This window comes from Schistocerca gregaria, chromosome 3, assembly GCF_023897955.1.
Source record: "Schistocerca gregaria isolate iqSchGreg1 chromosome 3, iqSchGreg1.2, whole genome shotgun sequence".
In the NCBI taxonomy this organism is placed as follows: domain Eukaryota; kingdom Metazoa; phylum Arthropoda; class Insecta; order Orthoptera; family Acrididae; genus Schistocerca; species Schistocerca gregaria.
In genome coordinates this window covers 348,086,780-348,158,868 of record NC_064922.1, presented here as the reverse complement: position 1 = coordinate 348,158,868, position 72,089 = coordinate 348,086,780, and the positions used below count along the sequence as shown (strand labels likewise).

Below are 72,089 nucleotides of genomic sequence, written 5' to 3'. Positions count from 1 at the left end.
TGCGTCTCTGCGGTCCGGTCCCAGGTCGACGGCCACGTGCACCTTCCGCCGACCACTGGTGACAACATCGATGTACTGTGGAGACCTCACGCCCCACGTGTTGAGCAATTCGGCGGTACGTCCACCCGGCCTCCCGCATGCCCACTATACGCCCTCGCTCAAAGTCCGTCAACTACACATACGGTTCACGTCCACGCTGTCGCGGCATGCTACCAGTGTTAAGGACTGCGATGGAGCTCCGTATGCCACGGCAAACTGGCTGACACTGACGGCGGCGGTGCAAAAATGCTGTGCAGGTAGCCCCATTCGACGGCCAACACCGCGGTTCCTGGTGTGTCCGCTGTGCCGTGCGTGTGATCATTGCTTGTACAGCCCTCTCGCAGTGTCCGGAGCAAGTATGGTGGGTCTGACACACCGGTGTCAATGTGTTCTTTTTTCCATTTCCAGGAGTGTATATCTGAATTATTGTTGTAGTCGTTGATATAATATCGAATATGTTGAGAAAAATTTAACCACTCAAGAGTTCAAAGTAGATTCAAAGTAATTACAAAATAGACGTTAATTTATTATGGATCATTCCTATTTATGACGAATCCTAGTCCCAGTATACCATTTTCGGTTGGTGTCGATATTATCCTCTATGTCTGACTAAGATTTTGCTTTTTATTTCACTTCAGTGAATTAACTATATCTTGATTGAGCCTTTGCATTGGCCTTCAGAGATTTTCTAGCTTCCCTATCGCATTCAACTAACGACATTTCACGCACAGGCTCGTAGAATTTTATCCTTCCCTAGGTATGGAATCTTTTCTTCTTGGTTACGTCCCATTTGGCATTCCTCTCCCGGAGATCCCAATTGGGGAGAGGAGGGGCTAATCTGAAATCTTTTCACAGTAGACACCATCATTATGCTTTTTCAGTTACTGGCCACATGTCCCTTGGATACAGATTAAGTTCTTTAATGCAGTGGTTCCCATTACTTTCTGCTTCCTTATCCCGTCGATCACTGCTGGTTCTTCCAGCGCCTGACAAGGCCGTTGGCAGAAGGAGAATAATACCTTATTCCGAAATCCTCCGCTCGCCATTAATGATATTCTTTATGCAAATGTTAACGGCGGATATCGAGCCAGTGACAATTAACGTTTTAATTATAAAAATAATACAAAATATTAATTAGTGTATAGGCTTGTACTTTCAGTTCAGTAACCCTTTCAGAAGGCCAATTTTTTTTCTGATGACGTGGAAAGATCACAGAAAGTGATTCGTTTATTTTTGTATCCTTTTTGTCACTGGAAAGGGTAGTGTTGATTTTCAGTTTGTATTAATATATTTTTCTTTCCAAATTATATGACAGAAATTCATCGTTACTTGCCGCGTGTAATAATTGAACACCTATAATTGCAATGTTTTATTGAATTACGTGTTATATCATTGTTTAATTATATGTTACTTATTAATTATTGATTTAGTTTCAAGTCACACTGGTGAATAACATAACGGACAGAGGTGCATTCAGTTACCGTGAAGAGGTGTCCAATGTCGCAGGCTGTGTCTAAGCAAATTTGTTAGTGTTGGCTTTACTGTCACTAACTTGGCAGCTTCTTTGAGCGGTCGGCTGTACGGTCGCCAAAGCACACAGTGAACAAATGTGTTTTTGCAGTAAAGACTCATTTCCATTAAAGCTTTTCATACCGGCAAGACTGACGTTCCGAGTACTTAGATAACAATGCTGAATAACTTTGCAGCATTTGGTGTCGACCAGTTAGGACTAACATTTGAGTAAGATGACGCGCCTAAACTAAGCGAGAATGCTACTGGTTAGTAAAAATGGCAGCTGCTAGGAAAACAACTTGTATTTTTTACTGGAAACATTTGCTCAATGATTTCAACTTGGTAACTTCAACCAGCTGTAACCACATCTTAATTCCCCTGCTAAAATTGTCAGCATCTGTGAAAGATATTTCTTCAGTCCATCGAAATGATATTCCGCATATCTAAATACTTCTATGAACCCAACAATTTCAACAACGAAGTTACAGGCTTACAATCGGCGGTCAAAAATTACTCTTAATACCGCAGAAATATGTCACCCCAGTGATATTCGTTGTTCCGCAGCAGTGTGAAAACACTGTTTCAGCTTCCGGGTACGGATAAGCGGAGGCTCTTTGTTAATTGCATTTTGTGTCGTAATAAATCGTCAGTAATAGAACACAGGAAAGAAATCGATAAATGCATAGCTTTCCACAACACGAGATTAAAGTTGAAGCAACTGAACTGGTTAAGTGATATACATCGCAGATTAGTTACCGACTGTACCGCATCTCAGTTCCGCACACGGCCCTAATTTGAAGGGCTGGAACCTGAAGCTGACGTCTGCGAGCTTGGAGTAATCACTGGTACTGAGTGTAATTATGCAAGAAAACCTTATTGTTATAGTCCAGATGTACCTAAACCGCGGGCTGTTTACAGCCCCGTAGGAGATGTAACAGGCACGTTCGAAATTAATAGTTTCTTGTTGACAAACGAAACGTTATTACAGAAATTTGTACCCTTCCTTTCTCCCGCCATAATCCATTGTAATAGGAACGTGATAGAGCGCAACGTTCGAGAGAGGAGTAGAAAAATTGATTCTGTAATAAGAAAGTACCGGTATTGGTTTAACTTACACACACAGTAAATCATTACAGCTTTCATACTCCGAACATTGACACATCGAAATGTTTCTATTTTCCTTTACAATCGGGCAAAACATGACCTAACTCCTAGTAACTAACGAACAAATCAAAAAACTAAAAACTTGCGATATAAATGAATAGAACAAGTTACAAAAAGAGTCTTATTTACAGTACTTCGCTACAGACTGCGTATGTGTATTGTTTTGATATCACTTTTCACGAGGAGAAGCCGCTATTGAATGTGTCGTAGTGGACATCAAAAGAATATTTTAGAGCTTACTCCAGAGAAAGAATATATTCGTGCCAAAAGGAGAAGGCCGGGAAAAGTTTGCCGAAGGTATCGGTCACTTACGGTGTTTTCCAACTGTATTGGCGCATTTAAATTTAAGCATATCAGAAATGAAAAACTGGCAGTTATTTATTCAACACACATTCAAAAATCAAATAACTTACTGCGTTAATGTACTATGAGAATGATTACGTTTTCCTACATTATTTTGAAGGATATGACACTTTTCCTTTATTACGTTAGTAAAATTATTTATGCAAAAGAACACTGAGGATTCATTAGATTACAGTCAGTTTGGTTTTAGGAAAAGTAGAGAGGAAGTCTAACACTGACCTTCATCCTGGAAGCAGGGATTAAGAGCAAAATAAAATATCCTCAACGGGTTTGCTTGCATCAACGTGCCATGCTATTATGACAAAAAGTTTTATTATAAAAGTATGGGTGGTTGCAAGTTTATCTTCATACATATTTACGAAAACACCCGCACGTGTGGTGGTCAAGTGGGGAGGGGTCCCATTTCCCACTGTTTTGGAGACATGCAGTGGTGTTACTCCAGGCATCATGGAGGGAGAGACGTCGGGTATGAGTTCTGATTACGGTATTTAGGGACTGGGAAGATTCTGTACGTCATGAACATCCTGTGACATCATGTATTATCTTTAAGGCTACAGAATCGTGGTGCCACTTTCCAACAGGACAATGCTCGTCCACACAGGACACGTATCCTATTAACTGTCTGCGTGATGAGTATTCCCAGATTTGACCACGATAGGATATGTATGGCACCAGCTCTGACATAATTCCCATTACAGTGGCAGTATACGAGACATCAAGGACCAGTTAAAACAATTGCGGGATAGCTTACCTCAGGAAAAAGTACATCAGCTGTATGTCCTCCTTTCCAGCTGAATGAGTGCATGTGTCCATGCCAGAGAGGGAGCAACGTCATACTGATAAGTCGGCTCATCCTGTTAGGTTCTTTGTATATTTGAGACAAGTTTGTAAACGCTGAAATTAAATTACATACCTTTCCAAACAATTTCATTGAGTTTCTAATTCCCTTTCTGATTGCGTCACTTTTTCTGTCACACTGTGTAATATTATGCAGTTTTGGTATAATTTTACTGAACTCGCGGATCTTGTTACTGAAGCGCCAACGAAACTGGTATAGGCATGCGTATTTAAGTGCTGAGAGATGTAAACAGACAAAATACTGCGCTGCGGTCGGCAGTGCCTGTACAAAAAGGGTCTGGTGCCGTCGTTAGATCGATTATCAAGATTTAAGTGAGTTTGAACGTGGTGTTATAGTCTGCGACACAGTATCTCCGACGTAGCGATGAAGTAGAGATTTTTCCGTACTACCATTTCATGAGAATACCGTGAAGATCAGGAATCCGATAAAACAACAAATCTCGGACATCGCTGCAACTGCAAAAGAGTCCTGCAAGAATGGGACCATCGGCGATTGAAGAGAATCGTTCATTGTGACAGAAGTGTAACACTTCCGTACACTGCTGCAGATTTCAGGGCTGGTCCATCGACAAGTGTCAGAGTGCGAACCATTCAACGAAACATCATTGATCTGCGCTTTCGGAGCCAAAGGCCTACACGTGCGCCCTTGGTGACGGCACGACACAAAGCTTTACGCCTCTCCTTGACCTGTAAACACCGACATTGGACTGCTCATGACGAAACATGTTGCCTGGTCGGGCGAGTCTCATTTCAAGTTGTATCGAGCGGATGGACTTTTACGGGTATGGGCCGGCTGGTATGGCCGAGCGGTTCTAGGCGCTTCAGTCTGTAACCGCGCGACCGCTACGGTCGCAGGTTCGAATCCTGCCTCGGGCATGGATGTGTGTGATGTCCTTAGGTTAGTTAGGTTTAAGTAGTTCCAAGTTCCTTGGGACTGATGATCTCAGATGTTAAGTCCCATAGTGCTCAGAGCCATTTGAACCATTTCTTTGAATTATCCGAATGGGGCGAAAATCAGTAGATGTGATGTCCATCTAGAGAAAAACAGATGATAACAATTCCAGAACAGTTGGATGGTATATCCAAGAGAAGGAGCTTCACATATTGAGCAAGTCAATAACGCATTGATCTACCAATGGCCTATATGCTGTAACCTTCTTTATAAATACACCATGTGATCAAAAGCTTCCGGACGTTCAAAAAAACATACGTTTTTCATATTAGGTGCATTGTGCTGCCACCTGCTGCCACGTACCCCACATCAGCAACCTGAGTAGTCGTTAGACATCGTGAGAGGGAGGAATGGGGCACTCACCGGAACTCAAGGACTTCGAACATGGTCAGGTGATTTGGTGTCACTTGTGTCATATGTCTGTAACCGAGATTTCCACACTCCTAAACATCGCTAGGTCCACTGTTTCCAATGTGATAGTAAAGTGGAAACGTGAAGGGACACGTACAGCACAAAAGCGTACAAGCCGACCTCGTCTGTTGTCTGACCGCCGTCAGTTCAAGAGGGTCGTAATGTGTAATAGGCGGACGTCTATCCAGACCATCACACAGGAATTCCAAACTGCATCAGGATCCACGGCAAGTACTATGACAGTTAGACGGGAGGTGAGAAAACTTTGATTTCATGGTCGAGCGGCTGCTCATAAGAGACACATCACCCCGATAAATGCCAAACGACGCCTCACTTGATATAAGGAGAATAAACATTGGACGATTGAGCAGTGGGAAGATATTGTGTGCAGTGACGAATCACGGTACACAATGCGGCGATCCGATGGCAGGGTGTGGGTGTGGTGAATGCACCGTGAACATCTCCCTGAGTGTGTAGTGCCAACAGTAAAATTCAGAGGCGGTGGTGTTATGGTGTGTTCGTGTTTTTCGTGCAAGGGGCTTGCAACCCTCGTTGTTCTCCGTGGCACTATCACAGCACAGGCCTACATTGATGTTGTAAGCACCTTCTTGCTTCCCACTGCTGAAGAGGATGGCGATTGCATCTTTCAACACGATTGTGCACCTGTTCGTGATACGGGAACTATGGCGGTGTGGTTACACGACAATAACATACCTGTAATGGAGGGGCCTGCACAGAGTCCTGACTTGAATTCTATAGAACACCTCTGAGATGTTTTGAAACGCCGACCTCGTGCCAGGCTTCACCGACCGACGTCGATACCTCTCCTCAATGCAGCACTCCGTGAAGAATGGGCTGCCGTTCCCCTAAGAAATGTTCCAGCACCTGATTGAATGTATGACTGCGGGAGTGGAAGCTACCATCTAGGCTAAGGCTGGGCCGACATCATACTGAATTCCAGCATTACCTATGGAAGGCGCCACGAACTTGTAAGTCTTTTTCAGCTAGGTGTCCGGATATTTTTGATCACATAGTGTATATAAGTGTAATGTTCTTTAAAAAAAAATTGTCTTACCCAAACTTACTGTGTGATGAGTTGTTGAGCAAATGTGCTTAATGAGTTTTACTGTAAACAAAAAATAATAATTAAAAAACTTAATCTGGAAAACCAGTTTCTGATACCTATAATGAAATCAATCCCTCCCGAAATTTACTCAGATTTACTGTCTCGTGAGCACCGAATTCTATGTACCTGTGAAAAAACTGATAAAATTCCCCATTCAAATAAACAATGAAAAACATTTTTTTATCTCTTATGTGGCAACGAATGTTATCTTGGTATTCTATTCTCTCCATAGTAGGCATACAGAGTATTCAGTCTTGGCTCAGCGCAGTGCAATGCCGGCCGTTAAATAGCTTCATACAAATAACGTCGGTAGATTAGTTGATAAACGAATAACCTCGCAGATGTTCAGTGATAATTTTGGATATTTGCTCAGCGCTGTTAATGCTGCCCGCATTGAAACTGTTAACAGACGTTAATACTTTTCTGATTCTGGCACATTAACATTTGATGTGACTCTGATTGAAAAATAATTTCTTTAAAAAAATACTCATTGGATTTACACATACACTACATGGAAGAGCATGATGTACTGATAAATGGACATGATAAGACCGAATTCCTTAGATCAAGAATTGTATTCAAAATAAAGTTTTTCCCTAACAAAATATGCTATGAACCATTTAACGTCAACTTCTAAATCAGTGAACTTCTCAACTGTTCTACAATTCTCACTTACTGACGTAATTAACAATACTTGGATTGTTACATGACGAAAGGTCTTACATCGTTTGACAAAATAGATTCCAAAATTAACTTGTCTGTTTCAGGATTACAAAATACACAAAATATTACAAATAGGGTATACATAATCACCTATACATTAAACATGATAGCAAATACTTGGTTCCTACATTGAAGGGTCGGTACTTTTAGAATTAGCTAAATCCACATTGCGTGGCTGCATACTTAATACTAAATATACAAAGTTTCATTACCTTACAAAACTGTATTATGCTGCGTCCATAGGCAAACAGCTAAATTCTCATAGCTAGCCACTAGCTCAAAGTCGTACATTCTACCTTTAACAGAGTGCAACGGCAACTGCTACTGCGCTCCGTGCGCTCCTACTTACTATCGATTCTGCCACTCAGGAAACATCTTTTGTTCAGCGGTGTCAAAGATACAATCTCTTCTACATGTGATAACCATTTCATGTCATTTTTCATGAAATATGTTAGGAAATCGGGCTCCACGTACAAGTGGATCCCTCACAACGCAAGCAGTTTTTTTGCATGTCATTTATCAGTAGACTTGTTGGATGTCCAATTGAGGGATATCGAGCCGAATTCCGTTGAACTGGCGCGTTAGATTTTTCCAAATCCAGAGCTGCGTGGAGGGGCCTATCAATAATATTTCAAAGTTGTCATCTGGATAGAGATCCGGCGATCTTCCTTGCCGAAGTAGGGTTTGGCTAGTTGAAAGACATGTTTTAGAAATTCTCGACATGTGCGAGCGGGCATTACCTTGCTGAAATGGAAGTCCAGAATGGCTTGCCATGAAGGCCAACAAAACAGGGCACAGAATATCGTCCACGTACCGCTGTGCTGTTAGGGTGCCGTGCATTACAACAAATAGGGATCCTGCTTTGAAATGAAATGGCACCTCAGACCGTCACTGCTGGTTGTTGGGCAGTATGGCGAGTGACCCTCAGGTTGGTATCCCACAGCTATCAGGGGCATCTCCAGATACTTCTCGTTGGTCATCGGGGTCGAATTCGAAGTGGGACCAGTTCAGTGAAGACAATTCTACTCCAGTCAGTGAGGTTCCCGACACCACTGCAAACGGGATTGTTGGTGTACAGAGGTCAGTGGAAGGGGCGTTGAGAGCTCAGTCCCCTATCTGTGAGCCACCTATTAACGGCGCTTATGGTCACTGAAGTACCAGCTGTCCCAGTTGAGCGTCGGATCGATGATAATGATGGATCCGGGGCTGTCAGTGTCTCTCCCACGATTGCTCGGTCCCACATTCTGTCGTCTTTCTAGATCGACCATTTCTGTCTTGACGCTGAGTTCGGCCATGGTTCATCCGTCGAATAACGGCATCGCTGCTATTGAAACGTCGAGTGATTTGCGTACTACTTCACCGAGCTTCTTTCAACCCACCTACAACTTCTCTCTCAAATACCGACATCTGGATGTACAGCTCACGTGTCTGTCTGCGAGGCACTGTACTCTCAAACTGAGTGCACAGAGTAAATTTCGGAAAGATTATGTGCTCTGGATTACTCCCAAACTGAGTGCACAGAGTAAAATTGGCAAAGATCATATGCTCTGGAATTGACATGTCCCCTGTATACTGTCATTGCCAGGTGTGTGGAGAAATAGCGCTGTAGCGTCACACAGTCTTCCGTCGGCCGCCAAAGTTCACAATTTTACATTTTACATCGATACCTGTATGACCATCAATTTCTGAGCGATTTTCCTAAATCTTGTGTGTTTTTCAAAACGAAGTACGAGGTCGAGATTCCTCTATTCCGATAATGGTTTTAAAAGACAAAGTTTTAATTATTTTTAATTAAATAAATGCCTGCCGCGGTGGCCGAGCGGTTCTAGGCTCTCCAGTCCGGAACCGCGCTGCTGCTACGGTCGCATGTTCGAATCCTGCCTCTGACATATATGTGTGTCATGTCCGTAGGTTAGTTAGGTTTAGGTAGTTCTAAGCCTCAGATGTTAAGTCCCATAGTTCTTACAGTCATTTGAACCACTTTAATTAAATAAACATTGATAAACGTACAGCGATAGCTCTTCTAATACCGTGGATAGACGAAATTATATTTCCATTTTAAAGTTCCCTGATGGAACGCAATTGTTTGATGTACACCACGTTAACAATGTATGAAGATGGTATATGTACTTTCGGACATGACCGAAACGGCAGATACTATCGGTGATTATGCAGCTCTCTTAGAATGAAATGATAATTAAATCAAGACTCTAACCTGTCGACAGGCGTTGATATACATCAACAGGGACAGTTGGAAATGTGTTTCCCGATCAGGACTCGAAACCGTGATCTCCTGCTTACGTGACAGAAGCTCTATCCATCTGAGCCACCAAGGACACAGAGGATAGTGCGACTGCAGGGATTTATCCCTTGCTCGTTCCCCGTGAGACCCACATTCCCAACCTGATCTGCACACACTACATTCGTAGTGCCCCTGCCCATTACACTCATTACTCGTGGCAGACAATCTTACCGAGCCCAATAAGAGTTCGGGCAAGTAGAAGAACGTCAATAGCCAGTTAACCTTAACTATATGCCCGAACTCTTATGGGACTCGGTAAGAGTAATGAGTATAATAGGCATGGGAACTACGAATGTAGTGTGTGGACATTAAGTTGTGAATGTGGGTCTCATGGGCTAAATCCCTGCAATCCCTGCAATCGCCCTGTCCTCTGTGCCCTCGGTGGCTCAGATGGAAGCCGGCACGGTAGCTCAGCGTGTTCGGTCAGAGAGCTGCTTGGCCTCTGTAATAAAAAAACTGAGTCGAAAGATCAACGAACGAACTTTAACGGATGTCATGCGACGTCCGCAACGAACAAACACCACGATAAAAAAAGGAAGGATAAAGCGTTAGCCATATATGCAGGAGGTTCTGGGTTCGAGTCTCGGTCGGGGCACACATTTTCAACTGTCCCTCTTGATGTATGTCAACGGCTGTCGACAGCTTAGTGTCTTGATTTAATTATCATTTCACGATAGCAATGGCATTTTTGTTCTGTATTCTTGTCATCACCGGCCACCAGACACCCCGGACTTACACCCAGTCGGGAATATGTAGGATCACTCAGACTGGGCTCCTCGTGCAATGGATCCTCAACCGAGCAACCCGGTGCAGCTGTCCACGGCACTGGAGTCGGATGTTTCTACATTCCTTTCACTATTTTCCAGAACCTCATCGACTCTCTCCCTGCACGTCTCGCATGGTTTCGCACTGCAAGAGGTCGTTATGCAGGCTTTTGACGGGAGGTTACATAAATGTGACTGGATAGTGAATAATCGAACCATGGACTTGAAACCCTGTTAATCAAGGACCCCAAGATACACTACTGGTCATTAAAATTGCTACACCACGATGATGACGTGCTACAGACGCGAAATTTAACCGACAGGAAGAACATGCTGCTGATATGCAAATGATTAGCTTTACAGGGCATTCACACAAGGTTGGCGCCGGTGGCGACACCTACAACGTGCTGACATGAGGAAAGGTTCCAACCGATTTCTCATACACAAACAGCAATTGACCGGTGTTGTCTGGTGAAACGTTGTTGTGATGCCTCGTGCAAGGAGCAGAAATGCGTATCGTCACGTTTCCAACTCTGATAAAGGTGGGATTGTAGCCTATGGAGATTGCGGTTTATCGTATCGCGACATTGCTGCTCGCGTTGGTCGAGATCCAATGACTGTTAGCAGAATATGGAATCGGTGGGTTCAGGAGGCTAATACGGAACGCCGTGCTGGAGCCCAACGGCCTCGTATCACTAGCAGTCGAGACGCCAGGCATCTTATCCGCATGGCTGTAACGGATCGCACAGCCACGTCTCGATCCCTGAGTCAACAGATGGGGACGTTTGCAAGACAACAATCATCTGCACGAACCTTTCGACGACGTTTGCAGCAGCATGGACTATCAGCTCGTAGACCATGGTTGCCCTTGACGCTGCATCACAGACAGGAGCGCCTGCGATGGTGTACTCAACGACGAAACTGGGTGCACGAATGGCAAAACGTCATTATTTCGGATGAATCTAGGTTCTATTTACAGCATCACGGTGGTCGCATCCATGTTTGGCGACATCGCGGTGAACGCACATCGGAAGAATGTATACATCATCGCCATACTGGCGTATCACCAGGCGTGATGGTACAGGATGCCATTGGTTACACGTCTGGGTCACCTCTTGTTCGCACTGTCGGCAAGTTGAACAGTGGACATTACATTTCACATGTGTTACGACCCATGGCTCTACCCTTCATTTGATCCCTGCGGAACCCTACATTTCAGCAGGATAATGCGCGACCGCATGTTGCAGGCCCTGTATGAGCCTTTCTGGATACAGAAAATGTTCCACTGCTGCCCTGGCCAGCGCATTCACCAGATCTCTCACCAATTGAAAACGTCTGGTCAATGGTGGCCGAGCAACTGCCTCTTCGCAATACTCCAGGCACCACTCTTGATGAACTGTGGTGTCGTGTTGAAGCTGCATGGGCAACTGTACATGTACACGCCATCCAAGCTCTGTTTCACTCAATGCCCAGGCGTATCAAGGCCGTTATTACGGTCAGAGGTGATTGTTCTGGATACTGATTTCTCAGGACCTATGCACCTAAATGGCGTGCAAATGTAATCAGTTGTCGGTTCTAGTATAATATATTTGTCCAATGAATACCCGTTTATCATCTGCATTTCTTCTTGGTGTTGAAATTTTAATGGCCAGTAGTGTAATTACCGGTATATCCTTAGAAGTTGTGCATGTGGAGCCTACTTTATTATTGGGTTCACGTATTAATGCAGTTTCAAATAATCTGTAGGTAGATCTCTCAGTACAGGACGGGCCATACTGTTGCAGATTGCTGCAGGGTACTACATCATACGTAGCCATCTGAAAATGAGCACAAAGGTTTAAACCGCCACGGTAACTAAAAAAAAATATCCCATGCTGAAAGTATATAAGGTCTGTTGCGGTCTCACTCAGCAATCTTTACTGGATAACAGCCACGGAGATTAACAAGTTGATATTAACAGGTACAGTGTATGATACAGCAAAAGGGCTAGGTTAATTGTAACTGGCATGTGGGTTTCTCACTAAACGCAAGTGACAGAGACGTGTGCAATTCTGAAATTATCTCGCACTGCTGTTGTCTGTTATTTCGTATTACGACACATACCTTCTGCCTTCGTAATTTAGCATCATATCCGTAAAAATCAGTGAATAATCTGAGTTACTGGAGGGTTATCCTCTTCGTCTGAAATGGAATCTTTCTTCGAACAACAAAAACTACATTCGAAGGGGCACAAAGACAACTTCGTATAATGTGAAATTGAAGATGATCAATATCTGTAACAAGCTTATCACAGGCACTAACACACAGCATGTACCTACATTTTCGGCACGGAACCGTTAATGAGTCTGGGCGCTTCAGTCCGGAACCGCGAGTCTGCTACGGTCGCAAGTTCGAATCCTGCCTCGGGCATGGATGTGTGTGATGTCCTTAGGTTAGTTGGGTTTAAGTAGCGCAAAGTCTGGGGGACTGATGACCTCAGATGTTAAGTCCCATAGTGCTTAGAGCCATTTGAACCATTTTTCAAAGTCTATTTGTTGGGGGGTGGGGGGGGGGGGGGCGCCTACACTATAGGAAGGTGAGGTTCATATTTTGGTGGAAGAGGCTATACAATTTCGACATTGCATTGACATTCACCGTATGATAGTAGAACAGAAGCAAAGTAACAAACAGTGCAGTGAGAAGTTCTTTCTTTGAGACACATTCTGCAGTCGCCTATCGCCAAAAACACGTAAATGTACAAAGAATATTCTGAAAAGTCACTAATTAAGATAATGTAAATCACATACATAACATGGCAGAAAACTGTTCTGTCTTTGATTACCCGTTTATCATGGATGTCTTTCAGTACGGCGTCGTCAATAGGCCATTAAACTCCAGATTTACTCCTCCTCTGAGTACGACAAGTGTTGTGTACGGTCACTTGTCTCCTGCACATTCAGCGCCTTCTAAACCAAATTATCAACCACCTGTGGGCTAGCACTGCGTTCCTGATACGGATGAGACACCTGTTTGATTCTGTTTTTTGACGTAACAGACTTCCAGTTTTCTCTCATATCGACGTCATAAGGTACGTAAATTACTTTTAAACGGGATTTAGAATTGTAAATATTTTTTTCGTGTCCAGCTAAAACTTTCTCTATGTTTTTGCAGCTCTTTTACCTAGTTTTAGGGCTTCTTGTGCATTTATTACTCATCCCAATGTGCTGCTACAGAACGTGTCTAAATATTCATGTGTTGCTGTTTGTCGAAAATGAAAGTGTAAGCAGTCGGTTTCACTTTATGTATTCCAAATAAATTTATCCCTCTTTGTGTAAAGAATAAGAGATAACTATGAAAGAGATTCTAATTTGTCCACAAGTGGTTGTCTTGTTCTCTAGGAGGTACAGCAGCAGAACTGTTTTTTGGTGATGGAGAAACATCTGCTACGATTTTGATTCGAGAGTTCGTAATGGGCACTGTTCACGAATACTGTCGATTGATACAGTGTTTAGAGTTTTATTAACTATCATTTGTGCGGTTCAAATGTTACTATCGGCATTAATGACAAATTGAGGTTCTGCTATTACGACCATGAAATTCTAGTTAAATAGTTGTTTCAGTAGATGTTCCGTGGATTATTTGTACAGTTCCAGTTGGGACAATGTACAGAGCATTACGCTAGGTACATATAATGTAATGAATAAATTGCATATGGGCTTCAAATAAATAAAAAAATTTAAAAATGTTTTGCTATTTTCCACTACTCTTGTACCATGAAATGAAATTTACTGGTACCAGCGCTTAAATATACAGTGTGTTTCGGCGATAAGTACAGATAATTGTTTATGTGGTACCATAATATATACACTCCTAGAAATTGAAATAAGAACACCGTGAATTCATTTTCCCAGGAAGGGGAAACTTTATTGACACATTCCTGGGGTCAGATACATCACATGATCACACTGACAGAACCACAGGCACATAGACACAGGCAACAGAGCATGCACAATGTCGGCACTAGTACAGTGTATATCCACCTTTCGAAGCAATGCTGGCTGCTATTCTCCCATGGAGACGATCGTAGAGATGCTGGATGTAGTCCTGTGGAACGGCTTGCCATGCCATTTCCACCTGGCGCCTCAGTTGGAACAGCGTTCGTGCTGGACGTGCAGACCGCCTGAGACGACGCTTCATCCAGTCCCAAACATGCTCAATGGGGGACAGATCCGGAGATCTTGCTGGCCAGGGTAGTTGACTTACACCTTCTAGAGCACGTTGGGTGGCACGGGATACATGCGGACGTGCATTGTCCTGTTGGAACAGCAAGTTCCCTTGCCGGTCTAGGAATGGTAGAGCGATGGGTTCGATGACGGTTTGGATGTACCGTGCACTATTCAGTGTCCCCTCGACGATCACCAGAGGTGTACGGCCAGTGTAGGAGATCGCTCCCCACACCATGATGCCGGGTGTTGGCCCTGTGTGCCTCGGTCGTATGCAGTCCTGATTGTGGCGCTCACCTGCACGGCGCCAGACACGCATACGACCATCATTGGCACCAAGGCAGAAGCGACTCTCATCGCTGAAGACGACACGTCTCCATTCACGCCTGTCGCGACACCACTGGAGGCGGGCTGCACGATGTTGGGGCGTGAGCGGAAGACGGCCTAACGGTGTGCGGGACCGTAGCCCAGCTTCATGGAGACGGTTGCGAATGGTCCTCGCCGATACCCCAGAAGCAACAGTGTCCCTAATTTGCTGGGAAGTGGCGGTGCGGTCCCCTACGGCACTGCGTAGGATCCTACGGTCTTGGCGTGCATCCGTGCGCCGCTGCGGTCCGGTCCCAGGTCGACGGGCACGTGCACCTTCCGCCGACCACTGGCGACAACATCGATGTACTGTGGAGACCTTACGCCCCACGTGTTGAGCAATTCGGCGGTACGTACACCCGTCCTCCCGCATGCCCACTATACGCCCTCGCTCAAAGTCCGTCAACTGCACATACGGTTCACGTCCACGCTGTCGAGGCATGCTACCAGTGTTAGAGACTGCGATGGAGCTCCGTATGCCACGGCAAACTGGCTGACACTGACGGCGGCGGTGCACAAATGCTGCGCAGCTAGCGCCATTCGACGGCCAACACCGTGGTTCCTGGTGTGTCCGCTGTGCCGTGCGTGTGATCATTGCTTGTACAGCCCTCTCGCAGTGTCCGGAGCAAGTATGGTGCGTCTGACACACCGGTGTCAATGTGCTCATTTTCCATTTCCAGGATTGTACAAACATCAGTTTGGTGATTGTTTTTTCTCTGCATCCAACAGTCTCCTCACAAATGTATCACGAACTTTGCTGCCAGAAGTTTTCTGTGAGGTCCTAAATGCACCACAACGTGGATTAATCCTGTCAGTATAGAGAAAACGTTTTGTGTCCAAGCATCCACACCGCAAAACCTGACGTGTTATCCACGAGAAAATAAGCATTACTGGTTTGATCTTGCCGCATGTCCTTGGGCGCTCTACCCAGACTAGAAATATACGACTTTTAATAGCTGTAACTGTCAGTGTGCAGAATACGTGAATACTGATGTAATGTTGTTCAGTACACCGACCTCAGTCACCAATAGAAATATTAGGACTTACACCCCTAGCACCCTGTATTTTCGAGTAGAGAATAGGATGTTATCTACAGAATTGATTATTGTATGTTGGGTTTGTAATTTGTTTTGATATCCGTCCAAGATTTTATTTCACTGTGTAAACAATCAAAGATTTTAGTGGACGGATACTGTTCTCTTTTGTAAATCACCGAGAGCTTTACTAATGAAAAATGAAATCTACTGACTTCTCTAGTTTTATAGCAGTGGTCATTGTTATTCTTTTGTTTTCAGAATGTTTTATATAAGACGAATTATACAATCAGTGCTCAGGCATTAAGTCATTCAAAGGAAATATGAAATATTTGTTAATAGACTGAATAAGTTTTTGTAAAAACGTGCAAGCGTAATAAGAGCAAAAGTTTTGAAATTTGGCTGTTTCTTCCACGGTAAATTTACATTTGTACGAAGTCTCAAATATATATAGTAGAGTACATTATTCAGTAAGTCCACTTCGTGTGCAACATTTTTGGTGATATTACGTTTGTTGAGAAAACTCAATATATTCTTTTTTTGTTTTCTGCTAGTATATTATTAATTCTATTGAAAACATTGTCACGAATTTCTTCAATTGCTGTATGTCTAACTGGAGTATTAAAAACACTTGTCATCTTAAAAAGCGTCACCTTTGCTTAATCTGTATTAAGTGGAATGTTTTGCACATCAATAAGGAATAGACGTGGATCCAAACCTGACGCTGTGAGACTCCACGCGTGATTTCGCGCCCTTTTATACATCTTTAACCCTGTTCAAAATTGTTTGATCATCAACATAACATTATACATAATTTTTGTTAAATATAATTAGAGTAGGAGTGGCTCCAAAACTAACCCAGTGGTCTCGAATAGTTATTTCACCCCAGTGATTACATTTTCCCCTAAACCTAGAATCGTTCGAGTTATTCGGCACCACAACAAAATGGTTCTGAGCACTAGGGGAGTTAACTGCTGTGGTCATCAGTCCCCTAGAAAGTAGAACTACTTAAACCTAACTAACCTAAGGACGTCACACACATCCATGTCCGAGGCAGGATTCGAACCGGCGACCGTAGCGGTCACGCGGTTCCATACTGTAGCTCCTAGAACCGCACGGCCACGGCACCACAACATTCTACATGTTAAATCGATGTAAACTAGTTTTGTTGTAACACCATTAACTCCATAACATTTAAGGTCTTCTCATAACGGGTCATGTTCTGCAGAATGCATTAGCGAATACAGATATTTCGTTACAAGGGATTATTCCCTAAGGAGCTGTCACTGACTTGGGCTTGTCTAGGCAGACAATAAGAATCAACTGTGGCGAGTCTGCCTAAACACGCAGGCAAACTCGCTCACACAGTCGGCCACCTGCCGTTGGCGGGTCAGATCGCGCCAGGCAGCGGCGTGTGATTAACAGTTTACCGCGTAATTCGCCATATACAATTAGGGTAGCGGCCACGCTGCGACCCGGTGAGGGTGCGCGCCGCGTATCGACGGAGGGTGGCGCGCACGGCGCACGCTCGGCTGCGCTCGGCAGCGCTCGGGCGCCGTCGGATGTCGGCGCGCGCGCCCTCTCCTGGTGGCGCCGTTGCTAGGGACGCCGGCTCAGTCAGCGTCCGGCGCTGCTCGACGCCAGGCGTCCCGCGCTGTCCGCGACGTCGCAGCACCGCAGTAGGCGCCGCTGCGCCCGACCCTAGCGTCGTGTTTTCAGTTCGGATCCGCATCTCTTCGGCCTCGCGCGTTCCGGCGCACATCACAGGTAAACGAATGACCCTGGACTGGACGTTTGATGCCGAGGCAAAGGAGCGCAGCGTTAAGAATCGGTTACAGCCAATCGTCGCTTAGCCAAAATTATGTTTCCAGTAGCGAGCGAAGGGTTTATGTTTGAAGAGTAGTGCACTGCTACTATTCGCGACTTGGAGCCACGTTATTGTTTCTAAAGCGGCACGATTCGACTAGCTCTGTGTTGTGACTATTAAGGTTACAGATTTCGGACTTAAAGTATTTCCGGACTCATCATTCTGAGATCGCTATACACTGTAAGGTTCTGCTGGCTGTAGCTACAGTGAGTCATAGTCAATGTGGCCAAGTGTTTCCTACCTTTGTTTCCCAATCACGCTGTAGTTTGCAGGTGACGTCAAAAACATCCAAGATGCGAGAAATGTTTGATTACTGGGAGATATCAACGGATTTTATGTATTAGTTGTTATATCAGAAAGTCGTATGACAAATTTATTTACTAAATCTTACGGGAAAGAATTTGCATGGAGATACTTCGCAGTTCTGCGCCGGTTTCGATACTGAAAATGGTACACCACCTCCCTGAATAGAATCTCTTTTTGCCTCAAGTTTTATACAAGCGACGTTAGTTGTGATTTCGACAAACATTATGAATGTAAAAACTAAAGAATTGCCTGCGTGAATATTATTAATTTATAAATGAAGAACACAAAAACGTAGATTTTCTGTATTGTAGAACACCCTCACTTTTGTGCTTTCCAAGAATGCAGTGGGAGAGTCAGAGTTTAATCAATTGTAGCTTCCCCTTTTCTTTCGATGCCAGTGAATGTTGTGATATCTTTTTTATATATGAAATGTTGCCGTACTTTGAAACTACAGACTATTTGCTCTTTTACGAGTGAAAAGGAGCTAATAATATTTTAATGTGTGTCATGATTACCGTAGTCGTAACTTCGCTATGGTATTCACCACCAGTCCTGATTCGTAGGCTCTCAGAACATTAAGTAGTAATTAATTCGAACTCAAAGGCTCACGTGAGCATTTAGCGTCACAAATCAATTGTCATAATTTTCCTCTTTCCCCCTCCCTTAAGTACAGATAGAAGTTACTATTTAAAAAATCGCCAGATGTCGTAATCACGTATTGTAACGCATGTCGTTGTTGTCCCAGTGAGAAGTATAAGAGAGATTTCTTTCTTCGCTATATTACCTTCCAAGGGGCATAGTAGACTGTAAACATGTGCTGTACACATTGTATAGCAAATGTGTTGAAATAAAATGTGATCTATAAGGAACGAAGAAAGGAACTCCACGATATAACATCTAGTAGACCACTAGCCCAAGTGTGCATTGTGGAGAAACGGAGAAGGAAATCGCCCATCCCGTTTCAAAGGAACCAGCCCTACATTAACCCTGAGTGATTTAGGGGAGTCACGGGAAATCTAAGCTTGAACCGCCCTCTGCCCGAATAAAAGATAATTGTCTTAGCATTGGGCCACTTCACTCGGCAATTCGATCTGTATTGCAAGGCCACACACACACACACACACACACACACACACACACACACACACAGAGAGAGAGAGAGAGAGAGAGAGAGAGAGAGAGAGAGAGATAATAAATGGAGAAAACTTAGAATACGTTACTTGGTCACCTTTGTTTGATCTCTCACTGCCCGACATTTGTAATGATGGAGATAAAATACGTGTTCAATCACTTCGACGCGAAAACCATGGTAATGACAATGGAAGAGTATCGTTTTAAATCATATTAAATGCACAGATCACAATTTTACAGAAAGGGAAAAAAACGTTTTGTATCCTAACCAAAAGAAAGGTCAGAATTCTCGACAGCAGGACCAAGTATTTCGATCATGTTCCAGAATTATTCATTACTGAAATCATTTCCCAATGCATAAAGGCCTTTAATTTTTTAATTATACTTTATACGTTTTGAACGAAATCGAATTTTGGTCTCATCAAGTTCCAATTTTCTATTTTCGTATAACTGACTCTGTGACGTTTTTTCACTTCATTCGGTATGCTCTAATCTTTATTTTTTGATTTCTCCGGATAGGATATTGCGTTGCTTTCGGACTTAAATCTGCCTTCTTCGTCATTACAAGGCAGCTCAAAATTACTTAAACGCGGATGTCGGTTGAAATACCTAAAACGAAATAGGTCTCCTCACGTCACAACTACAGATAGCAAAACCCAATCAATGTATAAATAGATGCATCTATGCAATATTCTCGACACGAATAACACATCACTGGACCGACTTAAAAAATTTCACTGAAAATAATCATTCGTAAAATACATCAGGTGTTATTACTTACCGAGCTACCTTTTCGCCCTATCTTTAGTTTTCGCAACTTTAATTCTCATTCTACTCGCTTTAGATCGCTCTCCCACAGGTAGAAAGTCCTCCATGGTGATCGAAAGTGCACAGTCATGCAGACGACACCACACTGCGAACTGGGAGATGAAAATAGTGAAAACATCCAACAAAAGAGCTGTCTATCAACCTCGGACTGGGAAACTAGTTTTGAACATTCGGCCGTAGTGCACTTAATACTCATAAGATTCGATCTGATTCGTGTTCTTCAGCTCTAAATTACTATGGGAAGGAATACGAAATGACTAAACAGCGTTAAAGATCATACCACATATGGGGTTAAAACGCATCAAACTTTATTGTGAAACGATTCTCTTCAATTTTTTTTTACCGTTCTCCTTACTATGTATGAGGCTGTTGCATTACCCAGCCGTTTCAGAGAACGGAAATGCCACGACACAACACTTTCATCAGCAGAAGAAGCACCATCGACAAGAAGCAAGTGCGAAGCGAAGCAGGCCAGTACGAAATCACTCAACACCGGGGCACAGTTCTTCTCTCATCACGACTCAGGCACGCAGAAGAAGCCGCAACGTGTGGCCGACAGCTGATTAAAGACCGCGTGACGCTGGAATATTTGTAATATCTTTAGGTATGGCCCCTTAGCAGATCTTTATTATTATTGAGGATACAAAATACAAATAACAGCAGGTCTTTGTGTCGTATGCTAATTGGCGATAACAATTATCTTCACAACCGCTCCCTGAAATCCTTAAGATGGATAATATTGGGGCGCATAGCAGATATTTGGTGGCGAGATCGTGTGTCTACAATATTTTCCACAGAAGCTTTTCTCATAATGCAAAAATAAGACGTAGAACCAATCACGTAAACAAATTAATTTGCCCATAAGGATGGGAAACACAATGTCACCGTTCTTCTCCACTGGTGATTTGACACCACATTCCGTCTAATCTTCACCTGTAGATAGATTTTAATACTCAGAGCAGTGAATGATCAGCAATTCAGTAAGTAGAAGTAAAACCCTGTGACTGAACATTTTTGTCTTTCTGGCCGAAACTGATGCTAAAGTTCAGTCGGTGTGTCTGCGGAGCAGGTGCAGATTTCTCGCGTTATTAAGCGCTCTGTCACTTTCCGTGACCTAATGCCTATGCGGCACTCACTCGCAGCAAGTAATACATTTTGAATTCTCATAACTCACACTTATAATTTCTCTATGTATAAGACTTATTATTCAGTGGAACAAAATTCTCCAACGACAAAACTAGTATTGCAGTGATGACGTATAGCGTGGTTTAGAAGACACTCAAAACAGGTTTTAGATGTGATTTTTTTTTTTTTACGAGATCAGATCATTCATGTGGAAGGTTTTTTGAAATTATTTTCCACGAAGTATTCAATATATCAAGCTATTTAGTGATTTAACCACTATGCTATGTTCGTTAAAACATAGTAATTAAGTGTTCCGAATACAATGGAATCCACCTTGCAAATTTTACAGTAAGAAATATGATTGTGGCCCATATGTGTTACGAAATTAATGATGGCACATTAGATGATATACTACAGTTGATTAACGGTTCAGAGAGACGTTTTGCATATTTAAAGTGACTATTCTGTCTGATAATTCAATACAATTTCCTTTATTTTTGATCGTCAGTTAAATAAATATGTCATATAGACGTTTCGTAGGGTCATCAGAAAATTAACCGTTTATTACGTTGACACATTTTATAATGCCCTCATACAGAGGTGCCGGTTCTTACCAGACTACCAAACCCGAGATGAATTATTCGCCGCAGAGACTGCGCCTATAAATTAATGGGGATCTTTAATACTCGGAAAAAGAGGAATTGAAAAGTGATTTACTTTCGTTTGTAGGGGGGAAAACTATAATGAGTGAGTATTTTATGAAAGCAGAAGTCGAAATCCTTGAAGTCGCCTGTTTCACCACTCGCGCATGGAATACCACAATATTTCATTTTCATGAGTAATCTGCCAAAATTAATGCTAGTAATTCCAACGCAACCGGGGCTGAGCTACGTTAATAAGAATTTCAGCTCTAGAAAAACGTCTCATTTCAATTGCCGAAAGTTGATGATTCACAACCGATTTCGTTCTTCGGATCATATTCAGGCTTCTCAATGTTATTTGCAGCAGCTTACATGGCAATGTTAATTCGTAGCGTCTAACAACATAAAAGTGTTCGGTCAGCTGTCAGTCTTCGTCTGCGCATTATATAGTAAGTTTCTACTTTCTCAGGTGGAGGCACTCTACACACTGCTGTTATGTGGCCACTCATTAAATATTAACTTGCCCGGAGAGTGTAGGTGACGTCACTGACAACAATGTTTAGAAAAACAAACTGATGGAGAAAAGTTTTGTACACCCTTAATAACTTACATAGTTAATGATTTTTGTCATTTGGTCGTAAACCTCAATCTCAATGTCCTAGAGCAGCGCAGTGTCTCAAAAATAGTCAACGCGGCAGTGTGGCCTGTGTCTTCTGTTTAGTCCGCCTACTTGCCTCGAAGGGTTACTTTGAGTGTAGATAGTGCTCACATTGTCATTCAGAGCAAGATGGCTTCTCATTAACGAAGGTAGTTGCAGAGTTATGACGCACCACAGCGACGTTCTTCGAACATCCACCACGCTTGCTCAACAATATAATAAGATACCCGGAGAAGACTGCAAACGACTGCAGAGTGCATTTCTTGGGCAGCTGGTAGGGCTGTCTATCCTCACACCGATGAGTGTGACCTCAAGGCATCCTATAATAACAATAACACAAACCCCTAGCACGTGTTGCGGGAAGAAGGTTTCGAAGAGAACACGTAGAATCCAACCGTTGTGTATCCTCACCACAATCGCAGGATACACTATCTGATCAAAAGCATTCGCAAAACCCTATTTAAATCGGAAATGACCACCAGATGTCATGAGAGACTGAACCGACAGCATTAAAGGAGGCGGAGAGTATAGTGTTGGCCGTTAGAGAAGACTAGCAGAACGGTTCGTTCAGGAAAGTTCAATGGTCCCGGATGTGTGCTAGTCATTGGAATTCACTGACTGACAGATCCATCATGGACATTGCACCCCTTCTAAAGCAGTCCAAGTCGATTGCTGGTGATATTATTATGAAGTGGAAATGAGAAGGAACAAATGCAGCTAAGCCAAGAAATCATGTATCCACGGATGGGAAGCATCGAGCATTGCTGACGGTGGTTGTAAAAGACTGTATGAAGTCGGTGGAAGCAATCGCTCGTTGGATTCCAAGTGTAGCCAGCAGTCCGGCTAGCACAGTGCCTGTGCGTAGGGAGTTAAAAAGAATTTGGGTGCAACGGCCGAGCAGCCCGTCAGTAAGCCACACACATCTGAAGTCAAAGCTAAGCGACTTTTGATGCCGCTGGACAATGGATGACTATAAATGAGATGATTTCGAGTGATGATGCACGCTATATCCTGTGGCGACCCGAAAGACGAGTTTGGGATTTGGCGAATGCCAGCATAACATTACCTCTCATCATGCGTGACATCAACAGTGAAGTATGGAAGTGGTGGTATTGACAGTATGGGTATAATTTTTATAGTTGCGGTATGGTTACCTTAATGCACTTACGGAAACGCTAAATGCGCAAGTGTTTGAACATTTCACAGCAGGTTGTGCTGCGTACACTAGAGGAACAATTGGAACATTTTGACTGTTTGTTTCAGCATGACAATGCGCCCTGTCATAAATCTGCGTATCTGCCTAAATGATTTTCTGGAAGGACTGGCCTGTCCAGTCTCTGGGATCTAACTCAATGAAACACTTTTAGGGTAAATTAGAACGTCCCCTTGGTGCCAGACCCGTGCGTCCTTCGTCACTACCTACTTTGGTTTCTGCTGTTGAGGAAAAATGGACTGACATATCTCCACAGATATTCAAACAGCTCACTGAAAGTGTCCCGAACAGAGTTGAAGACGTCATAAAGGCGAAGGGAGGATACAGCCCATATTAATGCCCACTAATAGGTGACGGGATACTTTTGATCAGATTATGCATAGAACTGGGCTGATGATTTCATACTTGCGTAAAATATCTTGTCGTTTTCGCAGGAAACCGAGGTTGAAATTTTATGTCTCTGATTAGCGTTGCAGACGTCTCAGACAGGCAGTCGCACTAATATAGGGTTGGGTTGTTTGGGGGAAGACACCAAACAGCGAGGCCATCGGTCTCATCGGATTAGGGAAGGACGGGGAAGGACGTCGGCCGTGTCCTTTCAAAGGAACCATCCCGACATTTGCCTGGAGCGATTTAGGGAAATCACGGAAAACCTAAATCAGGATGGCCGGACGCGGGATTGAACCGTCGTCCTCCCGAATGCGAGTCCAGTGTGCTAACCACTGCGCCACCTCGCTCGGTGCACTGATTTAGCAGGATATGAAAGAGTCATATTTTGTGCTGGTACTCCTGCTTCTTCAAGTCTAACGCCACTCATCGTTGTCGAAGGCACTTTGAGGGCTCTGCGTTATCGGTACAGATCCTCCTGTTTACTTTGCAGTCCTACAGTAACAAAATTTCCGTGCTGACTTCATCTTTCAAGCCGACAATGCACAACCACACTGAGCCTACCTCGTGAACATTTTCTACTAGAGGCGTGAATCAATCGAATACAATGGTGTGCGGTGGCTGCTGATATAAATCCGTTCGAACATCCTTGAAACCAGTTGAAATTCTAATTGCCTGCTCGAAGGACCTCTCCTGACACGTCGGATGACGTAAGGGAATCTGCTGTCAAAGGCTTGAGTAGCAGCATTTTGTAGACTGCATATCAAAGCGGATCCAAACGTGTTACAATTTACAGGAGGGAGCAGCACGCTACTGAATGTTACCTAGCAACAGACATGGTTTCTCGTATGTGAGGACTAACTTTATTTCGGTTACTAGGTTTGGTTCACAGGATAATTATTTTTGCAGTTAAATAAATCTCTATCTTTGATTCTCCGCTGTCTTTGAATCTAAGAACCCCCGTGTTCGCAGATATGCTGGTTACCAAATCTTTATTTGAACAGTTTTGGTGGAACGTCAATCCAATTTCGACGAAAATAGTCATGATATTTCCTGTGACGAGGGTTTCATGAAACATTGCATATTCGTTCGTATAGTCTGAACAAAAATATCGTTTTGCTCCTGCTTCCTACGCATCTCGTAATAAATGGCATGTTATATGTCCTACCGTTTATCCTAATGTATATAAAATATTTGGGAGGCAATCCAAGCAGGCATTTTAAACCGATTGTAGATGATGCTGTCCTTTGCCGGAGGTTAAAGTCATCAGAAGATCAACAAACTGACAAATTAATTCAGCACGATATCTGTATGGTACGTAAAGGGGCAACTGGTTCTAAACAATAAAAGGCGTGAGGTCATCCACATAAGTACTAAAAGCTATGGGTTAAATTTCGGTTCAACCATAAATCACACAAATTTAAATGCTGTCAGTTCAACTAAATACCTATGGAATACAACTACGAGAAATTTAAGATTATACCACCACACAGAAAATGTTTTGGGATGCTAAACCAAACCCTGCGTTATATTGACAAAACACTTATAAAATGTAACACATCTGCTAAAGAGACAGGCTATATTACCCGTGCCCGTTTTATGGAGTACGGATGTTTGGTGAGGGATCGCTACCAGAGGACGGAGACATCGAAAAAGTTCAAAGAAAGGCAGCTCGTTTTGTATTGTCGCAAAAAAGGGGAGAGAGTGTCACGAATATGATACGCTAGTTTTGGTGGCAACAGTTAAAACAAAGGCATTTTTCTCTGCGTCGAGACCTTTTCACGAAATTTGAATCACCAGTGTTCTCCTCTGAGCGTGAAAATGTTTTGTTGACTCCCACCTACATACGGAGAAAAGGAGATCGTAATAACATAAGAGAAATCGGAGTTCGCACCGAAAGTTTTAACTGTTTGCTTTTCGAACATGCTGTTCGAGAAGGGAACGGTAGAAAATTATTATCAAAGTGATTCGATGAAACTGAGCCAAGAACTTAAAGGTGAATTGCGGTATAGTTACGATGTTTCCAGTACTCAAATTCAACGACGTGTAAATTACTTAAAGCATTATACCCAACTCAAAATGGGATCCGCTCTGTTTACAAATGACGGGAAAGATCGTTGTTGTTAGCTTCCTGTCAAAAATTAATTTTTATTCAGCAAGGTCAGTAGCCTTAGAATGCGTTATTACATAATTCACAGGCAAGTGATGAGAAAATTGAAAAACTAAAAAGGAAGACGATAATAGTCCAGAAACATAAAATATTTGCATTGTAAACACAATGAATATTTCCTTACTGAGTGCGCTTCCGAGCTGCTGCGAAAAATTCATCTACTGACTAAAAGGGGCGTAGCTCAGGGAAGGCTCTCAACTGGTAATTTAAACTCTGTGTTTTATAATTAAATTTTTTATTTCTGCTGGACATTTAATGAAAATGTCATTAAATTTTTTATTTCTGCTGGACATTTAATGAAAATGAAAGCTGTACAATAGTATATACCTTTGTGCAGCCGTGTACATACTCTGAAAGCCACTGTGAAGTGCATGGCGCTTGGTACTTGCCACTCTACGATCCGTTCCAATCGAGTATGGAGCGTGGGAAGAATGACTAGTTCAATAACGATGTGAGCGCTGTAGTTACTCTACGGGTCAAGCAGCTGGGAGGATGAAGTAAATTCCACGATTCTTCATTTAATACTGGTTCTTTAAACTATGTAAGTAGACTTCCGAGAGTTAACGTGCCTCAATGTTCAAGGCCCTACCAATTTAGTCCTTACAACATTTCCGTGAAACTTCCCGGCCCTTACTTACTGCCCTCTGTGTGAACGTTGTGTCCCCCTGTAGTCCCAGTTTCTCGGATTCCACACATTTAAGTACTATTTGTGTACCGTGACTAAAGAGTTATTATCAACGGCCTAATTTTTTCTCAGTCTAATGTTTGCTAAGTGAATATGGCAGTCTATATTATTAACCAAGAATTGCTTGAGGGAGTATGTGGACAAGGCTGACTCAGTTAAAACTGCCAGAAGGTGATGAACTGACCGCTCTTCATTAGACGAAGAATGTACTTTGTAAAACCACAAAATCCGTGAGTGAAATATGTAGGTACGGGATGTAATAGATTAAAAATATTCAAAGAAACAAGCTTTCGTGAAATAGAATCACAGACACTGATGAATATATCTATCACCTGTATTTATAGTACAGAGAGTAGCATTTAGTTTGTGTTTTATAATTTCAAATTAATAGACACTGCAGAATTCCTTTGTTTTCGTCGCTAATAAGAGCGGTTATGCCTAGACCACTACACACACTCACACTTGATACAAATGTTTGTCGCTGACAAACAGACAACAGCCACTTTGTAATTTTTCGCAGCAGACAGTACAGCTCTACATCATCCTCAAAATCTGTAATACTTGCTGTAGAGAATTGTGTTTCATAGTGCTTAAACACAGAGAGCTGACAGACGTTGTACATAATCCTCCACCAACTACAGATTTTTTAGTCATTGACAATTTTTTTTTTTTTTTTTTTTTTTTTTTTGCTGCATTTTGGCGTGTAAGACGTAGGTGTGAGTGGAAGTGAGTGAGTTAAATCACGCAGTCGCTTCGGCGAATTCGTTCATATTTTCCAGGCGGACTGAGATTTTATTCATCTCCAAACACCTTTTTCACGTAACAGCAAACTGTATTAAGACAACCAACGTTCCACGAAGTTTGTAACATGTTTTAAGCGATATCAGGGGTTTACGGGGAACTGCATTTGCTCGATCGTTTTTTTAGTGAGTAGTGTGGCGATATAGAATTCGAAAAGTGGAAGTAGGACAAAGTTTGTGTAATCCAATCTTCCAAAATTCTTTTACGATAGCCGCCATCTCTAATAACTGCCGCCGTTACTGGAGTTGCTTTTCACCGACAAACAGGCCCTAGCCCCGGTCTCTCACTTGTACACAAGCGCACTGGCTATCCACTTGGCGCTAGCCTGTCGGCTCGTAAAGCGTGTTATTTTGTGGGAGCCCCACTCCCATACACCAACTCCGAGTTATTCGCCTTTATCTTCCAGGGCGGCCGCCGCGGTCTGTGTGCGGTCGGCCATAAATCTGTTGGCGGAACTTAGTCCCGTCACTTCTCTCATGCATCAAACTCAAAAACTGCGGAGGAACTGAGTTCCCAGTGAGGTCTTAGACCAGGAAAGTGCCGGAGAGCCCGCGATCTGTCTCGACGCCATTAGCAGAGGACGACTTTCACTTGAAATTTGCATAAGTCGAATATAATACCCCTTATGAGAAGAAATTTAGAAGGAATTCAGAGAACTACAGGCGCGCGGAAAGGACGGAAGCAAAAAATTCATATTAAAAACGACGAAGAGCTGCAAACTGAAATAAACATGTACTCGCACCAGCATCGATCAAAGCCTGCATTGTATCGTTTTTACACTGGAGTCCAGAAATAAATTTATAAACCATCCTGCGTCACTAAAACTACCATTAATATTAAAATCGAATAATAACGCCAACTTTAAAACGTAGTAATATAACCGAGCGAGGTGGCGCAGTGGTTAGACACTGGACTCGCATCCGGGAGGACGACGGTTCAATCCCGCGTCCGGCCATCCTGATTTAGGTTTTCTGTGATTTCCCGAAATCGCTCCAGGCAAATGCCGGGATGGTTCCTCTGAAAGGGCACGGCCGACTTCCTTCCCCATCCTTCCCTAATCCGATGACACCGATGACCTCGCTGTTTGGTCTCCTTCCCCAAACAACCCAACTCAACCCATAGTAATATACTTAGATAATCATAGCACCGTCTCTTCCGTAGCCGAGAGGTCAGCGTGCCTGACTGATATGCGGAGGAGCGGGTTCGATCACGGGAGTGCCAGCGATTTTCCATTGCTGGGATGAAAGACCGAGGTGCGTGCAGCCGTGTCATCCTAGTTGAGTCACGTGACCTAGCTGGTTTGCCACCCAACAACGGCCGGGAGTGCGGTGTACTGACTGCAGCCCTCCGCATCGTATCAACACGACGCAGTTGAGTGATGGATGACACGGCGGTGGGGCGGGCGCGACCGGCACGTCTGTAGCCAAAACGGTAGTGATTACCTTAATTTTCGAACATTGACATCGTACTCTTCTGTGGACTGCACGCTGCTCACTATAGAGACAGTATACTGACACTATCTGATTGTGTTAATGCATTTTTCCACTAACGTTACATTAGCTGGAGTTTGGTACATTATGTACACGCTGATGAAAAGTGGCCTTTGCCTTATTATATACTGCAGTGATTTACATAACATCATACACTGATCACGAACATACAAGGGAATAATCCTATGAAATTATTAAATGAAATTGTAATAAAAATTGAAATGAAGATGAAATTTGTTCCATTAGAGGATTCTGGTGTAATATTTAAGCTTGTGCTGAACAATAATTGTGTATTTGTTATAGAGGCTTATTTGTTGCATCGTCCGCCTCTGTAGCGCAGCGATAGCGTTACCGGCCCGGGTTCGATTCCCGAAATGGGACTGGGTGTTGTGTGTCCTTCATCATCATTTTTATCATCATTGACACGCAAGTCGCCGAAGTAGCGTCAACTAAAATGACTCGCAATACGGCAGCCGAACCTCGAAGAGGATATTTCGGCCAATAAATGCCGTACGATCATTTCATTTCATTGTTACATTGGAGTAGTTTACTTGAAAATCAATTCTCTTCAATCGCGACAGTACGAACATTACATTTTCGCAGAGAACTGTTGTTTGAGACTGACTGTTGCAGACAAAATTATTACAAAAGCTACATCTTACTGTTGTGAAGCTGTTTATTGCCATTCCCCAAATTCAATATCTGTTTTTATTTTCGCTGGTTTCTCTTGTTTATGGATCTCTTGAACTTTCTAACCACACGCATACATGCTAACATCAAACGGTAAACTTGGTGTCGGGGAATTTCGATGCGATGTGGTTTCATGAGTTGTAAATAAATGTTCTTTAGGAATACAGGACGTGTTTGCTTCGCGTACTTTTCATTTGAGTGAAATAACACCTGTGCATTGATACTAGCCACGTTCAACAAGGCGTACCATACAACCATTGCTCCTACAAATTTGTTACGTCAAAGTGCATAGAATTCCACAACAGAATTTCCCTAGTATCCATAAACTGCCGCCCCGACTTCAATGGTATTGTTTGATCCAACACTCGGTTTGCATACAATGAATTTTGTTTTCCAAGAGAGAGAGAGCCAGTGGATAGCTGGAATATCAGTTACCTGTTATCACCTTTTCTATTTGCGCCATTTATCGCTCGGTTAATGTAGACGCACTACCAAATAGCTCATTAGAGAGACAAAACGGTTATTCTGGTTGTTTTCCATAGTAAATTTGCAACTCACCAGTGTAGAATATCTTTGCATAGCACAGAGAAAATATCTTGACTTCATATTTAGCTGGTTTGTTGGGAATGTATTGTACGGAGCTGCAATGACCTTAATGCTTCTAGTTTCTCGACAATAGTAACAAATATTCCAAGATTGTAAGTATTCACGCAATTTTTCACAAAAGCACCCAAAAGGCTCCTAGTAGCTGCTAAGCTATCGGTTTCACGTTTCATATATCTAGTTTCTTTATCATCAAATCTAATACAACTGAGAAGCAATAAAAATCTCTTGTAATCAAAACAATCATTTCTGTTCCGTCATTAGATCAAAGTCGCAATAGGTTTCGCACAGAATGCCTAATACTGCACAAATTTCATTACGATGTGTCAACTTTGCATCCACATCTTTTGAGTAATTTTCACCTTGCCTGTTTCTAAAAGCCGGCCGCGGCGACCGAGCGGTTCTTGGTGCTTCAGTCCGGAACCGCGCGACTGCTACGGTCGCAGGTTCGAATCCTGCGTCAAGCATGGATTGAGTGATGTCCTTAGGTTAGTTAGGTTTAAGTAGTTCTAATTTCTAGAGGACTGATGACCTCAGATGTCAAGTCCCATAGTGCTCAGAGCCATTTTTGTGTTTCTAAAAATGTATACGTTTGTAAAACGCACAGTTTTACAACCGTACCAGTACTGATGATCGTATGGAATGACTCATATCATTTTTTGTTTGCCCCTACCAATAAATAGTCATCTTCACTATGAAAGGAAGCGCCACTGTCGTGATCATTAAGTAACATCATTTCATCCTCTCCATCAAAAAACGATGCATCAGTATATACCGCGTCGTCTTCTTCCGCAATCACCTCTAAAAACGTCCGCTCTAGTTTCTCCTCTGTCACATTTTTTGGCCCTACAATCAGAAACATGAACTTTTTTTAGCAGTTAATAAAGCGTAATAATGGACGTATCTAAAATACAACACTTTTTAGCATACCGCTTCTTGTAAACGTAAAGGCGATGACGCTGTCAATTTGAAAGAGTACTTACATGATTAGGCGCGTTGTGTATACAGTATATCGCTGCATACAGTTGCAGGAATAATTTATAGTTGCGTTAGAATTGTTGATGCCGCAATCGCTCTGGCACAACAAAACAAAAGCTATACAATGATTAGAAAAAAAAGCAATTATATGGTTGTAAGACTTGATCATTTTTCGGTGGAAGGCAAAAGGTGAGTCTAGTGTCACGCAGAACATTAAAACCATCTACCTAGTAGCCAGAATGTTCACCTTTTGGACGGATAACAGCGGGGACGAGTTGTGGCGTGGAAGCAATGAGACCTTGGTATGTCGCTGGAAGGGTTTGATAATGATGTTTGGTTTGTAGGGCTGTCAACTGCGCCTGCAAAAAGTCTGTTTTTACACAGTCCAATTTTTTTCACAGTCCAGTCTAGCCACTGTCACGAATGATGATGATGATGATGAAATGATGAGGTTAACACAAACACCCAGTTCTCGGTCAGAGAAAATCCCCGACCCGGCCAGAAATCGAACCCGGGGCCCTGTGATCCAGAGGTCGCCTCACTACCGACATGACCACGAGCTGCGGACGCGTTGGAGGTGGCTGGCACTACATATGCACACAAGTCGCCTAATTTGAGAAACACCGGGGAGGAGAGAGATGAGCTCTGACACCACGTTCAGTCACGTCCTAGATGTGTTCGACTGGTTTCAATCTTGGAGGGTGTGGGGGGGGGGGGGGGGGGGGACACATCAATTTGAACTCACCACAGTCTCTGTGGCCCATTTTTTGTACGTGGGAGAAATCACACGGGGGGACCCACAGGGTTCAGTTTTAGATCCACTACTGTTCCTTATAGACGTGTTCTATCTCGGAAACCATTAGAAAGGAGTATATGTCCATATGATGTTTTCTGGTTCTAATGAGCGTTCCTGAAGTATCCGTGAACAGTCCTGGGACCATATATTATTATTAATGTTATTGTCATCATTATTATTATTAACATTTAGGCCATATGGACCACAAGACGTACAGCATGGGACATTTTCATTGCTTTGCTTTCCTTTTCCTATGTGCCGGTAGTTTTTTCATTCTGTAAGAATAGTTTCTCTTTGTCTGGGCAGGCCAAGTTGTTTCCGTTAACATGGATTTTTCTGGCACGCCAGAAGAGCAGTCGTGAATTTTCTGCCTAAATATGCCGCTGTCTTGTACGTCAACTTCTATTACTCCTTTGTCTTCCGTGTATTCTTGTATTATACCAATCCATTTTGTTGTTCCAGCCAATACTTTAATGTGTGGTCCGTAGAATTCCATTGCTGTCTAGTTAATCTGTTTGGTTCCATTATTTCACTAGGTATACGTTATAATTTCCTTATTTATTCTTAGTCTGTGCATTCCTTTTTCGTTATAACCCAAATTTCCTTGATTACTCTTCATTCTCACGATGTCTAATGACTACTGAGGTCGCTGATACTGAGTACCTGGCAGGAGGTGGCAGCACAATGTACCTAATATGAAAAACGTATGTTTTTGGAGGTCTTGGCCTGGTACTTTTGAATATGGATTGGTTTTTTTGAGAATTTCTGGCGGTACTCATCCGTGGGCTCAAAAAAATTTAAAATATCTTTTTTTTAAAAAAATCTGTAGTTTGCTGCGCTTTCTTTTGGTTTTTAAGTGCCAGTTGCTCATTTTCCTTCTGGAGATGGAGGGTTCTGGGACTGGCACGCGTCTTTTGAAATTTCCAATTTCACAGAGTTAAGTGTTCTCTTATTGTCTTTTTGTTAGTCTAATTAATTTTGTATATTGTTATCTAGTTGACAGGAACACGTCATTTGCATTTTCTCGGTTGATACTACTTTCCTTTCTTGAACCTCTTGTGTTTATTGCTTCTTTATATGCTTCATTCCATCAAGGATGTTTTTCCGCCTTTGCAAAGGAATTTGGATTTGGGTATCTGTAACGAGTTTGTGTTTCTGTTCAACTAATTTTGTGGTTGCCTTTTGTCGAGTTCATTCGAAATGGCAGTTGTTGGATTTTGTTGGTATTAAATTTGGAAATAAGTCACAAACTTTCTACTGGATTTTTACGACTGCTTATCATAAGTAAACTTTTAAAATCTCCTTGTGATGTGGATTCGCGATTTCGATATGATAAGTTTGAAATTCACCTATGTTCTTGTTGAGTGATCCATATGTTTATTTTTACTTTTTATATTTTGGGGCTTTTTATAAAAATTGCTTGATTTGATTTTGAGACAAATTCCTACACATTTCCACCGGTCTCTTTTTATTTTGATGGTCCCTTTATGCGCAGAGAAAACACCTGTCGGTTTGCTGAATTCTCACCCTTTCCCTTATTTTGCATTAGAATCGGCCAGTAGAACTTTCATATGATTTTTTGCAGTTTTAGGTATTCTATTTTCTACCACCTCCCACAGATTATTTACGTTTTCTGTGTTTGTTTTATTTTCTTTGTTGGGAATCATATGCGCATTAATTACTGTCTACATTTCATTTGCACACTTTAAGTAAATTGTCATTAGTCCGTTGAAAGAAGGCCTTACTTTGACTACAGAACTAGGAATATTTTTTGAAGCTGCGAATGCAACCTCCAGATGGGTTTTATTTTGATTCTTTTGTCTGTTTTGCTTTTTAACAGGCTGTAGTTCCCAAAACCCATAGAATTCTCGTCTGAAAATCTTATTCGTGCATAGCTGAAATTTTATTTTTTGTTCTTTTTCTGTTTTATCCTAAATTTTAGACGTTAAGGCTGATTCTGACAAAGAAACATTTTTGAGGAATCCGATTTCCTCTGATTTGGCATGTAACGTCCCACTGTACTCTCTTCAGAATCCGATAGAGTAGCAGCGCCATTGGTCGCTGAGAATTTGTTAACTCCCGGGGTATTTTGTAAGTAGAGAAACACCCCGTTGCGATACTTGGAATTATAGGGCTGAGTTTTTAGAATGGTTTAGCTGTTAAGACTGGACAGGTTAGCTCCAGGATTTTAAGGTCCAGCTGCTCCTTTGGTAAACAGACGCCGAGCACATTGTGCACTGACCGTAGTCAGATATAAAAGTTTCTAAGCTTTTTTTTTAAAAAAAAAGAAAAAGATAGATTACGGTTCTGTTTGTTTCGCCGTACCGATATCTACACTCCTGGAAATTGAAATAAGAACACCGTGAATTCATTGTCCCAGGAAGGGGAAACTTTATTGACACATTCCTGGGGTCAGATACATCACATGATCACACTGACAGAACCACAGGCACATAGACACAGGCAAGAGAGCATGCACAATGTCGGCACTAGTACAGTGTATATCCACCTTTCGCAGCAATGCAGGATGCTATTCTCCCATGGAGACGATCGTAGAGATGCTGGATGTAGTCCTGTGGAACGGCTTGCCATGCCATTTCCACCTGGCGCCTCAGTTGGACCAGCGTTCGTGCTGGACGTGCAGACCGCGTGAGACGACGCTTCATCCAGTCCCAAACATGCTCAATGGGGGACAGATCCGGAGATCTTGCTGGCTAGGGTAGTTGACTTACACCTTCTAGAGCACGTTGGGTGGCACGGGATACACGCGGACGTGCATTGTCCTGTTGGAACAGCAAGTTCCCTTGCCTGTCTAGGAATGGTAGAACGATAGGTTCGATGACGGTTTGGATGTTCCGTGCACTATTCACTGTCCCCTCGACGATCACCAGTGGTGTACGGCCAGTGTAGGAGATCGCTCCCCACACCAGGATGCCGGGTGATGGCCCTGTGTGCCTCGGTCGTATGCAGTCCTGATTGGGGCGCTCACCTGCACGGCGCCAAACACACATGCGACCATCATTGGCACCAAGGCAGAAGCGACTCTCATCGCTGAAGACGACAAGTCTCCATTCGTCCCTCCATTCACACCTGTCGCGACACCACTGGAGGCGGGCTGCACGATGTTGGGGCGTGAGCGGAAGACGGCCTAACGGTGTGCGGGACAGTAGCCCAGCTTCATGGAGACGGTTGCGAATGGTCCTCGCCGATACCCCAGGAGCAACAGTGTCCCTAATTTGCTGGGAAGTGGCGGTGCGGTCCCCTACGGCACTGCGTAGGATCCTACGGTCTTGGCGTGCATCCGTGCGTCGCTGCGGTCCGGTCCCAGGTCGACGGGCACGTGCACCTTCCGCCGACCACTGGCGACAACATCGATGTACTGTGGAGACCTCACGCCCCACGTGTTGAGCAAGTCGGCGGTACGTCCACCCGGCCTCCCGCATGCCCACTATACGCCCTCGCTCAAAGTCCGTCAACTGCACATACGGTTTACGTCCACGCTGTCGCGGCATGCTACCAGTGTTAAAGACTGCGATGGAGCTCCGTATGCCATGGCAAACTGGCTGACACTGACGGCGGCGGTGCACAAATGCTGCGCAGCTAGCGCCATTCGACGGCCAACACCGCGGTTCCTGGTGTGTCCGCTGTGCCGTGCGTGTGATCATTGCTTGTAGAGCCCTCTCGCAGTGTCCGGAGCAAGTATGGTTGGTCTGACACACCGGTGTCAATGTGTTCTTTTTTCCATTTCCAGGAGTGTATTCACTCAGCCTTCACTGCCGTTAAAGTCTTCGCTGTCACTCTAATAAGGGGGCCTCTAAATGTGTATCTACATGGATACCTGCAAATCACATTTAAGTATCTGACCGAGGGTTCATCGAACCACTTTCATAATTCTCTATTATTCCAATCTCGTATAGCGCGCGGGAAGAACGAACACCTATATCTTTCCGTAAGAGCTCTGATTTCCCTTATTTTATCATGGTGATTGTTTCTCCCTATGTAGGTCAGTGTCGACAAAATATTTTCGCATTTGGAGGGGAAAGTTGGTGATTGGAATTTCGGGAGAAGATTCCTCCACAACGAAGAACACCTTTGCTTTAATAATGTCAACCCCAAATCCTGTAACATTTCAGTGACTCTCTCTCCCCTATATCGCGATAATATAAAACGTGCTGCCCTTCTTTGAACTTCTTCGATGGATTGCGTCAATGCCATCTGTTGAGACTCCTATACCGCGTAGCTGTGTTCTAAAAGAGGAGCGTAGTTCTTTTGCATTTTTTAAGTATCCTGCCAATAAAAGCAGTCTTTGGTTAGCCTTCCGCACAACACTTTTGTGTTTTTCTTCCAGTTTACATGATTCGTAATTGTAATTCCTAGGTAATTAGTTGAACTTAGAGCTTTTAGACTCGACTGATTTATCGCCTAACTAAAGTTTAACGGATTCCTTTTAGCACTCATGTGGATGACCTCACACTTTTTGTTTTTTAGGGTCAACTGCCAACTTTCGCACCATACAGATACCTTTTCTAAATCGTTTTGCAATTTGTTTTGGATTCCTGATGACTTCAATAGTTGATAAACGACAGCATAATCTCCAAACAACCCAAGACTGCTGTTCAGATTGTCTCCCAAATCGTTTATATACGTAAGGAACAGGAAAGGGCCAATAGCACCACCTTGGGGAACGCCAGAAATCATTTCTGTTTTATTCGATGACTTTCCGTCAATTACTACTCTGACTGGAAATTGCGAATCCAGTCAGATAACTGAGACGATATTCCTTAAGCACGCAATTTCACAACTTGCAGCTTGTGTGTTACAGTGTCGAAAGCCTTCCGGAAATACAGAAATAGCAATCAACACTTTATGTGAGTAAAGAGCTAGTTGTGTTTCACAAGAACGATGTTTTCTAAATACATGTTGACTGTGTGTCAATAGATCGTTTACTTCGAGGTAATTCATCATGTTCGGACACAATATATGTTCCAAAATCCTGCTGCATATCGACGATAATATGGGTCTGTAATTTAGTGGATTAGCTCTACTACTTTTCTTGGATATTGGTATGACCTGTGCAGCTTTCCAGTATTTGGATACGAATCTTTCGTCGAGCGAACTATTGTATATGGTTATTAACTATGGATCTATTGCGACAGTATACTTTGAAAAGAACCTAATTGGTATACAGTCTGGCCAGAAGACTTGCGTTTATTAAGTGATTTAAGTTGATTCACTACTCGGAGGATGTATACTTCTACGTTACTCATGTAGGCAGCTGTTATTCATTCGAATTCAGGAATATTTACTTCGTCTTCTTTTGTGATGGCATTTCGGAAGGCTGTTTTTAGTCACTCTGCTTTGGCAGCACTGTCTTCGATAGTATCTCCGTTGCTATCCGGCAGAGAAGGCTTTCATTCTTTCTTGCCGCTTACATATTTCACATATGACCAGAATCTCTTTGGATTTGCTGCCAGGTTTCGAGACAACGTTTCATTGTGGAAACTGTTATAGGCATCTCGCATTGAAGTCCACGCTAAATTTCGAATTTGTGTAAAAGATCGCCAAACTTTGGGATTTTTCGTATGTTAAAATTTATCATGTTTGTTTCGTTGTTTCTGCAACAGTGTTCTGACCCGTTTTGTGTACCGAGGAAGATCAGCCCTGTCGTTTGTTAATTTATTTGGTATGAATCTCTCAATTGCCGCTGGTACTATTTCTTATAAATCAAGCCATATCTGGTCTACACTTATATTGGTAATTTTTAAGGTGTCGAGATTGTCTCTCACGAAGGCGTCAAGTGAATTTTTATCTCCTTTTCTGAACAGTTATGTATTTCGTTTATTTTTGGAGGACCTGGGGTTACAATATTCAGTCTTGCTACGACAATCCTTTGTTCACTAACCCCTGTATCCGTCTTGATGTTCGTTATTACCTCAGGATTATTTGTTGCTAAGAGGTCAAGTGTGATTTCGCAACCGTGGGCTCATGAACTAACTGTTCGAAATAATTTTCAGGAAATGCGTTTAGAACAATTTCGGGTGATGTTCCATGCGTACCTCCGGAATTAAACATGTATTTTCACCAACTTATCGAGTATGAATGAAAGTCACCACTAACTGTAATCATATGAGTTGTTTGAAATCAAACTCAAGTTTTATTAGAACCTTTCAGCAATTTTTTCATCAGAATTGGGACGTCGGTAAAAGTTACCACTTATTTAAAAAGCCGTGCAGCAGAAACAGTGTAGTGTCTTCTAAGAAGCAGCAATTTGAGCACATTTAAGAAGCACTACTGAGAAAACCCTGTCTGTTAACAACATCTGAAATACTCTAAAATTTTCATAACAGACATTGTACGAAGATAAGAAATCCAAATGAGTACACCTAGAAGAGGTAATTCGAGCAAACGATTTAGTCGAATCTGTGTTCAGTGGAGCGATTCGTAACATGAAAAGATAATATAATTTAACGGTGTATTTACTCTTACAGTTGAAGACTACGAACAGCAAATTAACATTTCATAACACTGATTCAAAAGTATCTATAAGCAACGCTCGTCATTCAGTTTTGAACTGGACAGAAGAATTGTGGGAGAAATTTCATTTCCAATAAGAATCACAAACTCAGTAGTTCTGAGAAAGCAAGACTAATTTATTAAACTTCAAAATATATATGAATAGGTAAATTAATGTTTTGAAAATTTGTGCCAAGTGGGTGTCAATAGTTGAACAAACAAACAAAATATATATTTAAATGTAGTTGAAAAGCTAAGTAACAACAAGTTCGAATGAAAAAATTAAAGAAGAAATAGAAATACACACAGTTAAATGAACACTGCTAGTAGAAATGAAACTTCGTAGTCGATTAAAACTGTGTGCCGAATCGGAATTAGTATTCGGACCCTTGCATTTAGAGGCCAATGATCTTAATAGTTTATGCATGATAGACTCGTATAGTCAACTCAAATTCAAATCGATTTGTACCGCTTTCGGTAACCGCACAGACCATGCTGGACAGCACTCCCTTGAGTTTGTTCCAGAAAGGGTCTTTCACTGTCAGTTGCCAGCACGGGGCTATGTTTACAGAAAGCTCATTTGCTTTCTCGTGAAAGTAAAAGTACGATTTCGCCTCTATGCTTTACATGCAGTTTCAATATCAGGATGGCCGATAGCGTAGGACTCTTCGGTGAGAGCGGAAGATTGGTTCTGTGTGCCGAGAGAAATTTTTCCACATGTTAGTGTTACAACTAGGACTGCTAATCAGAAACAGAAGAGATAGAAAAAATGTGATAGAATACTGGAATACGCAACAATACAGTAGAAAAGCCTGAAATTTGAACTTAGTACACTGACAAGATGGCTGTAACTAAATAACATTTTACTGAAAGCAAGCGCTGTCGCTGTCAATTACAATGTAGTTGTTTTACTCCAATTATTCAATTACTACACGTAACAACAAAGCATGACGTCAGATTTCGTACCTCCTGTTCTTCGACCATGTGCCATCATCATAATCAATTTGCCCTCTGCATAACCAATTGACATGGATGAGAATGATTCGTAATTGAATCTGTTTTAATAATCACGTAATCAGCAGCTACGACCGAGCGAGGCTGTGGAGTGGTTACCACACTGGACTCGCATTCGAGAGGACGACGGATCAAACCCAAGTCCGACCATCCTGGTACATTTTCCTACATCGCTTCAAGCAAATGGCTGGATGGTTCATTTGAAAGGGTACGGCCGGCTTCCCTCTCTTTCCCCCCTAATGTAATGGGACCGATGATCTAGTTGTTTGGTCCCCTCTGCCCAAACCAATCAACCAACCAACAGTTACGAAAGAGCGTAAGAGATTCTGCGCTTTGAAGAATAACACCTCAATCATTCTTTCATGAGCTAGGTAGTGAAAGAACGTTGTTTCGTTTTCAAATTGATGTTGCACTTTCCTAATTCTACGATTTTTTCATTCGCGTGCACAAGAATACCTGCGACTGAGATATAACTCTGTTAAAAAGTACTTAAGATCAGCAAGCGATGATTCGGACATCGACCGTACAAAACCAACTTCAGCGTTCCTTGTATGAAATCTCAAAAGCTATGGAGCAAGGGAACCAGACAGACGGCTTATTACCTGACTTCTGAAAAGCATTTCAACTTTTATCGCACTTACCTCTCTTAACAAAAGTACAATCACATAGGTTAAGAAACAAAATTTGTGACAGTGTTCAGGATTTCTTGGTAGATGAAAGGCAGCGTATTAATTTGGATGGAGGGTGATCGATAGAAGTAGAAATAAGTTCTAGTGTGTCCTTGGAAGTGTGCACATAGGTTAAGAAACAAAATTTGTGACAGTGTTAAGGATTTCTTGGTAGGTGAAAGGCAGCGTATTAATTTGGATGGAGGGTGATCGACAGAAGTAGAAGTAAGTTCGAGTGTGTCCCTTGGAAGTGTGTTGCGACCCTTCTTGTTCATGTTGCGTATTTACGGCATGAAAGCAACTATTAATAGCAAATCTTGCAGTTACCTGTAATAAAGCTCTGTCACAACAAAGCTGCAGACATATTATCGGAATTTGGTAAGATTTCAAAGTGGTTCAAAGACTAACAATCTCCTTTAGCTGTAAACAAGTGTAAATTTATACACCCCTCGTTTCCTCACAGTGGAAAATGCAGTAAGCCTAACACAGGAGAGCACTTAAAACTAACTTGTGCTGTACTAATTAGAATGTTGCTCCAGTGTATGGGACTCATATCAGGTATGACTAATGGAGTATATAAAACGAATGCAAAGAAGAAAGGCACGAATGATCACATATTTGTTTGAGTCACGGGAGTACGTAAGAGAGATACTGGAAAAGAATTGCCAGGCTTTTGCAGATAGATGCACATTTTGGGGGCACAGCATACTCACAAAATTTCAAGAACCATTGTGGTGGTGAAGTTAAAAGTATTCCTCAGTCACATACCCTTCTCTCTCTCTCTTGTAGGAAACGTGACGCCAAAATAAATTAGACAAATTACAGCACGTCCAGAGAGATTTCAGGAGTCATGAAGAACCCGCAACATGTATTGCCATGCTAAGCACTCCCTGTCACGCACTTTATGCAGGTGTACAGAGTACTCATGAACATAATTAAGATCACGAATAAAATAAACTCATGCCATGAAATTCAGCATTTTTGCTGCCAGTTTAGCAATTTGGCTGCCATATTTCAACATATCATAATAAAAGGTATTTTTTTATTATGCCAAGTACATATCAGACATTTCAAATGTTACTGCCGTCTTACATTCGTTTCTGAATTCTAGTGCTAATCCCGAACCTTAAGGAGCAGTCTTCAGAGGGCGCGAAATTTAGGTAGCACAATAGCGGGAAGCGTGACGTCAGGCAAATAAGAAGATATTGTGGAACAGTTGTTGGTGATGTCTTCAGCAGCTTTGAAAATAATTTGACAGAATAAAGAATTTGAAATGAAACAAGACGTCAATGAAACAGCAAATTGAGGCGTATATTTTACGGTTTCATTTTAGTGAGAGAGCCGCAAAAGTCACTGTGGTGTCACCTTGGTGCGGCCGGGAGACACAGTGGATGGAGGTTCGCCACGAAGACACCCGGCTGTTACGGTTGCGTTTGGAGCTCTGCGCACGGTCGTAATTAGCAAGCGATTGTTGTGCGGGCCATAACAAACATTCCCGGTGCGCTGGCCGGCCACACTTAATTAGTGTCCCTACAGACCGGCTGTAGGCCCCCTCCCCCCATCATCCGCTCCCCCCCCCCCCCCCCCCCCCCCCTGCCCCACCTCCACCTCCGGCTACATCCCTCGAACAGCCCTGTTACGGCTACTGCGTCCTCCTGCTTTGACGGCATCATTTTTGCTGCGCTCTGCGGCAACTGCAGACACCACTGCTCGCTCGCTGTTTGTGTAACCAAGCAATACTCCGGTCGATGCTTAAAGCAGACACAACTGTCGGAAATGCTGCATTTCTCACTTTATGTGTATCGCGAATACTAGAATGCACGCTAAGGGTCACGCGCAGGTGGGCTGTAAGTTGTGACGTCACCGTGAACCCTCTCGCCTCACCGCATTCTATTGAAACTTAACACTGACGAGCCAAAATATTATGACCATCTGCGTAATAGCTTATTGGGTCATCTTTGTAAAGCAATATATCACCGCTTGTGCGTATCATTGATTCTACGGTTCGTTGGTAAGTTGGTGGAGCTATGTGGCACAACGTGTCTACGAATAAGTCATGTACGAAGGTCGTTCAGTATTGCCCCACGTTTTTTGTATCTCAACATATTTATTGTTAAGAGTTAGAATTTGGTGACAATGTACGTCAACATGTCTTGTCCATATCCTATTTTCCCACGTAGTCTCCATATCGTTACTTGGCTGTACGCTAACGTTGTAGAAGAATATGTATTCCCTGCTGGTCCTGTAGACGTAGCCATGTTTTCACTGCATGACAAACACTCTCGTCATCTTCAAAGTTTATTCCCCATAGAGAATCTCTAAGTAGCCCAAAGAGAGATAAGTCCGAGGGTGCCAGGTCTGGACTGCAGGGTGGATGAGGCAACGAAGTACAACCCAATTTGGCGATGTGTTCCCGGGTTCTCAGACTTGTGTTTGGTCGTGCATTATCGTGTGGGAGCAACATTTCTGCTGGACTCTTGTCCGATCGTATACGTCGGAAACTGTTCTTGAGTTTATTCAGAGTCTTCGTGTATGCCTGTTAATTGATGGTTGACTTTCTTGGCATCACATCCACAAGAATGACGCCATCACGATTCCAGAACGCTGTTACTGTGTCTTTTACGGCAGAGGGGGTTGTCTTGAATTTCTTCTTTTGTGGTAAATGAGAGTTATGGCGCTCCATGGATTGCCTTTTTTTCTGGCGCAAAGTGGTGCTCCCAGCTTTCGTCCACAGTAACGATGCGTGACGGAAAGGCCTCTCTGTTGGTCTCAAAACGCTCCAACAATTCAAATGAAATGGCCTTTCTTTGATCTTGTGGTCCGCTGTGAGCATTCGTAGAACCCATCGTGAGCACCTCTTTGAATACCCGAGATTCTCGATCATTTCAGACCCACTCCCAATGCTGATGGTCAACTTAAGAGCCAATTGTCGAGTTGTGATGCGCCGGTCGGCGAATAATGACATCTGTACGATTCAACATGTCTGGAGCAGTGGCTGTAACAGGATATCCCGAGTGTGACTGATTTTGGAGCTCTGTTTCTGCATTTCCTGAGGCTCTAAATTTCCTTACCCATCGCCCAACAGTACGCGTATCAGCTGCTGCATCGCCAGACACTGCACACAAACCTTGATGGAGGTTCACCACGGTTTCTTTTTCTGTACACAAGAATTCAATAATAGCACGCTGCTTGTGACGTAAGTCGTATGTGGACGCCATTTTGACGCTGTACTACACCTCTGCCATCTTCCAGAAAGATTCGAAACTGGACTAGATTCACTGGACTAGATAACAAACATCAAATGGGAAGTACGTACAAGGACGTTTTTATATGGATATTAATGGCTTTTTTTTTTTAAGTGGGGCATTACTTACTGAAAGATCCTCGTTATTTCTGTAAGTAAGTAGCCGCTGAATCGTGTACGCGGTATGGCGCTCGATAGCGACCCAGATGGGAACCATTTGATTCACATCAGACGCCGGCTGTTGTGACCGAGCCATTCTAGGCGCTCCAGTCTGGAACCGCGCGACCGCTACGGTCGCAGGTTCGAATCCTGCTTCAGGCACGGATGTGTGTGATGTCCTTAGGTTAGTTAGGTTTAAGTAGTTCTAAGTTCTAGGGGACTGATGACCTGAGATGTTAAGTCCCATAGTGCTCACAGCCATTTGAACCATTTGAACATCGGACGAATTTGGCGGCCCAGCCATTAACGTAATTTCACTATTAAGCTCCTCGAACCACTGTAGCATGGTTCTGGCTCCAAGAAAAAGACAGCTATTATGCTGAAAGATGACATCTCTGTCGGGGAAGACATCAAGTCTGAAGGGATGCAGGTGGTTCGCAGCAGTCAGTGTGTCTTAGATAATTATCACAGGTCTCACGCAGAGCGCAGGAGAATGTCTCCCATGCCATAATACTGTTCCCACCAACCTAGGTTCATGGCGCGGTGCACGTTTCCAGCTGCAGTTCGCCTGGATGGCGGTGTAGTAGAAACGTGATTCATCCCGTGAGCTGACACTCTTCCAGTGGTACACGGCCCAGTCTCGGTGATTCCGAGCCCACGACAACAGTAACTGACGATGTCGTTGGCTCAACATATAAATACCCAGGGGTCATCTGTTGCGGAGCTGCTTGTTCAACAATGTGTGCTGAACGGTGTGCTACGAAACGCTTGTGCGTCCACCGGCACTGTGCTGAGATGCCATAGGTGACCATGTATCCTACTTCACAGCTCACACAAGCCTCCAAACCCCATGATCTGTGAAGAGAAGTTGACGTCCAACCACTAAGTGCCTAGTGGTGGTTTCGCTGCCTTTCTATTACTTCTCGTAGATGCTCATTAAAGTACAGGTGAACATTCGACCAGCTTCGCCGTTTTCGAGTTACTCGTTCACAGGCTCTGCGTAATAATGATATATCCTTTGGCAAAGGCGATTAGCCCAGTAAATTTCTCCATTTGCTGCACATATCTTCGCTAGGGTAATCCCACATTTGTATCTGCTCGGCTTACATACTTTTCTTAATGCGTCACGTGCCACCAGGAGGCATCCGACCTGGCAGCGGGCAAAGGTCATCATGCTTGGCTGATCAGTGTATAGACACAAATTTTTAATTCATACGTAGTTGTGAATATAATCGAAGTTTTCCTTTTTCAGTATTGTTATTAAGCTCTGCATTAGTAATTTTTTCTTGTTTATTCCTTTCTTTTATCCCATTTCCTCTTGTTACAAGACATAACCCCTCGTCATTTTCTTCTCGTTCTGTTTTCTCTGTGCGTCGACTAAATACTCGTATGACTCTCTGTTATTTTCATTTCTTGAAAGCTAAGAACTACGTCTTTTTTCAAATGTTGTTAATAATTTGTAGTTTTCAAAACACTGAGGTTTAAACCAGGAACACAAGGCGGAGAGTTGAACTGCTCTTCTCTTATTAGGGCCTTCAGTAGGAAGAGGATGTTTCAATAGGGTCCTGGAAAAAAAATAACGCTTCATAAGACATGCAACATAAAGTCGAAGCATTTGCAATACCTTCAGATGACCTGTTCTTTTCGTAACCACTTATACATTTACATCTACATAGATACTCTGCAAATCACATTTAAGTGGCTGACAGAGGGTTCATCGAACCACCGTCCCAATTCCCTATTATTTCAATCTCGTATAGCGCGCCGAAAGAATAAACACCTATATCTTTCCGTACGAGCTCTGATTTCACTTATTTTATCGTGGTGATAGTTCCTCCCTATGTGGTCGGTGTCAACACTTGCCAACAGTCAGAAAAAGAGCGTTGAATGACTTTTTGAAAGTGTTTTGGTTTCAGTAACTCAGAGCTACATCGAGAGATACGCTCATTTAAATCTGCATTACTTTGCCTAACGTCTTTTACTTCTGGTTTCATAGTTTCTAATTGTTGGCCTAGGTACACACTGTCGCATTGACAGCAGTGTTTGTTTTCAATGTTAACGTTTTGTCTAGTAGTAATTTCTTTATCAGCCGGTAATGAACTTTCATCTAAACTATCTCCTACTTCATTACAGCAGCTTCGTTTTCGTGACCGAATATTTTTCTCTTTATTTGGTTCATTACTGCGCCTTAAGTCCGCACTGGGGATGTTACATTTAGAGCTGGAATAGCATCACTCTTCTACTTACATTTGGAAGGAATATTCGATATTTCACTTTTCAAATCCCTTTTGTAAACCGAATTATTGAAACATATAGAGCATACCCGAATATTCTCAACCGGAAACTAGTATGCTCGTTTAAAAACGTTTATCCATTTTCGTTCCGTCTCATAGTTTGTAGGAAATATGTGAAATTCCTGACTTACTAACCTGACGTCTGCCCATCGCACAGCAAAACATTATTTCTCATTTTTATGCTTACTCTAAAACATCCATCAACATAATAATTACGGCATAACTGAGGTAACCTGTAGCCAGTCACTACAAGGTTCAAACTGTCGTAACCAACTTTGTTTTCACTCGTAAACGCAATTAAAACATGATACAGTATGGCCTTGCGGGCTAGTAAGTGCTGGTTCGGTTAACTCTGAGGTCAGCAATCGCGCTTTGCTACTGCGCGTACAACTTCTTATCCCTTCCACGTAATTTACTATCCGTGGAATGTACGTTTGGAAGTCCATCTTCCGCAGTAGCTATTATGTAGGACATCCAACTTCTCGTGTCTACACCAAATAACTTTTTGTCCAGAATCGGAATAAAAAGATTATCAAGAATTTTTTTAGCTACCATGGTGACATTAATCAGCATGACTGTCTTTTATTGTAAGTTTGTTGGTTAAAAATAAAAACATCAGTTTCTCATCCTTAAATAGCACCCCATACTTTTTATTTGATAATCCACTTCCGTCCCTGAAGACCTGTTCAAAAATATGATCTGTGCACATTCACGTAAACATGAGGTTATTAAAAAGGTAACCATGTAACTGACTTTCAGTCTTCTGTACTAAGTGCAGGAATCTGGGGTAAAGTAACTCGCCGAGTTACTGGAGTTGACAGTAAATTGGCAGAACACAAGGGAAATGTACACAGCTCATTCTAGCAACCGCTTTCATTTGTAGGTTTGTGTGCGTAAAACGGACATAACGAAGAGTGGGTAGAAATGTTATTCATCTACGTACAACGTAATTTAGCAGAACAATAATTGCTACAGGACTGTTGACTAAATGACCATTATGTAGCTTCCTTTTGTTTCCATTTGTTTTCCGTCAACTGCCTCAAGTGGAAGAGTTAAAAGTTACAACGGCGGTTCTTTCCGTTCTAGCAAGGTATCTTCAACACGTCAACCAGCACAGAAAGTGTGGTACTCTTTTATTATCAGTGATAGTCCAGATACATCTTAGACTGTACTGTAAGTATCTTTTGAGAACCAATTTATTTGCCAAGATAGTTATGTTTACTCAATTTCTGGATTACTAGTGTCAAAAATATATATTGCAATCCTCCGAGCTATAAAACCGAACAATGGTAGTTACATCGTACAATGCTTACACCACTCTGTCACATGATCACTATACAATAGGCTTGTATGATGTAACTACCACTGCCCGTTTTATGGATCTGAGGATATCAATACATATTAGCGATGTTGGCAAACAAATTTGTTTTCATAAGAAGACTTTAGTACAAAGTTACAGGTCACCTCCTGCACTGAATGATGATATCAGGAGACCATAACTTGATAATTTATTCACGAGGCAATGTTACCGTTCATTCGTCCAACATCATCGTACTACAACCGAAAAAGCTTACAACGTGAGGGTCTCAGCGTCTATCGGTCGCGTATTATTACGAATCAGAACATTACACCATTATATATTTTATTGGAACTAATTTTTATACGTTACAGAAATTTTACTAAATTTTTATAATTAGAAATGACTCAACTTTTCCATGTAAATTCAATAACATTACACTGTTTTATGAAAATAACGTTTATCGCAATGTATTTTCATTCTTTGATATTGGTGTGGTTCTTAATTTCTTACGAACATTTTTCCGCTGGTATTTGGCTTCAGCAATTGAACATAATTCCAAAGGATATATTTTTGAAATTACTTGCAGTTATCTTAATATTTTCCGTTCAAACATAAAAGCGTGCAGTACTTATGTAATTAATTATTGATCCTCACATTATCAGTGTAGCATTATTCGCTTCGTATAATACGTAAAGCAGACTTGTACACATTACAAAATAGCAGTGCATTTGTTATTAAGAAGTGCGATGTAATGTTCTTGCGGAAAATTCAGGTTTGAGTCCTGGTCCGGCACAAATTTTCATTGTCGCCATTCCATTATAGAGCCGTAGGTGGTTCATATTCGCAACTGAAAATTGATTTTCTGATACACATTAATTGCCTCGGATTATTATTCTTTCACACATTATTATTACCTTGGTTCGCACAAAGAGCCAGAAAATACATCGTTGAAAATACTTGCGACCAGATATTGTTCGGGTGATAACGTATATAAATATAGATTTCATTACTCCCTATTACAGCATTTACAGCTCGCGTAGGACTTGTATTAAATAAAACGGGAGTTGAAATATCCATCTGGCCATCCATAATCAGATTTTCCATGATGTCCCAAAATCACTTAAGCAAATTCCAGGACGGTCACTTTGAAAGGGCACGCCATGTTTCCTTCCACAATCCGAGCTAAAGCTCCGTCTGTCTTATTTCGTGGGCGACTGGACGTTACATCCTTGTGTTCCTCTCATTTGGAGACGGACGGGGTACAGAATCGTGTTCATATTCTCTTTAAATGAGCTGTTTCGTTGTTTTCTGTTTTCGTGTCGCTTGATACGTTTCCAGTATCTGGCGCTGAAGATGACCGTCTAATATTTTTTTCCTTGCGTGATTATACAAAACGACCCAGTACCTACAGAAATGTAAAATTTTGCAATTGGGGATTTGCCACTAATACAGTTCCTGTCACTAATTTTGAAGATAAGTCTGTATTTATGGCTCAACGAACTTATGTAAATGCCGGCCGCGGTGGTCTAACGGTTCTAGGCGCGCAGTCTGGAACCGCGCGACTGCTACGGTCGCAGGTTCGAATCCTGCCTTGGGCATGGATGTGTGTGATGTCCTTAGGTTAGTTAGGTTTAATTAGTTCTACGTTCTAGGCTACTAGTGACCTGAGAAGTTAAGTCGCATAGTGCTCAGAGCCATTTGAACCATTTGAACCTTATGTAAATCTTTCAGTTAGACACAACTTCAGCTTGGATATCCCAGTAATCCTAATGGGGAAAGAGTTTAACATGGAATCCGAACCTTACATCATTCCAGATGAGTATTTAGATCGTTGTGAGGTGAAGGCTAAGTTAAACGCAGACTGAGATATTACGTGGTCCTACCTGGGTTTGACACCTTGAATTTTCTACTTCCATCCACGTGCTTTATCACTACGTCATTAGTCACGATATTTATAAAGATTAGAACAGACTACATTGCGAAACTGAAACTAATGACAATGCGGTAACTTCATGCAATTGAATGAGTCACAAAAGTATCATGGGCATTTAGGTCATGATGCAGTTATGAATAAGTTATTGTCTAGGCTACAAATTTAATAAAGCCATTCGCTTTATTGTTTTTCCTACGTCCTGACTCGAAGTAAGGCTGGAAGCTGATTTCAAGTTTACCCCTATTTCCAGACTCTAAAGACGTATTTTATGGAATGTCATTCCTGTTGCGATTACCTTATTGGATCTCTCCGATCGCAGTAAATATAAAACACTGCTCCGATGTGTTTACTGGCTCGTTCCGTTAAGAAACGCGAGCGAGGCGGCCATATTTTTCCTAGCTTCCTATGTAGGCCGGCCGTCACAGGGCGCGGTGACTTTGCTGATTTATCAGGGGTCGTGATATATGAATCCGTATTTATAACATCCGTGCGTGCTTGGAACGGATTTAAGCTGTAATTACTTTGTGTGCGGCGGATATAAGAAACTTCTTCTACATCACCCAATCGATTATGTGCTCGGTTTAAAAAATATTAGACCAATTCCGATAGTGTCGGCATGACAGCCCCATATTTGACTCAAATCTGCGACATTTCGTTGTGTGCTGTTTTTTGAAGGAAAAGACGTAGCAGGGAAACGACTTCCATAACCTGCCATGTTTACTAAAAACAATGGTACTGGATGACAGCTCTGTCAGAAATGATATATACCGTCGTATGGTCGCATAGAAGGATAAGTCCACTTCAAATGCTTTTAAGGAATCATCTGATACGGTCAGGAGAGAAAAAAGTGTGCCATTCCGTAACTGGTGCGGTAATCGAAAAATGTTAGTCTCCTGAGGAATCGCTTACTACATTTGCATAATACAGAATATCTTTCACTGGGAATCGCAGATAGTTCCGTACGAAAAGTTCACGATCTTTTGTCTGAGGCAAATAAGAGTAAAAAATTCAATATACGACGATAACTGCCATCAGACTGCCACAGTTGCTCCTGTAGTGGCCATTTGTAACCAATAATTGGCCTGTTATTTGTCGACCTACATTACCATGATATCAGTCTACCAGAGACCGTGCTCCTGCGCTGTATGGACGTCAGTGGCGCAACGACTGCCGTCGAAATGTAAATAAGGTGGAAGATTTTTCTTTAGTCTCGCAACGTCAATAGCCCGTTACCGCGCTTCAAGAAGATGATATCCTCAGTCCCAGCTAAAATTGCTGATTCTCATCTCTACAGCCAGAGTGGTGACAGTCTTAGAAAAATGGTGCGCCTAGCTACATACACTCCTGGAAATTGAAATAAGAACACCGTGAATTCATCGTCCTAGGAAGGGAAAACTTTATTGACACATTCCTGGGGTCAGATACATCACATGATCACACTGACAGAACCACAGGCACATAGACACAGGCAACAGAGCATGCACAATGTCGGCACTAGTACAGTGTATATCCACCTTTCGCAGCAATGCAGGCTGCTATTCTCCCATGGAGACGATCGTAGAGATGCTGGATGTAGTCCTGCGGAATGGCTTGCCATGCCATTTCCACCTGGCGCCTCAGTTGGACCAGCGTTCGTGCTGGACGTGCAGACCGCGTGAGACGACGCTTCATCCAGTCCCAAACATGCTCAATGAGGGACAGATCCGGAGATTTTGATGGCCAGGGTAGTTGACTTACACCTTCTAGAGCACGTTGGGTGGCACGGGATACATGCGGACGTGCATTGTCCTGTTGGAACAGCAAGTTCCCTTGCCGGTCTAGGAATGGTAGAGCGATGGGTCCGATGACGGTTTGGATGTACCGTGCACTATTCAGTGTGCCCTCGACGATCACCAGAGGTGTACGGCCAGTGTAGGAGATCGCTCCCCACACCATAATGCCGGGTGTTGGCCCTGTGTGCCTCGGTCGTATGCAGTCCTGATTGTGGCGCTCACCTGCACGGCGCCAAACACGCATACGACCATCATTGGCACCAAGGCAGAAGCGACTCTCACGACACGTCTCCATTCGTCCCTCCATTGACGCCTGTCGCGTCACCACTGGAGGCGGGCTGCACGATGTTGGGGCGTGAGCGGAAGATGGCGTAACGGTGTGCGGGATCGTAGCCCAGCTTCATGGAGACGGTTGCGAATGGTCCTCGCCGATACCCCAGGAGCAACAGTGTCCCTAATTTGCTGGGAAGTGGCGGTGCGGTCCCCTACGGCACTGCGTAGCATCCTACGGTCTTGGCGTGCATCCGTGCGGCGCTGCGGTCCGGTCCCAGGTCGACGGGCACGTGCACCTTCCGCCGACCACTGGCGACAACATCGATGTACTGTGGAGACCTCACGCCCCACGTGTTGAGGAGCAATTCGGCGGTACGTCCACCCGGCCTCCCGCATGCCCACTATACGCCCTCGCTCAAAGTCAGTCAACTGCATATACGGATACGGTTCACGTCCACGCAGTCGCGGCATGCTACCAGTGTTAAAGACTGCGATGGAGCTCCGTATGCCACGGCAAACTGGCTGACACTGACGGCGGCGGTGCACAAATGCTGCGCAGCTAGCGCCATTCGACGGCCAACACCGCGGTTCCTGGTGTGTCCGCTGTGCCGTGCGTGTGATCATTGCTTGTACAGCCCTCTCGCAGTGTCCGGAGCAAGTATGGTGGGTCTGACACACCGGTGTCAATGTGTTCTTTTTTCCATTTCCAGGAGAGTATTACGAGTTTTCATTAAAAAATGGAGGCGATGTTCGGTTATCGCAGATTGTTTTCTTCGTGTCTACATTTGTAACGTTCCTTTAGCGGTCTCTAAAGCGTTACAAAGAGGTAGACTTGGAGTGCCTGGCACGAAAAGTCAAGTATTAAAAGCTGGTGCTAGGAATGAAGGGGAACTTAACAAACTGAGAGGGTATTTGATGTTATTTCGTTGAGTACAAAATCGAGTGAATTTTGCAAAGAACTTAGCAGTATGAGGCCGCTTACCAATATGACACTGCACCCTCTCTGGCCTGGATGCATGTACTTTTGGGGTTGGGAACGTTACCATAAAGCCGTTGTATTCTCCCCTAAGATAAACCGGGCCACAACTGATACACCTGGTACTTGATATACTGGATACTGGTATTAGTACGTAGTTGACGTCCAAGCTAGTCCCGCACATGTTTTTACCAGGGACAGATCTGGTGATGTTACTTGCTACAGAAGTAGCATCAGCCAAGCAGCTCAGAGAAATACTTGTCACGCCTGGAGAAGCATTGCCGTCTTGAAAAATGGCACCATTGTACTGTCACAAGGGAGGAAACATAAGAACACAGGACGTCCGTGACCGAGCGAAGTGGCGCAGTGGCTGGCACACTGGACTCGCATTCGGGAGGACGACGGTTCAATCCCATGTCCGGCCATCCTGATTTAGGTTTTCCGTGATTTTCCTAAATCGCTACAGGCAAATGCCGGTATGGTTCCTTCGAAAGGGCACTTCCTTTCCTAATCCGATGAGACCGATGACCTCGCTGTCGGGTCCCCTCCCCAAAACAATTCAACCCAACCAATCCAGGACGTCCGTGACGTACCGTGCTAACGTTGTCTCATCCGAGTAAGTGATGTATCCGCGTCCATCACAGTGATCATTCAACATCTTAGGCTGGTCTCGTCCTTATATACCCTACCAGCGCTAGTAACAACAGTCAACAAGAATAGCATTAACACGCTCTGACGTCTGGCTTTCATTTAATGGTCATTCTTGGATACCAGGCGCTGGTGTAGATGCAGTTTCCTTCACGACCTGTTATTTGCTGCAGACATAAGAATAATAAATATGAGGACAAAAGTAAACAAGAGTACTGTGAAAGTTTGCAGAACAGTAAATAACTCAGTTCACGAGTTATTTGCACTCAGTGCTGACAGTAAAATAAACGGATAAATTCAACAGCAGAAGTAAAGAAAATATTTTTGTGGAGCACTCAAAGTACCTTCTAAATGAAATGAAACGTATCTTGATTGCAATATAAATTGTTTTTTCCTTTATTGCACAAATGGTACCTCTCATGCCAGTAGAGTTGTCAGCACTTAGTCATTTCACAGACCGAGAGAGGTGGCACAGCGTTACGACGATGATTCAAGCCAGCGTCCTGCCATTCTGATTCAGGTTTTCAGTGATTTCCCTAAATAGCTTCAGGCGAATGCCGGGATGGGTCCTTTGAAAGAGCACGGCCGATTTCCTCCTCCCCCCCCCCTCCAATACGGGCATGTGCTCCGTCTCTAATGATCTCTTTGCGACGGGACGTTAAACAATAATCTCCTCCTCCTCCCCCACATTTCACAGAGAACTGCATCTCTAATCATTTGGTGTACGTATACGAATTTACTTTGACATGCGACCATGTCTTCTACGTGCTTCACTTCTTTGTCAGACCGTGTAGTTGCTTCCCCAATCTCAAAGAATATTATATATTGCAGGAACTTACATGCCAATGCCGTTCGTAAGCTGGTTTACCATCCTTTTAATCTCTTTGGATGGTTAGTAAATAGATCTTATGCCACGTGTCCTGGGACCTCGTAATTATTCTACTGTAGGCAATTCCACGGAAGTAAGATAGTGAGCGGATCTTCTCGTGATTGTTGAATATCTTTGCCCTTTGATCCTTGGAGAGCATTAACTGGACGTCACTATATTCACGGTCACTCCTTCGGAACACGGGCTTCGCGTGATTTAAATTGGAATCCGAAAGGACCTCGTCATTAGCAGCACTCTATATCAGCGTATTTAGAACCGCTCTTATCTGGGTTTGGCGGTGGAATATCAGAATTCTTAGAAGTAAGTGTGCTCTCCATATACAGAATATAGCACATGTGAATTACTCCCTTCTAAAAATATTGGTTTTCCTTGCCTTTTCGTCTCGAAAATAGACTGAATGTTAGAGTGTATGTGATTTATATAGAGGAACTGGTGAAGAACTTCTACATGATGTGTCTAGTTCATAAACATGTTGACCACTTAACAGAAGAATGATGAAACCAGTTTGAAGCCCGTCCCTTTAAATATTCCTGAAAAAGGTTTGAGCACTACTGGAGGTAGTAGAGAACTCACAGCCGTCAGTCACTTCAAAAACTTTTCCGTCATACAAAGAGCAGGCGGTCTCAACGAAAGTAAGGAAAACCTATAATCTCAGAAAAAAGTGGGTTGTAATAGGTTGTAATATTTCCAGCGTTTCTTCCTGAAGGACTTTTGTAAACAGTGATAAAATGTGCATGCTCATCAATATATTGTTCAGGGCAACTCTGAATTGCTTTATTGGGTCAACTAACACGCATTAGTTTTTAAAGCAACCTTTACAGCGGTAAACAATGCCAGACATTAATATTTGAATGTTGGTCTTCGTAAGGTCCCCTTTCTGTGCAGCGACCGTGGAATATAAAATTATAAAGAATGTAGCAACCAGTCGCGGAAACATAATTTATTTATCTTGTTGCAAATCGATAGAACTCTATCATGACAGAAATCTGCCAAGGATAGTACTTCTGCTTATGGCATGCATCGGCTAGAAAAATTCACCAATGATGACTGGTATCAGTCGAAATCTATTAGCAACAAGATAAATAAATTATGTTTCCACGACTGGTTGCTACATTCTTTATAATTTCAGACATTAATTTGGTTAGACATTTGACTGACATCTAAATGAGACAACCAGCTGCCAACGCTAACCCCTTATTTATGGGTGTGAGGCAAGTCGTACACTTCGGCAGTCCCATGAGCCGGGCTGTAAGATATTTCGCATAGTAATCAAGGCGTTTTAAGATAGCGCTGTTAATCCTCCACCTCAATTTCCTCTCCAGACCCAAAATCTCCTGAACAGCTAGCAGAAGACTATGGCAGAATGACACAACTATACCAGACATGAAAATATTGGCTGCCTACTTCACTTCGATCCAGATCACTCAGCTTTACTGATAAGATGACGTACGTACTGCGGTCAGATAGGATGCGCTACCATCGCTCGCTCCTTTGCCTCGCAGACACAAGGAACAGACAATACGACCGAACTGTGGTGTGATGATTACATAGCCAAGTATGCTCAAGCTCTCCGGCACGCTATGCTGCGATGTACACACGTTCTCCGAAAAGAACGTCATGTGAGGTTTAAACAGCTGCTGCTACACTGCTCTAACTGTCAGGTCAACCAGAAATGTCCAAAAACGTTCTCGCCATACGAACTGCAATATATTGATATCATACAGACAGGGCGGAGAATAAAGATCACCTTCCACAGTTCTGAAAAACACATTGTCACTGAAAATTACAGAGATGGTTGTAATATCCTGAAAATCATGACATGAAACAAGTACTCGTTTGTGACACCGTATGGTCAGCGTAAGTGTCTGGGGTCTTATACGTACCAGTTTGTAGTGTGATCTCTCTCTCTCTCTCTCTCTCTCTCTCTCTCTCTCTCTCTCTCTCTCTCTCTCTCTGTGTGTGTGTGTGTGTGTGTGTGTGTGTGTGTGTGTATGTGTGTGTGTGTGTGTGTGTGTGTGTGTGTGCATGCGCGCGCGCGCGCCCAGTGTCATGTTATAGTTGTTGATGTGTAACAGATAGATAGTGTGACGAGACGATTAAATGAGGTAGCGGCACATAGTAAGGAATCCAATCTCAGCGGTCTCAGAGGTTGAAACCCCGCTATACTTGTAAGGTTCTTTTATTATCACACGACCGATTTCTGACTCTGTGTGTGTGTGTGTGTGTGTGTGTGTGTGTGTGTGTGTGTGTGTGTGTGTGTGTGACGTTATAATTGTAGATGTGTAACAGACGAAAGGGTTAAATTAAGAAGTGGCACATAATAAGAAATCCAACCTTAACGGTCTCAGAGGTTGAAAATACCGCTATAGTTGTAATGTTCTTTTATTATTTATCACACGACCGGTTTCAGGCTCTTACACGCCCATCTTCAGGTGACGTAACTTGGTGCTGCTACCCCAAAGCGCCGCGGTGGATGTGCACAAGACGCAGTGTGTACCGTGATTTGTCATTCCATAGAACGTCTTTCCACTCTTCAATCGTCCAATGTTTACGCTCCTTACGACAATCGAGGCGTCATATGGCAATACCGGCGTGATGTGTGGCTTATGAGCAGCCGCTCGACCGTGAAATTCAAGTTTTCTCATCTCCCGCCTAACTGTCGTAGTACTTTCAGTGGATTCGAATGCAGTTTGGAATTCCTGTGTGATTATCTGGATAGATGTCTGCCTATTACACATTACGACGCTCTTCAACTACTGATAGGCAGCTGAGGTCGGCCTGTACGCTTTTGAGCTGTCCCTTCACGTGTCCTCTTCACTATCACATTGGAAACAGCGGACCTAGGGATTTTTAGGAGTGTGGAATTCTCGCGTATATACGTTTGACAAAAGTGAGACCCAATCAGCTGTCCACGTTCGAAGTCCGTGATTTCCGCGAAGCGCCTTATTCTGCCCTCTCACGATGTCTAATGGCTACTGTGGTCGCTGATGCGGGGTACCTGGCAGCTGGTGGCAGCACAATGCACCTAATATGAAAAAGGTATGTTTTTGATGGGTTTACGGATACTTTTGATCACATTGTGTACGTTTTCAGTTAATGTGCGGGTGGAATGTAAACTCGTGCACGAGATATTCCGCTACGAACATTTTTGACTTGTGAAATGGGCGTATTTTGAAACTGAAAAATGGCAGAGAGACCTCCCGTGCAGGTATGAAGCACCTGTCATCAGATGTTGCGCAGATCAATAAGCAGATACTTGTTCTCGCAGCTACTTGTCCTCCATTCGTACGTGCTCGCATCATGCTGACACATCCGAGGAATGGATAAAACGTTTATCCGGCGTCGGAACCTCTCAGGAGTAGGCGTGCAGATTGGGAACTACGTGCGACAAAGGGCGAGACTCAATTGGCAAGCGCGGAGCATTCATCGGCGCTGACAATGGCAGATGAGCGTGCGTCTCGTATCGACCTGTACTCTAGTCGATTCGAGGCAGATCGTCGCTCGCGGCCGTCCGCCCGTGGACAAAACTGTGACGCAATCGACGTATCTTTCAGCTGCCCGCATGTTGCTAGTTTCACAGCAGTTTGGGCCGAAAGTGATATTTCAGCAAATGTAGCATGCAAAGCGAGCGTAAATTCTGTTACACTGAAACGTTCCTTTCGCACCGTGGGGTCGCGGAAAGTCACTCTCGCTGCACCGGCGAAAATACATATGATCAACAGTTTCCTAACACCTGTTGGTGGGCATTAATATGAGGTGTGTCCACACTTCGCCTTTATGACGGCTTAAACTGTGCTGGGAACACTGTCAATGAGGTGTCTGAAAGGCTCGAGGAATGGCGGCCAATTCTTCCTCAAGAGCCGAAATCAGAAGGGTTAGTGATATTGAACACTATGGTCTGTAGCATAGTCGACGTTCTAGCTCATCCCAAAGGTGTTCCATTACGTTCAGGGGACTATGGGCAGGACACAGTATTTCACGTTTGTTGTTGTCTACGAAACCTGGCCTCGCATATGCTGTTCTATCACAGGATGTACTGTCTACTGATACTTACAGTTACCGTCTTCGAACTGTTTTCTCCACTGTTAGGAGAATCAAGGCTGCAAAATATGTTCATATAATTCTACATTTAGCGTTTTCTTAAGCGCCATAACCACGAAAAACAATCCCATATCGCATACCATAACACCACTTCCTTGGTACTTCACTTTTAGCACTACACGTGACAGCAGGTAACTTTCTCTAGCTATGCGACAACTCCAAAACATTCCATCGAAATGCGTGATTCATCACTCCAAATCACACACTGGCATTCACACACTGTCCACTGGCGTTGCTTTTTGCCCCACCTCAAGGGCCACTGAGCACTAGCTATAGAAATGTCACATTATGAGCTTGACCTTTCTACGTCATTCCTATTAGCTGCGTACACAGAGTCATCCAGGAGGATTCCTTGTCATGAGATTTTTGACCCCAATATCCGTAGCGCTTGACGATTCATCTACGTCTGTATATTAGGTAGTGGTCTAGCTATGATAGTTGCTTCGCATTCCTACTTCAGAGTCACATCACCACAAACCGACTTGGACAGCTTTAGTGGTCTCGAAATGTCCTGATGGCTTAGTTACTTAGGTGACATCCAGCGTCTGGTTCACGTTGCAAGTCAGCGAGCTCTTCTGGTCCACCCATTCTGCTGTCAATTCTTCTTTATTGTAGCACAGTATTGAGGTGGAGTGGGGTTTGGGCTGGATTTTGTGTAAGCGTCTACGATGGCATTCATTGAACACTGTAGATACCAGCACACAAACAGAATGACATCAGCAGAATTACTAGTAGTTAATAAGAAATCAACAGAGACAGTTTCTATGTAAAGTTGGTTCTAGTACAATAACAAATAAGAAACTGGTACAAGCAAACGTAATATGTACAGCTCAAGTCTGATTCACCCCCTGTGACACACGAACCAAGAACAACAGAACAGAAATCACAGTCTTCACAGTTTCAGTCTGCAGCACTTTCTAAACTGTCATCGATCATAGTAGAGTGTAATAAATGTATAAGAGGACAACATGAGCTACCTCTACTGCCAAGAGCCTCTACCAATTACTCCCTGCTGCTACAGACAATAGAACTATATCAGGCTCCTAGTCTACAAAAGACAAACATCAACATAAAATTCAGAAAATTCGCAGCTATGTACAATCACTGAACATGTCTTCAACTTTATTACAAAACGTAATACGTAACTGTTTCTCGTGTTTGGTTTAATACATGCGCAGCGACAAAATTAGAACACATTACAGGAACAGAGTCTTGCAATCTCATGGTCACGCTGTACAATTTCACAGCTCCTATCGAATACTTCATATTGAACTGCATACACCAGCCATTGACAGCCATCACTGTGATCAGTATTGACGTACAGTAACGTGAGCCTTACGTAATGACAGCTGCCCACCGATTACTGTGTAAAAATGCAGACCTGATCGTTCTCTGCGCAGTACAACGACAACAAATCTCCATTGTTCCCCTTCTTTGGCTACGGTTTCAGAGTTCTCTGACCGCCGGGAAAAGGTAAAGTCTCCCCTCCAAGGAGGCAATGTCCACCACAGTTTGACCATGTCCCGTGCAGACCTTTAGGCCTGTCTCGTGGCGCCACATATTGCAGACCAGAACTTCCATCCCAGTTGCTTTCTATTTTTCAGATCACGAGAGCAAAGCGGGCTGTATAGAACTTTGCTTATTTCCGCCTAATATCCGTGTTGGATAGGGTTTGTGCGAGGCGATTCTCAACCGCGAATAACAGGGAGGATGTTTCCATTTCCAATATTCGCCTAGCAACAAAGGGAAACCTCTCGAATACTTTCTGTCGGAATCGGGGAATAGGTTCCATTAAACTCTTAATGCTTTCTAAAATTAACAAACTTTATTAACATTCTGCGGCTTCATTCCTCATGTCTGTATACTTATTTCTTAACATAATCGACCTAGCGACGAACACATTTCTCCAAAGAGATACCAGTTCGTTGATACAGTCATTGTAGACTGACTTTGTTGACAGAGCCATAGCCCCACCTCTGCTTGCCCCACTTCATCACTATCAAAGCGATATTCCTCAAAGGTATTCTCTACGATTTGGAAACAGATGCAAATCACGTGGGGCCAAATCGCGACTATATCGTGGATGATTGATAACAGTAAACCCGAGGAGAGGATTGTTGCAGATGTCGCAGTGCTCTTGTGTGGTCTGGCATCATCATGCAGACGCAGAAGATGGTCCATATGTAGACGAACGCTTCGATTTCGAAACTCGATTATAGTACACTGCTTCTCACGTAACGACATAGTTAGATTACACACCGCCGTGTTACGCGCGACAATTCAGAGCCCTCCAACGGCAGAGGGCTGCAACTTGCGTCACCGAAGCGTGAAAGTCGACCGAGTTATATGCATGAAGTGTAATATCTCATCTGATTTTCAGACCAGAATACAAAATTCGGAGCCATCGAATTTCAGCACACTTTCGTATTAATGGGAAAATTTAGCTTAGCCTGCCAGTCAACAATGAGTGTGAATGTGTGTTGTATGTGTGCGGGTGAGTGTCAGTGTGCAAGTTTCGTATTTTGGTTGCTAGTTGCTGTAATTTTCTTTCCTTTTTTTATAGCTTCTGTTTTATACCCGTAATAATCGTGTTTGTTACTATAGAACAAACGATATCTGATTCCCATCTCATAAGAGCGGTTTGAATTGTTGTAGAATTTCTTTTGGGCCAAATACGATTGGAATGGGGCAGAGAGAATTTCAAGTGGAAGATGTGGGACGTGCTTTTCAGTCCAGCATTCACCTGAAAAACTCCGTCAAAAACCAAGGACAAACTCATGGAAACTACAGTGATTGGTCCTATTTTATTACTGTTTAAATTTCTACCATCCGTAACTGAAAGATTGGAAGCATCAATAGAATCATGTCATGCATTGTTTGTGCCGGTCACAGCTCGTATTGTGCGGTCATAATAGCCACTTGTGGAAAAGACTTCCAGATTCTCTGCCACATTGTGTGTCCCCCGATACTCCTTCACTTTGTGTTACGCGAGGGCCACAGCAGGGACGGTACAAGTTCGCTTAGATATCCTCGTCCAAATGTGGCTTGCTGACATCAGCGTCTCGTTTAGTGCTGAGAAAGACCGCACTCGCCTTGTAGTCCGTGAAAACACTATTTCAGACAAGCAGCTCATGTCAAATATGCCACAGTTCTTCATGCTAGAGGAGAGGTGGCGTTTGTGGGTGATACATTGCCTTCATTTTTGAGATCACACATATATAAAACGACAGTCTCTAATTTCGTCTATAACTCACGTTAAATAGTGAACCTCGATTTAAAATGGTACCTTGGCTGGAGTCGTCTCCGCAACTGAAATTAACGAAGCTTCATTTTCATGGAAAAACAATGATGTCCTTCCCTAATCGTTGACTATTGCCAAAAGACTACAAGCTGAGCAGTTCGTCGCTGGCAGATATTCCAGTCAGGCAGTGAAGGATCCACTGCATTTAGAAAAAAAAAAATAGTGAGCTTAGAAAGTATGTGTCAGTATGTCGTCCGCGAGTGGGGATTGCGAATCGTAATAGCTTCGGAGGGAAACGCGTGCCGGCGGGCTTGAGCCTTGGGTCTGCGGCTACTGACGGCCCGGTGCTCGCAGCTCGGCGTCAGCGGCTCACCAGTATGCGGCGGCGCTCGCCCCCGGACCAGAAGCGCCGCCCCCGCGACCGCCCCCGCCGCCGCCACCTCTGCCCCCGACACCGCCCCCGCCTTCTTCAGCTCCAGCGGCCGTCCCTGAGCCGCTGCTGACACTCTTCCGCGGCCACGGTGAGTACTCCGTCTACCCGCTGCTGCAGCCGCTCTCGCACGAGGCATTTAGCGTGTCGCAAGATCTTGTGGCGTTTGTGCCTTATTGAAAGTCACCATTTTGTTTAATGCAGGGTTACGCGCGTGGCTATTGCAGTGCTGCTAAATCAATAGGCTTGTTTGCATAATGTACACCGACAGGTGGCCAGTACACTTCGTAACGGACCGGAACACATACACTATCTGATCATAATTACCAGAGACTCGTGTGCAATACATAATTGACCACTAGATCACGCGCAAGGTGGACCTCCGAGTATAAAAGGTGACGGTGAGTAATGTGTTGACAGTTGACATCACGGGGGCGAAACTCGAATAGGGCTCCTAGTTAGCGCGCCCTTAGTTCGCTGCCACACCACTAGGAGCCCCATTAGTTTATCAGTCCATCATCTCGTTTTCTTATTGGTTGAGTTCTAGTATTCCATGTTTGTTTGTCCCATAGATAACAGAAGTTGGTTTCATCAGTGTGTTCCTCTGATTACGACTTCTCGTGTGTACAGAACTCTCTGAACTGCGTTGTGAATATGTTACTCGTATCCTGAATCGTTCTTTTCGAATATGTAATATTAAGTGGTGTAAATAAGCCCAAATTTATTTTCGTTTCGTATGAAACAGAAGCAGATTTCGTTGCATGGTGTCCTGCTTACTTATGTGTGTGTGTTACTACGACGAATCTGAGTGTGAGCTTCTCAGTGCATGGAAAGTATATGTCTCGTACTCTACGTCTTTTGTCAGGGATTTTTTCTGCCTCGTGATGGCTGGGCGTTGTGTGTTGTCCTTAGGTTAGTTACGTTTAAGTATTTCTAGGGGACTGATGACCATAGATGTTAAGTCCCATAGTGCTCAGAGCCATTTGAAGCCACCTACGTCTTTTTTTTTGCCCGCTTTGCGTACTTTTTCACGTTTAAAGGAAAACTCCAAGTTAGCAGGTTTTGACAGTAGTGGTATTCAACTTAATTATGTCTTGCCACGAAATGAGTATTTTATTCTGCTTTGAATGGTGTTGCTTCTTGCCACTGAGTGTCATTCATTTCACAATAGTTTGTAGTGTATGGATGTAGATGAGTAGATCTTATGCTTTGTAGTCTTGGTGACTAGAGAATTCTTCCTTGCAAATGCTAAAATTGCGGCGGTAGTTACTCAAATGTTTTCACGTGTTATTAAAAGATACTACAAACAGTACATTTTAGAAGAAGTCAATGAAAATTTCGATACCATCCATTAAATTCCAGAGTACGAAAAACGGATAGTAACACAACGTAGAATACGAGCAATAAGCTTACAGTACATTTTAATCGAGCAGTTCACATGCGGATTCGTAAGCAGTTACAAATAGACTTGGGTCCAAAGAATACTATATGATGAAACCAGTTTCTATTTAACATAAAATAAAAACAAGTATGGAATCATTCCACCCCCCCCCCTCCCCTCCCCACCCGATATTACCGATGAGAGCAGAAATTAAGAGCAACATATTTACATTGCAATTCAAAAAGTGCAATACGCATAAGTGATACCCGCTTCCCTGCCGCACTCGCGACTGGTGCGTGGGAAGAATGATTGTCGGTAAGCCCCTATATCAGCTCCAAATTCTCTAATTTTCTCTTAGTGTTCATTTCGCGAGACGTACGTGGAAGGAAGTAATACGTTGTCTGACTCCTCCGGGGAAGTGCTCACTCGATATTTCAGTAGCAAACTTCTCCATGATACACAACGCCTCTCTTGTAACGTATGCTACTGGAGTTCGTTGACCATCTCTGTAACGATGTGGCGTGGACTAAACGATCCCTTAGCTAAATGCGCCGTTCCTGGTTGGATATTCTCTATGTCTTCTACCTCATTAAGATCCCGGATAGATGAACAATACTAAAGAATCTTTGAAACAAGCGCCTTGTATTCTACTTCCTTTTGGATGAGTAACATTTCCTTAAGATTCTTGCTCTGAATCTCAGTCTGGCGTCTACTTTTTCTACTATTCGCTTTATGTAGTCATTCTGCTTAAGGTCACTCAAGATGATTCATGATGACAAAAGATTTGGAGTGTAAACAGCTCTTTGTACGAAGCCCGTTGTAATGCTGCCCAAGCAAAAATATTTAACGACCTAGGGTGGGAGAACAGCTAGCCATGCTTGCCTAAAAGTAGCAGAGTCTGACACAATGTGAGCCGAAGTGCTCAGCTCCGCTTTCAATTTTGTATCTACTGTTTAATATGAAACTGCTTTCCAAACGAAATACATACAGGCAAAAGTTAGCGTCCCACAATCTCATCTGGAAAGATTAATCACTTTTCAAACTCGCAGTTGATAAAATTACATTAAAATACAAAGTAGTGTCGGAGGACCTTCCGGCACCCGTTAGTCCGAATTAGTCTGAGAACAATACCACTCACGAAATAACTTGGTCCTCGGTATTCGAAAGCAGCAGATGTGCAAGTCTCGAAGTAGTAGATGTAGATGTCACTATACCGGTAGTACTGCATGACATTGCTCAGACGTTGCATATCAGAGGCTTATGGTAGGGATGGCGAATGGTCTACTTCAGTTTATATGATGAATTTTAGGAAAGCATAGTCCATTTGTAAAGGTGACCGCATGTAGGACGCGAGTGCAACGTATTCTGGAGTGCTTCTAGAATGTTTGGGATCCGTACCAGGTCGGACTGAGTTCTAGGCGCGCAGTCCGGAACCGTGCGACTGCTACGGTCGCAGGTTCGAATCCTGCCTCGGGCATGGATGTGTGTGATGTCCTTAGGTTAGTTAGGTTTAAGTAGTTCTAAGTTCTAGGGGACTGATGACCACAGCAGTTGAGTCCCATAGTGCTCAGAGCCATTTGAACCAGGTCGGACTGAAAGAAGACATCGAAGCAATTAGATGCAAGCTGCTAGATTTGTTACCGGTTGGTTCCATCCGCCAGCTAGTGTTATTGATACGCTTAGGGAGCTGAAGTGGAAATCCCTCCAGGGATTCATTTCGAATAACACTGCTGAGAAAGTTTAGAGAACCGTCATTTGAAGCTGACTGCAGAACGATCCTACTGCCGCCATCACAAATCTCCCGCAGGGACCACGAAGATAAGATACAAGAAATTTTTTATCGTAGGGAGGCATGTAGACTGTCGTTTTTCCCTCGCTGTATCTGCGAGAGGAGCAGGAAAGGAAATGACTAGTTGTGGTACAGGGTACCCTCCGCCACGCACCGTACGGTGGCTTGCGGAGTATTTACGTAGATGTAGATCAGTTGCCAGGCTGCACTGGCGTTGAATTTCCTGTCAACGAACAATCCGAGACATAGCTTTTTAAAGCAAATAATGATAACGTAAGATATTGAACATGCAGAGTGAAGCAAAATGCCTCGTACTTGTGGTGTGACAATCTCAGCAAGTTAAGGGATAGGCACGTAAAAGCACAGTACAACAGCAGCATTGTAGAACGATAACGCACACACCTTACACCATCGCTACGTGTAACCTGAAAGAGGGAGAGCTTGATTTGGTGGGAAAATACGTTAGATAGGGGAGATTTTCGCACAGAGAGAAGTAATATGGATAACTTTAAACATTAATTATTAATAAAATAAATCATTAGAAAAATATGTCAACTACACTGAAAGCTTTATTCAAATTAATGTTCGAATCGCCAATATATTTTTAATAACAATGCCTTTCAGGAACTAAACAACAGAAAACTGTTAATATTAAGGGAGGTGTATCCGCTTCGCTGCCACATGAGGACCTATCTGTCGTCAGCTGGATGCTCTCTGACGTAAGGAAGTATACTGTAGTAACGTGCATCTCTTAGAAGTGTAAAAGTTTGCTCGCGAAACTTTTGATATTGTACAAAGTGACTGAAAGATGATACTAGCCGTGATAGTAGTAGTGCTCGGAAATGCAGTTAAACATTGTGAATGTTCAATTATAGATCTTGCTGACCCTTATGCGACACTAACTTTACTACATCTTTATCTAATTTGTAATTCCCTTATTTAAAACTGATTGTCAACAAAATAGACTGGCAGCCTTCATTAAATTAGCTGACGCGTTCGAATTCTTCTCGGAACAGCCGGCCTAAGTGGCCGAGCGGTTCTAGGCGCTACAGTCTGGAACCGCGCGACCGCTACGGTCGCAGATTCGAATCGTGCCTCGTGCATGGATGTGTATGATGTGCTTGGGTTAGTTAGGTTTACGTAGTTCTACGTTCTAGAGGACTGATGACCTCTGAAGTTACGTCCCATAATACTCAGAGCCATTTGAACCACTTTTCTCGGATTACTAGTGACAATCTCACTCGCCATACTTACTGCAAGTGTTCAGTTTTTAAAGACCGGTGACTGCGAGTTATGAATGTAGTAAATATAAAAGACAATGCCTCTGAACTGAAGCTATTCCACTGATCCTGCCTTATACCTGTAAGACGTTTCTTCGAACCTCTTTCTTGTTACGAAATATTTCAGTGGTAATTAGTCTGCGTGACAGGTGTTACGTCATCCCGTAGGAGAAGTATACAGTTCCAAACAAGGAAGTCATATTGATTATGTATCTCGGTACTGAAAAGAAAATGTCATGGACACAGTGAAGTACCGGTCTCTTAACATAGCCTTAGATTCATTGGTAGCTATTGGTAATTTGAAATAAACATATAGGTCAGTTGTTTCGCATTATGTATTAAAATACTGCGTTAAAAATGCTGTAAACCGTATCGTTATCATGTTATAGGTATAAATGTCAGACACAGTGTAAGAAAATCCTCTGGTTGTACGTGAAGCAATTTCCTTATACTGCATCTTCCGCGCCAGAGCGACGTCTGTAACACGCGCTCGTTTGCCGCGGGGATCAGCTCTCGGTCCTTTCTCAGACACCCTTTGTGTTTCTTCCCTCTACGCCGCCATAAGTTCGCCCGCGACCGGAGTCGCGCCACCCTTTCTGCTGCTTCGCCTTCTGCGCTGGCTGAAGCTGAGGGGTTGGCACAGGGGCACGCCTTTGTCATGTCGTGGTTTCCCATCCAGCACCCTCCAAAGATCACTACCAACTTCCACTAACGATACACATGCTTCAGCGCTGGCCCACAGTCAGTTCTAAAATTGAGTAAGGCTACATCTGTGTCATACTGGTTATACACTTCGGGTACACAGAAAAAGTTATCAGTACTCTTTCGATATCAAGTGTCATTAGTGGTAACGCTGTATATATCAAGATTGGTGCTACCTCTCTCAAAGTATCGCTGTTTGTGCTGAAACCAGTGTTGGTAATAAACTATTCAGCTTATTGTTATGCTTGCTTCGTATGTCTCGTGTAGAAGTTACGACAATAAGTTTAGACACATTAGGGTGCGTACACAGGCATAGTCGTTTGTTCCTCGCTCCATTGGCGAGTAAACAGGATACTTGTAAACAGGTCTGTGCACTGCACAGTGGGCATGGAGTGTATGCGCAGCTGTAGACATGGATTGACATCTTGGGTTGTCGGGTGTTCTGCCGGATATCGGCGCCGTACTTGCACGATATTTCGGTCACGAGCTACGTGACCGAAATATCGTGCAAACACGACGCTGATATCCGGCAGAACACCCGACAACCCAAGATGTCATTTGCTCGCCAGGAAAGCCTGAAGTGTAAACATAGATTACGTGCACAAAAAAACAACAAAAAGTAACCTGCTGTCCTTGTGTCACCTCCAGATGTGTTTCCCAAGTACACACTCAGCCGCTGTTTTCGATATTAATGTGATCAGAAAATAACCCTAGTTCTTGTTAGGTTACTTGTGCGACTGGGGCATTTGATATATCATTTACGTCTCCAGATGTAGGGTAATACCAGTCCCCCCTCTCCCTCTCTCTCCATTTCTTTCTCTCTCTGTCTTTAACTATTGTCGTAACTAGGAATTTCAGGCTACGTTTGTTTTTTCACAATATTTTTCGTGTGAGATTTTTGGAACATATTGGTTGCACAGGTACTTTGCAGGTCTTGAAAGAAAGTAACACTGCACAACACTACTACCGAGGAGCGCCGGCCTCTGTTGCCGAGTGGTTCTAGGCGCTTCAGCCCGGAACCGCGCGGCTGCTATGGTCGCAGGTACGAATCCTGCCTCGGGCATGGATGTATGTGATTTCCTTAGGTTAGTTAGGTTTAAGTAGTTCTAAGTTCTATGGGACATGACCATAGCTGTTTGAACCATTTACTACCGAGGACATTAGATTGCAACTGGCTGTAACGGATGACGTGAGGTGACGCTGATGGACATATGCACTTTAGGCACACGTTGACAAATTCAACTTGCATTCATCTCCAATCTTCATAAGATGCCCATTCTCACAGCAGGCAGCGCAAGGTGGCCGGTTCATTTTTGACTCACAGTACGTTCATGGCTCATGGCTTAGATAGCAACTGACAATGATCTTTTAACTAACGGTTGAAGATGTCAAGACAGACTGTATTGCGCGGGACAAAGGTTCATACATCCAATAAAACTAATAAAAACTTCTACAGCTATCGTGACGATAAATTTCACACGTATAACTGACAAGTTCACAGAAAATTTTAGAGTACTGTTACATAGAGTATGAATATACGTGTCTATAGTAATTTCCATTGTTGTTTGTAGATGTACGATTGCACCTTACACGTTGGCATCCTGTGAGCACCACAACTGCGCTTTGTGTATCTTCAGTTTGACAGGGACCTCTGTTCTCTCTTACGCAACAAAATGGAAGTCAGTAAGACTCAATACGAGCTTAGAAAGTGATTCAATGCGAGTTTTATTCCCCTGTGGTCTCAGTTCCACTATTAGGAGATAGTCTGACTTGTTGTTAGCTTACAATGTAATATATGCCTGACCACGCTTCAAGTGCGTTGCTATGAGGACAGGCCATCGACCACAAAATTGTGCCTTTGAGAAGATTATCTCTGAAACAACCATGAACGTTACAATATGTCCTGGAGCATGTGAGCCAGTTTGTAAATCAACACGTTGCTTGTAATTGTTTTGATGTGATTATTAAAGAACTGATACAGTGTTTAAATGGACAGTAGAGAGTCAGGCTTATGGTAGTGATCTTGAAGGAAACAAATAAAATAAGGTTTTTATCATAAGAGACGGGTCAAAAGGTAGTGCAAGGTGGGGAAGGAAAAATGACCAGAGTCCTTTTCACAGGGCCCATTCTAGCATACGCCTGAAACCGTTTAGTGAAACCATGGGACACGTAAACGGGAATGGCCGCACAGGTATTCGAACCCAGTTCCTTTCGAATACGCGTCCAGTGCCTCAGCTGATGCGCCGTCTTCCCCAGCACAGCTGCTGAGTCACATGAAGCAAGAATAAGAGTCTCTCTAACATTTTTCCCAATCGATCCATCATTCCTGCTCGCTGTTTCTTCCATCAATTTTTAAACTGGAGTTGGACCGGTCGGACAGAACTGTCGATATATTTGACAGTTTTATAGCTTCGCAATGCGGACCTACAATTCCTCTCCCACAACATGATGGTGTCTACGTGGGAATTCTGATGTGAAAAATTAATGGGCGATATTGTGCAACTCAGAAACTGCGGGTGCTGCGGTGATAAGTACGTATATTGCTACAAGATTTTAAGACAGTTCACTGTTTCGTTTGGAAGGTCATAGAAGAAACACCTGAGACAGAGAAAGCTATGCAACAGTAACCATTGCAACTACCTCCTCGAAGCAACAAGAACACTTCGGAAAGCAAACAAGTAACTGTGTAATACCAACATAGCGAGTTTACATAAAGGTCCAGCTACTAAATTTTATTATTTACATGGTTTCCTGTCACAGTTACATACATATTCCTTCATCGTGACTGGTTTCGAAAGCGTCCGTTCATTTTTGACCCATTGTCTGCAGCATTGTCATATGATCGGAATATAATTCCAGTGCAATATATTAAATACATGAAATGTATTTGCAGTCGCGACTACGAACAACCGGTAGCTCTATAAGGGTTTGACGGCAAGGAAAGTATTTAATGGGCCACAACCTGTGCTCGTACACAAATTATGTAATTCCCCTATAACGGAGGACATTTTAATTGAAAGTTGGTGGCAGGTATCGGTGGATCTCCATACATATCCGAATGAACGTTGCATCGTTCTTAACAAGACAGGCACTGCAGTATCACAAATATCATTGATTGAAGTTTTGGTGTGTTCTCACAGTATACATTCGAACTGTCTATCCTTGGAGCACTCCACTACCATAGGAAACACGAGGTCAACAACATTTGCTAGCTTAACTTAGTGTATGGAAGTCAGTAGTGCCAATAAAGACAGTTCGAATTTATACTGTAAGAACAAAATAGAACTTACATAAATTACATTGACGTTATTTAAGAGTTACATGATTAAGACTCGGTTAGTGCTTCGAAAATTATCAGACTCGGTCAAAACTAGTCAGCAGGTATGTGACGTTATTGGAATGGAAATGAAGCCCCCTGCTTCTTAACAGATCGTATGGGAATGGTGCGGGAGACACACACCACCCTGCTAGGCAAGGTCCTAATGGAGGTGCTGGCCGGTGTGGCCAAGCGGTTCTAGGCGCTTCGCCTGGAACCGCGGGACCGCTACGGTCGCAGGTTTGAATCCTGTCTCGGGCATGGACGTGTGTGATGTCCTTAGGTTAGTTAGCTTTAAGTAGTTCTAAGTTCTAGGGGACTGATGACGTTAGATGTTAAGTCCCATAGTACTCAGAGTCATTTGAACCTAATGGAGGTGGTTTGCCGTTGCCTTCCTTCCACCGTGATGGGGTGAATCATGATGATGAAGACGACACATCACCACCCAGTCATCTAGGGGCAGGTGAAAATCCCTGGCCCCGCCGAGAATCAAACCAGGAACCACGTGCTCAGGAAGCGAGAACGCTACCGCGAGACCACGAGCTGCGGACGCGAAGTTATTAGAAGTAATATAACTCCCCGCTGATGAGCATAGAATACTGTTAACCCAAATTACAAGCACCTGTCGGTAAGGACTGAAGGAGGCTCGTTCTATGTATATTGTCTGTTACCCTTGAAAACACTATGAACATTAGATTTCGTAAGAGACATTAATCAATATGATATGGTAATAGGTTGAATAATGTAATCTTTTTAAAAAAGAAGTTTATTAGCCAAGATCGTTATACCATTAGTTTCTGCAAGTTAAACTGCAATTTTCAGATCATTTGTATCGATACTATTTGTCTGTATATGTGTTTTTAGCGACCTGGATAAATTAAATTCTCTAGTACGAAGATAACATAATTCAAATTCAGAGATCGTTCGCCTGCTAACAGCATCAGGTAACCATGTTCATATGCTCCTTTTAATTTTTTTTTTTGGCCTACGGTGTTGTTGCGTTACACAATCATCACTTTTATCCGTCTTTTAGATAAGGCGCTTAAGTGAAGTAGTTACAGATATTACTCGAAACTGGGTGTATCAATTTGTTATTCGAAAACATAACATGGTGCAAATTATACGTTAAATTGTTCCAGGCAATAAGGCAACAAAAGGTGAATTATTTACACTAATACTTGAACTTCAGTTTACACCCTTTTTGTTCTTTCATCACATTTACAGTTCTCGTAGTTTTATTTCTTATATCCATATCAATATTCGATTTTACAGCGTGTCAGTTTTGCGTTATACACACTAGAATTTGCATTTTGTCCTCGAAACTCATAGTCTGCTTTTAAGTATTTACGAAAGAGACTGCGGAAGAATCAAAATTATAAAATATTCTGTCCACTTTCATTAAAGCGGACAAAATGTAAAAGTTCATTAGGGTTAACCACTTTAAAATCACTCTTTGACACTAAACACAATCTTTTTGTGAGCTATTTCGTTCAAAATGGTTCAAATGGCTCTGAGAACTATGGGACTTTACATCTGAGGTCATCAGTCCCAGCTATTTCGTATTGCTAATAGAAACCTGAGTTACAATCCCAGCACGCGAGGGTTTCATTTCTTCTCTTTATCAGCAATTACGTGTCTCACTTGCAGTTCGCTAAAGCACCTTTATGTGTAGTGTGAAATGTTGTTCTCTACAGTTAAAATATAAATAATCTCATCCAAAGACGTAAAGGATGCCGCAGTTTCATTAAAATTATCTTCCAGAATTAAATTACCATGACTTACCGATCAATTCCGTATTCTACATTTAAAAAGTATCGAAATAGTTTTAATGGTGTTTTTGGAAATATTAATGCGTACCACCATTTCTGTTGGTACTGAAAGTCAGGACTGCACTAGAGAGCGCAGGAATGCTATGCGAAACTTAGTAATAGGTTGAGATCAGCGTCTACAAACTCATCCAATTTAGTGCCGGAGAGTATTT

At 43.0% G+C, this 72,089-nt stretch overlaps 1 protein-coding gene across 1 annotated transcript; it reads left to right on the top strand.

Moving 5' to 3' along the window:
* The first annotated feature begins 17,378 nt into the window (after positions 1–17,378).
* On the top strand, positions 17,379–61,725 carry LOC126355370 (uncharacterized). Its single transcript, XM_050005664.1, has 2 exons — positions 17,379–17,583; positions 61,565–61,725. Exons 1-2 carry the CDS (start codon positions 17,379–17,381, stop codon positions 61,711–61,713), a joined length of 354 nt encoding a protein of 117 aa, XP_049861621.1. The 3' UTR covers positions 61,714–61,725.
* Positions 61,726–72,089: the final 10,364 nt, after the last annotated feature.

Excerpts from the sequence above, each read along its gene's own strand:
- LOC126355370 (XM_050005664.1), top strand. The coding sequence starts at position 17,379 with ATGTCGGCGCGCGCGCCCTCTCCTGGTGGCGCCGTTGCTAGGGACGCC. Across the intron at positions 17,584-61,564 it reads CGTTCCGGCGCACATCACAG|CTCGGCGTCAGCGGCTCACC; the intron begins GTAAACGAATGA and ends CGGTGCTCGCAG.